Source organism: Macrosteles quadrilineatus, unplaced genomic scaffold (genome assembly GCF_028750875.1).
Source record: "Macrosteles quadrilineatus isolate MER2022 unplaced genomic scaffold, UCM_ALF_1.0 Scaffold_4__1_contigs__length_99947679, whole genome shotgun sequence".
Lineage (NCBI taxonomy): Eukaryota > Metazoa > Arthropoda > Insecta > Hemiptera > Cicadellidae > Macrosteles > Macrosteles quadrilineatus.
In genome coordinates, this window is record NW_026542597.1 from 75,039,263 (window position 1) to 75,100,858 (window position 61,596).

A 61,596-nucleotide genomic window follows, 5' to 3' on the forward strand; every position below is an offset into this window, starting at 1 on the left:
TCCCATTGTCTTTGGACCTTAAGCTTTAAAATGAATCCTCAACAGCCAACTTTTTCTTAGCTCGATTTATTTCATGGGGACCGATTCGCTTACGGAAATATATGGATAGTAAATTACGAGTTTTAGCTGATTCTTATCGATGAACATCTCTATCACAGAGTCATTGATCTGGTCATTGTTGGAGACTACAGACAAGTAACCAAAAGATTCTAGTTTGCGGAAAAGACTGATGCAGATGGATGTTGTAGGTAGGGGCGGAAATTTGATAAGCATGACAAATGCGGGGTGTGTTTTATTATGTTGATGTTGCCGGGGATGGCTGGACGTTGATGGCGCGAGACGAAACTTGGGGCAGTGGAGCTACGGTACTGGTCGTCCAATTTTTCTGTATGCAGAGAATTTTTGAAGACTGCTTGAAGATTATTCCGTCAAAACTGTATCATACTAGGTTGGCATTACGTTTGGCTTCCTGGAAATATTAATTTTATGTGTCAGGTGGTTTTTGATTTAGGAGTGAATTATGCACCTGTCAATTTGGTCGCGGGTTAACAGAAAAGCAAATCATGAGGCTAATTATAGGTTTATGTGCACAAAGTCTTGGACCTATGGATCCCTTGTTTTTCTGTGTTCGCTCCTATGGACGTCCAAAGTTTGGAAATAAATATTGATTCGTGTAACCGTGGTAATAAAATGAAATCCGCGACGTTTACATGTAGACTTAATCATTTACTTCTATCTTCTTAAAAACCCCCATCTTTATGGATCAGCTACTATGTTTTTACTCAAATATTAAGTAGTTTTTAACTAGTTAAGTAGTTAGCTGCTTAAGTAGTTGTTACTTATAGAGTGTTCTAGGGTTAAAATTATATTTCCTATTATAGTTTTTGATGATATGATAGATCCATAGACAACGATTTTATTCTGCCACATAGATTATTAAATTATAAATTTATAAAATTCATAAATTTTATAAAATAATGTCCATGGGCGGTTGGGTTTCGTTTCTAAAATCAATGGTATGGTGGGCATGTAACAGTTTTCTACGTTTTCATCTCGTTTCGGAACACAGCGTAGGCAAAGTAAATTAGCTTAGCAAGATAGAAGTTTGGAAATAGTAGCAATATCAATAGGCTAATCGATTGCAACACTTCACCAGGAGATGATTGACATCTAACAGACAACAGGGCGAAAGATTAAACAGCTCGGATAAATTGATTATGTTTCAAGCAAAAAATAGTGGGGGGGGTGTCCCTTGGCAGCTTGCCCCAGAGAGTAGGGTGGTAAAAACGGACCAGTCCCATGGCAACGAACTATTATAGTATGGATAAAAAATATAACACTTTGCGTATGCATCATTGTCATTTATCAATTGAGATGGGGACGCCATCTCTGTGCATATTTTAATCCAAATATGAGGGAATGATGAGTGGAGAATCATAGATAAAACATACTTCCTTGTGTTGGTTAGTCTATGGCAGAATGGAGTGTGATGTCTTGTTACTGTCCGAGATCAGTTGTATAATTATATAGTGATGACTATTTATTAAAAGCCCAATGATTGCCTTGAGGAGAGGTGGATCTGGGTGGATCCAGTTTCGAACAATCAAAAAGCTACAAATTTTCTTAGGATCGAACCGGCTATCTTTTGATTATTTATCAGGCGAACACTAACCACTGCTATACAACAATCATCTTTAATCATTGGTCAATAATCATTGGTCCGATCACGAGAGAGCTTCCTAACATAACCTCCTAACCTAAGCTACTAACCTATACTCCAAACCGTTTCTCCCAACCTCACCCATGGCCCTAACCTATCCCCTTCTTAACCTTTTACATGAACACATAGGAGGTTTAACCTATTTTTAATGGAACCTGGAGTTTCCAATACATTTGAAATATGTTTTGGGATTTTTAAAAGCCACATAATTTAGCAGCATACTTATTTTTATGATACCAACTTTGATCACAAAATAAAAAGAAAGTTTGTACAAAATACTGTTAGAAACGAGGAAAAGTTGGGGATTGAAAATCCTTGTCCGCATCGGAATAAGAGGATTTCTTTGTAGTGTATCACTGACCAGAATCCACAAACAATTGCCTTTGAAGAAAGCATTACTGAAATATCAGCCAATATCGGATTTGTTCCACTCAAGACTTTTTGAAAACACTCAAAGAGGGATCGACCCTTTGATATTGGTCTTAGAGAAATCCGTTTTATTTTTTATTATAATGTCATATGTCAAAGAAATCTCTAATATAGTGGATATGACATTTTTAATTATTTCCCAATGTTTTCGTCACAGAAATTCGAATATAGCAAATATAGTTTACTGCGTAAATCTGATTCAAATAAAACAAAGAACACTCCTCAAATCTAGTAGGTTGATAAATGATTGCCCTATTCAATACAATTGGGATTGTAATAATAAGTTTTACTTCCAAAACGTAAAAAGAGTTATACACTAGCTGTGTACCCGTTCTACGCACGGGGATCTTATAATATTCAGTTGAAACCTTCTTATATAACGAACAGCAGTTGGTTTGCATATTTTAAGATATGCTGGCCAAACTATTATACATAGCTTCATTTTATGTTGTTTTTTGTTGTTCCGGATCGGTATGACAATCAATAAAAGGTTAAATTACCTCTGTGTCTGCCGGTCGATCCTATAACGGTAGGCTTACTTTTATTTTTACTATCTGATCTCGTTTGCATGGCTCAATCACGTCCTGGTTGAAGTTCGTTCGCTACGCTCACTCACCTGTATGTTGGAGCTCGTTCGCTGCGCTCACTTTCCTTCAGGTTAGCTCGTTCGCTACGCTCACTTGCCTTCAGGTTAGCTCGTTCGCTACGCTCACTCGCCTCCAGGTTGCAAATTAGCTGTTGTCATAAATGTAAAAGAAATAATAGTGCTAGTGCTGCACCCTGTTGGTAATCCTTGTAACTTTAATGCTATTGAACATCACAGAACAGAACCAACTTGTTTAATTGAAACAGCTGTTAAGATTCAATAATTTCATTTCTCATAAGGTTAACATGGGCTTCCAGAAATTCCACGTCAAAAATCGACAAAAACTTGATTTTCAAGGGTTTACTGTTAAATATCTAACTGTCTCATATTCGATGAAATACGTCTAAAACCATCTCATATATGTATAGTATTTGGAAAATAAGTTTCAGGCGGGACAGTGCTATAGTTATTGAGGAGTAGTTGTAATAAAGTGCGTATTTTAGCGTTACCAAGAGAATGACAGATAGACAGACAGACAGACAGACAGACAGACAGACAGAAATTGAGATAAGGTTTGATTCGGTTTCTCTGACCTATGAAATGTAAAAATAACCAAAAAGTTCATTATTCTAAGCAATGTACAGACAAAACTCTAATTTTATTTATATAGATTGGATATATTATATAATATGCAAGATTGAAAAGGACAGCAAACCCAACAAAGACTCAACTACTTCGCCCCATGTAAATTAATTTAAACTCTTATCCCTGGTGGATCCTATGCCTCAAGTAGGTCGGGTATTTAGGAATATATTATTGTTCTTGTGCTTAGTTTAGTTCCGATATTGTAATTCTAATTTTTAAGGCAATTCTAGTGTTGAGAACTGAAAGTAGTAATTCGAGTATTTTGGAAGTTGTAGTGGCCCACGTAATTCTCTTATTATTTTGTAATAACTAGTAAATATTTTGTAAATTTTTCATATTTCAAATAGCTATTTTACAAATCACCCAAAAGCCCTCGTGCCCATGAAAGTCAAGTAGAAATAAACTATTTGTCCCCCAGGGGCGGAGCCGTCACCACCCCAATCAATCTATTCTGATAAATTAATCCGACCACTTCGGTTCTTACGTGACTTCTGTTTTCTTAATCGTTTCTCTCAACTGTATCAGACTGGACCTTGACAAATGTATCTCTCCGACATGTTCTGTCGAGTCCTTGGCTAACGTGACGGAGAATAAATGTTTTAACTTGTCTTAAAGTCGTTTACCAGGGTCTCGTACAGAGGAGTTGGTAAAAAATACGATGCATTGGTGAATCTTTATTGTAATAGATTGTTACAAAACTGTTGAATCGTGCAGTGGAAATTAATTGTTAAATGGAGGTATCAAAATTATTTAGTTAGACCTCGTTTTATTTACAAAATTTCTTTGTGTCTCTAAATTAGTTATACATTGTAATTAAATCCTATTCTATATTCTAATACGAGCTATGTATGTTTGTCCGTCTGTCTGTAATATCTCGAAATCCAGCTGAAGGATTTTGAATAAATTTTGGAATTAGGGACTTTTAGCTCTAAATATGTGATTGGTGGCGGCCACTACCTCAGGAAAATTCGTATTTCGCTACACAACTCATTTGAAAATGTAAAAATTTAACAGGCCTTATGGGTTGCCAAATAACTATGTTGATTGAATAAAATAACAAGGAAAAAGTAAACAAAAGGAAAAAGAAACAACAAAACACTTTTAGCATTGTTTATAACAAGCTATTTACAGTATACTAACAAAGTGCAAAATACAGTACAAAAGGAAAAAATCCTCAATTGCATTTACTGAGTAAAGATTACACTAGTTTAATCTCTATAGATCTGATTGTTGTGGATATTCTAACTAAATGTATTTAAACACTAGGAGAAGAATATGGCTGTAATTTAATAAAAGATAATTTTGGAGCTAACAAGTTTATTGGTGCGCCAGTAAACCTATCGCAGGGAACTGTGTATGTTGGTGGGTAACTAAGTCTTAGCACTGGACTTTGAGGGGGTTTAGATCTCAAAATTACAGGGGCAGCAACAGATTTGTTCATATCATTATAACAATATTCCAAGTAAATTAATTACATTTGGGGGTTTAATTTGCATAAAACTATTACCATTTATATGATATATACCAATGAAAAAAAACAGACATAATCTCAATTTTTTTGAAGTAGTAGGTAGCGCAAAAGCGAAAAATCTTTGTCACAAGCATTTGAAACTAATCTGATTTTGTTTATACTGAATCATACTTTTATCTGCCATCATCGGTGAGCGTAGAAGTCGGGTTTCAAAGGCTAGAGGGGAGAGACATTCTGTGCAAGTAGCACTTTTACTTAAGACCATAAAAAATTATGTTTAAGTTATTTGATTTCAAGTTGCATACTTTTACATAGTACATTACAGAGTTGTTTCTTATTTCAGCAATCAAATGTCAACGGTTTGTAATAAAAATGTGTTTCGTAAACCATAAAATGTGTCTGTTAACGATATTGTTTTATCGATTAAGCCAAATTAACCAATACACCCTAATCTAGCAAGGCTTGGTCCCCCGGTACTAGTAAAATTAAACTGCTAATCCCATTGTGTAAAAAATACTATATTTTTTACTTCCCATTAGTACCGGTAGGTTCTAACGTTTTTTGTAAGAAAATTGTCCAAACCCTGGACTTGTCACTATATAACTTCGATCTTTTGTTAGACTTAGAAATCACCATAGTTAATTAAAAAGGTTAATTGGCTATCAATTATTGAATCCCATATTAAATTAATAGCCCAATAAAAAATGAATGACTTTAGGCCCAGAAACGACCCCGTTTGGAATCGAAACAGCGACTTTCAGCTTTGAAGACGAGCTTTAACCTCTTGGCTACCCAGACAATTAAAAACTTAATATGCTAAAACTGGGAATGTTGGTAAAGTAATTTTCGTTGGCGAATCTTTACGATTTATATAAACTATTACAAACACACACTGTTACGCGTTTTCTATTTGATTTGTCATTGAATAAGTTATAGATGGCAAACAGATTCTTATTAATTATTCAACAAAGTGTTAACAGTACCATTAACTGATTTTACAGTTTGTTAAACTTGACCTGAGTTATTCTTCAAGTGGAGAGGGAACAATCAAAGAAGTTAAAATTTTGAGGGGATAAGTATCCCTGAGGGGCCTCAGATGGAAACGAGTTTACCCTAATTATCAACCACTTGTCTTTGGAGGACTTAATCAACAATAGTTACATTTGGTACAGTTACAGTAGTTAGTTAGTACGAGTACATAACATCTTCGGCCTTAGTCACTAATAAGACTACAAGATCACGCCACTCATCCTACACTCATATTCATTCATACTTGGCTTTAAATACCTACTTTGTATGGTCGTCATTTAATAAGAAAGTTAAGTATTAAAATAATATACCAATGTAAATTGTTTGTTAGTTTTTTGTTGTTGTTGAAACTTCAAGGTTTAGGACATACGTGAGGGATTTAGATCCTTAAGGTGTTTAACATCATACGTTTTACAATCAACAACTTTTACAAGTGGCAAGCCTGTGTTGAGAAGGCAAAAATATTAAAACACTATAACAGATCGAGTACCCATCCTTCGAACGGGCTTAGCGTGTAAGTATAAAATACTTATTGCAGTTTTAGGAAAATTTGGTTTACTAAAAATTACGGTATACTATAGTATAGCACATCTACCATAGCCATACTGTTCTACCACTGCACCTAAACAGTAGAAAAAAGTAAAAATTTTTTGTTGCTGCTTGGTTTAAATTAGCTGTTGTCATAAATGCAAAAAGAATTAATAGAGCTTCGCCCTGTTGGTGATGCTATTGCACATAATAGAACCAACTTGTGTAGTTACAGCGGTTGGCAAAATTATTTAGTTCATTTTTAAATATGAATACTCAAAAGGTTAACATGGGAATTTACAGAGCCTCTGGGGTGGAGCCCGAAAGGATTTTTGAGATAAGAATATGTCTATTTATTAATCGGGAATGTGAGCTATCATCATGCCAAATTTCAACCCAATCCGACCCTCTAATAAACAGGGGTCTAATAAAACTAAAGGTTGTTTGTTAATGCGTTATTGAACTTCAGCCAAACAAAGAAACACACAAACTTTCACATTTATAATATTAGAATGAAGTATGATTTTAACTAACAAATGTAAAGATGTGTTTAACAAAGAATACGATTAATATAGCCAACCGCCACACCTCTACAATAAATAACAAATTTAAACTTGTTAATATAGCTACTATACATACAGTATTTGTCAAAGGCTCCTAAGTAAGCTCAATATATTTAATGCTCATCTTAGACCAGGATCCTGGTTTAAAAGCATTTTATACACAATCGTCCCACGTTAACTACCACCAGGGGAGTCATATCTTATCCCGTCCAGGAATTTCAACTAAATTACTGTTGTCGTTCAACCTCCTGAGGGAAATCGGTGTATTGGTTCAGAAAAAAACCCGTAGCTGACTTTTTAAATTACAAAAACGGCCTTTTAATATATCTTTATTAGGTTTAGAAAAGAAAATGTAAAAGCATTTACCTACGACCGTTTTTTTTAAAGTAGCCATTTCAGTCCAGTACTTAGAATTGAAAAGTTTCACTTAACACCAAATCAAATCAAATCAAATCAAATCATCTTTATTCCATAGACACAAATTGTGAAAAGTACAATAGTGTATAGGCTGCGTCAACAATATAATACAACTTAAAACTAATCTAAGGTTGAGGCAAAATAATCTTCTATTTTATAAAAACAGTTTTTTAGAAGAATTCTCTTGATGGCTACTTTAAAAACATTTAATGGTAACTTTTTAACTTTAACTGGTAACTTGTTGTACAATTTGGTAGCGGTATATTTGAAGCTAGCTTGAGTGGTGGCATAAAGGCACTGATCTATTCTTAAATTATTACAATTCCTTGTGGCATACTTGTGCACATCCTTATTACAAAGTAAAATATCACAGTTGTTTTTAACATATAACAGACATTGAAAAATATAAATACAGGTTAAGGGCATCACAGACAATTTCTTAAATATAGACTTACAATGACTACGTGGTGGAGCATTACTTAACAGTCTAATGGCTCTTTTTTGTAAAACAAACAAGATGTTGGCATGGCTACAATTAGCCCAGAGAATGGCACTATATACTAAATGACAATGAACATAACTAAAATACACAGTTAACAATACATCTGGAGAAACAATTGATTTTAAATTTCTTAAAATAAAAATTCCTTTGGAGAGTTTTGGAGCGATAAAATCAATATGGGAAAACCATTTTAGGTTGCTCTGTATCATCACACCTAAGAATTTGACTGGAGTTTGAGAATTCTTAGAGTTACCATAGGTCATTTCCAGATTTTGAGTTTTGTTTACGTTAAGAGACAGCTTATTGGCCTTACACCAGTCGGACATTGTTTTAACAGACTCAGAAATTACACTGTCCTGCATACACTTAGTAGACTTGATATTCAAACACACGTCGTCTGCATACATAAAACATGAAACATCATTACTTTGGACATTAAAAGGTAAGTCATTAACATAAATAATGAAGAGTAGGGGGCCTAAAATGGACCCTTGTGGCACTCCGTGGGGAGTGTGTTTAAGCTCTGACAGTGAATCCTGGAAATAAACAGCCTGGAATCTGTTGCTCAGAAATGACTCAATCAAAGACACGGCATTATCACAAAAACCAAATGACTTTAGTTTGCCTAGTAAAACACTGTGAGACACAGTGTCGAAGGCCCTTGAGAGATCAAAAAATTTTGAGCAAACACTTTGTTTTCTTTCCATGGCCTCTAGGGTGTCCTGAATGTAATTTAAGACCGCCTCCGTCGTGGATCGGTGCTTGCGGAAACCAAATTGCGCACACGAAAGCAAACCGTTTGAATCCAGAAAGTTAACTATTTGCCATGAAAGCACCCTCTCAATGACCTTCGACAGAGTGGGCACCAAGGCCACAGGCCTATAATTGCTAACATCCAATCTATTACCTTTTTTAAATATTGGAATTATCTTAGAAATTTTAAGTTTGTCTGGGAAAGTTTTTCCCGTAATACAGGAGTTAATGATGTGTGCAATGACTTCACATAAATAATCACTACCAAACTTTAGAATCTGAGAACTTAAACCAAAAATATCAAGACTGCTGCTGCTGCTTAAAGACAAAATAGCTTTATGTACACATTCTACTGATACCTCACAAAATTCAAATTTAACATTACACAAAGGAACACTAGACATATACTCATCGGCACTGGTTAAACTAACAGGAATGTTATCAACAATATCATTAATACTACTTACAAAAAAAGAGTTAAAATTTTCTGAGTTTAAAGGTGAATCAACATCTGGTAAGATAACAACTGGGCGCTCATTTGTTGAGATATTTTTTCTAATAATATTCCACATTACCCTGGGCTTGTTGCAGGCATTAGAAATACATGAGTTATTGAACAATAACTTAGCTTCCTTTACTTTCTTATTATAGACCTTTGTTAATAACTTGTACCTAACCTTAAAAGCTTCACAACCAGTATCTTTACTTAGATAAAAATAATTTAAACATTCTTCTTTTAACTTCCTAAGCTCACCAGTATACCAATTACCAATGTGTTTGCGTGGTTTAGCAGATCTTGGCCTAACGTAAGGAAAACAACAATTTACAAAAATAATGACTAGATTAAGAAATAACAATATCTTAGTATTTACATCATCTGCGCTGTAGATTTCATTCCAGTTTGTATCCTTGATATGATTACAAAAAACACCAGCGTTATCTTCTGACACCCTGCGCCTAGACTGTGACGCACCCATGGACCTCGGAGGATATGACTGTGTGGAAGCAGGAGCCAAGTCCAAACACATAGACGAACTTACGATGTAGTGATCAGACGCCGTAGTCGGAATAACAGTAGCCTTCCACCTCGAGGGATGCAAATTGGTTACATAATTGTCAATGCACGAACCATCAAGCATATTTAAAAGGCTGGGTCGAGTTACTTCGTCTCTTAGCATAATGTTGAGCCCAAAACTTGTAATTAAGTTACAAAAATCTTGACAGACATGAGACACGTTATCTTTAACATCGATGTTGAAGTCACCAGCTATAAGAACATCACATTCCAAGGATGCTGTTACAGTTAAAAGTTCTTCGAATTTGAGCAAGAATAACTCAGTATTGTCTTTGTCTGGAATTCGATAAATGCACACCAATAAAATCTTCGGATTGTCTAGGAAGAGAGCACTAATTTCAAAAACATTTACCAAGGCTAAACTGGTAATAATAGGCGCAGGAGACCAATTAATAGCATTGTTGTCCCTAATAAATATTGCTGAACCTCCTCTTTCTAACCGAGGCCTACTAAAGCTTGAACATAGTGTAAAGTTTTCTAGATGTAATGATTTTATGTCAGAATCCAAAAGCCAATGTTCAGTAATAAAAACAACATCACTGTTTTCGTCATTAGCAAATATTTCAACGAAGTTGACCTTGTCACAAAGATTACGGCAGTTCCATAGCAAGGTATTGAAGTTAAAATTGTTTAGGCCTAGGCCTACGTCAATTATATGTGCACAAGGGTTGGCTACGTCTGTGCTTACCTGGTTTTCAAAGTCAGTCACATTGGAGGTACAACTCGTTTGTCCTGTAAGTTTAAAGATTTCTTGACAACAAACCTGTTCACAAACACTCCCTTCGGCCAGAAGTCAGGTTTATACACTACTTCATCAATCCTGGAAGGAATGGTGACTTTGAATGAACAGTATTCCTCCGGGTACTTAGAATTTAGTGATTCTACTTTAAACGATTCATTGCTAAATTTTTCTAATAGGAAAGATTCCAAATCCTTAGAGTCAGTGTCCGGTGATAGCCTAGATACAAACAGGAACGACTTCTTTTCGGCAGTTTTAAGCCTATCGCCATCAGCTGCACTTAAACTTCCAGTAATAAATTTAGGTTTGTTATTGTTTTGATTTTGTCTGTAACTGACATTCCCAACGCCACGGCCTCCATTATTCTGACTTTTCTGTTGATGTTGTTGAAAGTCACGACGCATATTTCGCTTCCGATAGGAGACTGTCTGGAACGAATCGGATTCAGCTGCCATCTCACTCCTATTTGACTCCGCTGCTGCAGATTCAGACTTGGATGTAGCCGGTCGGCCTTCTGGGTTTCGAAGCAACGAGCTCGTCATAGTCGACTCTTTTACTCTATGACCACTAACAACAGATTTGTCACTAGCTGTCTGTTCAACGTTGTTGTTGTTGTTGTTGACATTTTCATTACTGTCAAGCATACTAGGGTTAGGTTTAAGAATATCCTTATCGATAAGATTACAATTTAAGGAAGTTAGATTTTGAATACTACCTTCACCTCTCTTTAAATTCTGTGATTTTAGTTTGCTAGCATACGTGTTATTAGTAGACTTGTCAAAAACGATATCACCAATGATTTCAGACTGGTGTTTCAGTCCGTTCTTCAGCTTGTCATTTTCACTGAGTAAAAACATAATTTGCTCACTCATCTTGTTTTGCGTGATAATTAAATTGCACACTTTATCCGAGAGGGATTGAAATGAGTCATCAGAATATGGTACATCACATTCGTCGTCATTTTTCACAGAACTTGCTGAGCAGGGAGCAGACGACGGCGGCGGCATCGTTGCAGATGAAGACCGGCACGTTTCACACTTGAAAAAAGCCTTATCTCCTAACTCCTTAAAAATATTTAACTCTTCGTTTGACAGACCGGCACACGAAATGTGAAACCACGACAGACAATATCCAAAACACTTGATACATTTACTGTTCTTCGTAATATTTCTTTTGCAATCCGCCGAGCCACATCTAGTAGGCGCCATCTTGATGACGCAAAAAGCGTCATCACCTGTTTACTTTCATAACAGCATAGTTTCATTTCATAACAGCATAGTTTTTCTCATAACAACACGGGTAATGGACCAATGAGGTTCAAGGATTGAGAGAAAAGAAGTAAAATTGTAATGCTTCGAATGTCAACTAAACAGCTGATCAGTTTACAATTTTAATTGTTGATCCGACTTTTTCCTGTTGATACTCGCGTATTCTTAACCTATAGTCCAGGACCTGACTAGGGTTCTGTGTGCATGTCGTGTATAGAGAATTTTGCTTTTGCATTTCAATATAGATGTCTTAGGAAGTGTTTTCCACTCGGGTGTCAAGTTCGCACCTGGTACGTTTTCGAGCTATGACGTCATCAAAATGGCGGCCATTGATTTTTTTAAATCGTATATTTCGCAAACTATTTGTCGGATCGGAATGAACTTTTTTTTGTTTGAAAGATAATTTTAAATGCTACCTGTTTTACATTTACACATTTGTTGTATGTTTAGTACATTCTTCGTAATTTTGCAAAACCTGTATTTTTAAATATTTTTGAGTTATTTTTGTTTGTAACGTTTTATTGATACAATTTATCAAAAACCACCAATGAAAAAAGTTGTAGAACGTTTAAAAATCTTTACAAAAATACCAAATTCGATATGTTTTACTCAAAATATTACGTCAAGAAACTAGATAAATCTCATAAAAACACCAATTATGGCGCAAAAACGCCTATTAGTCCGGCATCTAGGGCAGTTCGCAAGTCTTATAAAGACAGTTTCGCCATTCAATGTTGATGTATGTGTCTAAATAAGTGTTTTCAACTCGGGTGTCACGTCTGCACCCACTGCAGTTTCCGGTTATGACGTCATTAAAATGGCGGAAATGGCTATATTAAAAATAACTATATATTACATACCATGTATCGGATCGGAATGAACTTTTTTTGTTTGAAAGATAAGTTTACATGCTATCTTTCTTACATTTGCACTTTTGTTTTATGTTTAGTACATTTTTCGTAATTTTGCAAAAACCTATATTTTTAAACATTTTTGTGTCATTTTTGTCGATAACGTTTTATTGATACAATATATCAGAAATAGCTTAAAGACAAAGTTGTAGCACGTTAAAAGAGCTTTACAAAAATACCAAATTTATCTAAAATATGAGATTTATCTAGTTTCTTGACGTAATATTTTGAGTAAAACATATCGAATTTTGGTATTTTTGTAAAGATTTTTAAACTTTCTACAACTTTTTTCATTGGTGGTTTTTGATAAATTGTATCAATAAAACGTTACAAACAAAAATAACTCAAAAATATTTAAAAATACAGGTTTTTGCAAACTTACGAAGAATGTACTAAACATGCAACAAATGTGTAAATGTAAAACAGGTAGCATTTAAAATTATCTTTCAAACAAAAAAAAGTTCATTCCGATCCGACAAATAGTTTGCGAAATACACGATTTAAAAAAATCAATGGCCGCCATTTTGATGACGTCATAGCTCGAAAACGTACCAGGTGCGAACTTGACACCCGAGTGGAAAACACTTCCTAAGACATCTATATTGAAATGCAAAAGCAAAATTCTCTATACACGACATGCACACAGAACCCTAGTCAGGTCCTGGACTACTAAGTTGGTGGAAGTTAAAGGAAGTTAGATTAAACTGATTTAAAAATGTAATTTAGTGAAAGTGAAGTTGACGAGATGGAAATGAGAGCACAAACCGTTTGTGCGAACCTTTTGCCACCGAAATCGAAACAAAGGTATTAAATTACATACCAGCAATTCATCAAATGGACGATATAAAATAAGGTTAAATTGATAAATGATAAATAACTTCTTGATCAGCATTGCACGTGGTTTATTTCGAAACCATCTAACCACTATTCAGCCAACTCGTTGTGCACTACATATTCTATGCTGAGATCTAACTGTAAATTAATTGTTTCACTATATTATTCAGTAGACCAAAAATATATGCAATATTTCCCTAATTGTACCTGATACTGTATTTATAGTAAGAATGCTGCTAGCAGAACCTATTCCCTGAAAAATGTAACGTATTATTTAAAGAAGTTTTACAAACACGTAATTACATGAAATCAGCTGATCATACAATAAGTCGTTGCATCACAGTGACAATAAATTAAAACATAACCTCTCTAAGAAGTTATGAGTAGTGATTGATAGTAATTAAAAACCAGATTGTTATTAATTAAAAACGGTCGTAGGTAAAGTAGTGTACGCAACTCGCGTTAATAGTCTTTACGACACTCGTAGAAGTTTTTAAGGCACTCGCCAAGGCTCGTGCCTTAAATTTTCTACTCGTATCGTAAAGACTAACTTAACGCAATCGTTGCGTAAACTACTATTACCACATCCCTAGTGTTTATAGTGTTGAGGTAGTATTTATATGGACCACAACTTAGGTACCATAGTCTGAGTGATCATAGTGCTCTCCTGGTTAGAAGACCACTGGTTTGATTCTGGGAAAAGTTAAGAAAATAGGGTGAAACTAGGCTCAGCTGTTCTTGATCATAGGGGTTTTAATAAATCATCCGAGCTAAAGGACCAGCTGCGATGATCTTATTTAGTAAAAAAGTTATAATCTCATTAATAATAAAGATCGATGAACCGCATTCGCCCAGCACAAGTAGACTACGTGCACTCAAAACGGGCCTTCCTATGTCAACCAACCTGACTCAACTTTAAATATATGTCACATCGCGTCGGTAGTAACAATCTTTGCACATTGAAACACGTACGTCTTGCTGCTACAAAGTCCAGTTTATTAAGGAGGAGCGTCTAGATAACAAATGGGGTGGGGGACATGCAAGTCTACAGAATTTAAGTCAGAATGAAGTTACCCATTTATAATAATGATAATAATAAAATGACAGCGAACAACCTATTTTCAATAAGGGTGGAAAAAACACAAATTTTAGAAGATTACATTTATATTTTACATTTTGAAAGATTATTACTCTTAGAGAGGGGGGGGGTTATCTCATGAATACTGGGAGAAACTTTCTCAGAAAAAGTCTGTACTTTGAAACTCCTCTCCTGCCTGTTAAGCAGACTACGCAGTATTTTAAAAAATCCTTGGAAAAATCTTTGCTAATCGTTGTGTCCGTTTGCGTTGGTTTCATGTAGATTTCATAGTCTATCTTGTCGTCTTTTCTTTTTAGAGTTATAGGTCCAGGATGTTGATCTTGTTGTTTTCTTCGAATTCGTTGGTAAACGTTAGGTTCGGGTGTTGGCTATGTTGAATCTGCATGATTCATCTATTCATCCAACGATCCACAAGACTGCAGTCTTCAGATCCATGTTGCACCGAGCTAACAATATTCCATTACTCTGGACTGGAAACAGATTCAAGTGTCACCACACAGTGTCGTCTTCGAGATTGTTCTAGTCCACCGACAGCGACCCTATAAAGCAGGAAACCCACTATAAGATGAGCCTTCAAGAGGAACCTAGCTCGACACGGGAGCGAAAGTATGTACTTCCCACGCCATATTGTCAATTTTATAAAATAATCATCTTCTTATCCTCTGGTACTGTTTATTCCACTAGAGAATGGTATTGTCAAATTAATAATTGTTACTCATTATTACTCTCACTATTACATCTAATTATTACTCATTATCAAATATCAATGAGTGAAGTGCAAACCGTAAAATTTACGTTATGAACAGGGTCGTACCCAGCTTTGGCAGGTCTCGGTAAAGATATTAGGCCGGGCCCCTCCTCCCCTTGAAGTATATGCCACCTGGTGGGGCCTAAGCCCCGGTACAATTGTCAGGGAAACCCGGTCTGAATACGGCCCTGGTTATGAATCCTACTTCAACGTATTCTAGGATTTCCAGATGAAGACCTACCTTATCCAAAATCAATGTGGAATCACTTAATTGTTCGATCAGTATAATGGGATATTCCGGATACAATCTGATTTGTTTTTTAAATCGAACTATCTAACATAATAACCATTTTAGGCAAAATTTGGCAGTTAAGTTACATTTTAGGCGTCTTGGGATCACTGAGCTATAATTCTAACTGGAGGTAGCACTGAATGTCAAAGATGCGTGTCGCGAGCCGCCATGTTTGCGTGAGGTGAGTGTCAAGAAGCCATGTTATTGCAATGACAAGAAAACTCACTGCTATACCAACCTAGTTATAAGAAGCCATGTTATTGCTATCATAAGAAAACCAACTGCTATACCAACCTAACAAAATCAGCGACACGCTATTGACAGACTTCTGCCATGACAGTGCTACCTCCAGTTATAATTTTAGCTCAGTGCTTAGGATGGTTTGTTACTTGATTGTGAGGGAATCTACGCCTTTGACTGTGGCCATTCTATAATAGCATTGACTTTATATTTACACTGTAGATATAAAGTCAATGATAATAGTTAGTTAGGTAACGTTTTATAAAAATTGCCAATGAAAGACAACAAAACTCAGTTACTACGGCGATCTAGACCTTAAACCTGGAACATAATATATATATATATATATATATATATATATATATTATTACTTTAGCATAGTCAAAAACTACTAAATTTTTTGTAAAGAAAGTTAAAACTACTGCTCTTGTATTCATTGTATTTGTATACAAGGGAGTATATTTAATCTATGCTGCTGCATACATTTACCTCTTTGGGTATACTCTAGGTTTTTTCCTCTTTGTTTCTTTGCAGTAGATGAAGCAGACAGCAAACCCCTAATTGTCATTATTTGTCAATGTTTTCATTGCATCTGTCTAGTGTCTGTCATTATAGGCGATGCAAATATTAAGAAATGCATTGAGTTTTCTTTGACTTTATCATTTTTTCCAGAATGTAGAAGTTCCTTATTAAGAAATGGTTTTAACTAGATAAATATTTTAAAGTAACTATGAGATCTAAAAATGCTTTCATTTTAGTAACTAAGGAAAAATTGATTATTGACTTCGAGAAGTCTTGTGAAGAGGTGAGTAATATTGTGTCTGGTTTAGGAGTTATGCTTTACTTTTTGGCATATTTTGTTAAAATATTCTAAAAATTAAATTAAATTCTTTATAGATTAAATTTCATACTCTAAATTATTACCTAAATTCCCACACATCTAGGGTAGGCCTAGACTTAGACCAATTACACATGAGAATGTTTAGTTAGGCCTTCCTAATAATTGGCACTTTTCTTTGGCTGCAGTTGACCTAGACCTTTTTAAAACTAGTTACAGTATTGTGTTATTGGAGTCAACTTTGTATATTATTCTTCCCCATATTCCTTATTTACTTTCATTAAATCTTCAAAGGACAAACATTTGAGTTTATTGTTTTCCCTCAGACATTGATTTCTAGGTAAGGCCACAAAGAATTAAGAAACAGATGGTCCATTCGGCTGCACTTTACTTGACGTCCTACACTCATTGGAATGAAAATATTGATCGATATATCGATTAATCGATTGCTTCATTCGATATATCGTTTGGTTAGTTAGGTAAGGTTAACCTAACCTAACTAACCAAACGATATATCGAATGAAAGAATCGAATGAAAATATCGAATCGAAAAAACCAATCGAATGAGTGTAGGACGTCAAGTAAAGTGCAGCCGTACATTCAATGGTGTCTAGAGAAAATTCCTGTCGCCATCACCTTCCGGTCTCCTCTCCCCCCTCGCCATCTCGTACTAACTTACAGTGTTCATACTGTAGGAATAGGCCTACCCTGTGTACAAAAATGTTATCTGGCTATCCTCGTTCAGGGTCTTCCTTGCTCGGTTGTCGGTTCAAGTACATTTCTGCCACAACATACCAGAGCTAAAAGCGCACGGCTGTCCCATAAGCGTGTAACTTATCCGCTGTATTTTACTTCTCTGTGGTAAGGCTTACATTTTTACCTTATTGCATTATGTAGAATAATTTAATCCCACAAATATTGAGAAATTTGTTATTATAGATTTAGTGTTAATTTCATGCCAAATTACGAGGGAGATAGTAACCTACCACTTAGGGGCTAACTTAGATAGAATCTAACAATCGACATAAAATGTTTAGGGTTACAAAACCTTACAAATAAGTTATTACTGTACATCAATATTTTCTTAAACCTATTACAAAGTGTCAGATTATATCATTTAAAACTTTTCCAACTAGTACCTATTTCTCGTAACTGTTGACTGAACTAGGCTTGGCCCAAACCTTTTCTCATTGTACGTCTCTAACAAAGTAGGCTAGTATACTGTAGGTTAAAACTTAGTGGCTTAGGCCTATTATATTTCAGCCTAGAGCTCAGATAAAATAATTTAGGCCTATGAAAGCCTTCATTTTCAACAAAAATTAATTTCATTGTTAGTTTTAAGTAACTTAACACTAAGTAGACTTAATCAATAAATTTTGTATAGTATAGGAAGCCTCCATCTACATTTTTTTCAATTAGGCTACCTAGAATTGATCAGTGGTCACTGATCAATTCTACCGTTTGGTGGCTTATTCATTTGTTTATGCCATGCTCATAATGAGTAACTTAGGCTGTTTAAAAGTCAAATAAAACTCATTAACTGTAATTTTATTGGTTAAAGGTTGGAGCAGCAGGACTGCTTGATGTCAAACAAGATTGTCTGTTGGTCCGTGTAGTAGACCGAGTGCTGCAACATGGGCTGCGAGACCCTGTGCGAGGCTATTGGAGCCTCGTGCGAGGCCTTACACACTCCACCACACTCAAGTCGATCGAGGCTTTCGTCAAATACATCAGTTCTTCACAACAAAAAGGTAAAGCTTGCTATTATCCAACTCATCTCCATTCATACTTGGCTTAAAATACCTACTTTGTATGGTCGCCATTTAATAAGAAAGTACGGTATTAAAGTATTAAAGTCGCAGCATACAAAAAATCAGAACCTAGAAAATGTTACTGGATTTATTATTCCAACGGTGACTATTTAGCAGACACTTGCTTAAATTGTTTGGCCATTGAATTAGTTGCATTTGTTTTACCCGAATAAGTTCTAACAACAATGATTGTAGATTAGATTATAAATACGAGATACCATAAACACAATATTTACACATCTTGCTCCAGGCAATTTGAGGAATTGGTTTTGTTATAATGTGTTCAAACAAGATTGTAGATTTAAGATTAATAAGATGATAAATACAAGATAGCATACAATATTAACATACATTGGCATTGACAAACAATTACTTACTCACAATATTACTCACCATGGGTTAGTAAGTTAATATGTGTACATTACTGTGTAGAGTAGGCCTACTGTGAAAGTGAGTACATTATCAAATAAATTATTTGATTTGTATTCCTTCTGCTGAAATGTCATTCAATAATATTAATTATTACTAGAAGCATTCTTTAGTGGTTTGTTTGGACTATAATTTGCTAAACTGTATTAAATATATTTTGGTTTGAGTCCTTTTGTATGAACTTAAACGTTTTCCATTACCTGGGCTTGCTAGTTTCTTAAAGGGAAAAATACACTTGAATTGCCTTCACAGAGCATCCTAAGTTAATGTCTCAAATTCTATTTTATCCCTTAGTTTAGCTACTTTCTACTAAAGTAGTTTAGGTGACATAAATACCCTGTAGCTTATAATAAGCCGTTCTATCAGTCTGACTTGATTAAAAATTGTACTATATGATGGAAATCAGTAATATACATCAGGGCACACTGTCGATAGCTCTTAACTATGTCCATTTTTATTCTAAATCCGGTAATAGCTTTTCCGGAGATGGAATGTCTTGTTCTGTAGATGGTCAAAGCAGTAACCAACATCTCCTATTGCCAGGTCTTGCATGGACGTTCTACACCCTAGATGAAGGCTCGCTAGAGTACTACTTGTCTTCACTGGCCCAGGACTCGAAGACGCTAAATCAGCATTACCTGGAGCAGAGCTTGTTGAGAGACCCAGCCTTGGCCCAGCGAGTGGTGACTAGCCTAACCAACCTGCGCAGTGAAGCTGCGGCCATTCAAGCTGTAAGTGCTTTTGACTTAACCAATTGATTTTTGATTCTCTCTACATTAGCCGGAACAAGGCCTCTACAGTGCAAGTGAGGGAAATATGGACCCTTGGTAAAGCAAAAAATAATTGGAATTGGGAGGGTTAGGCTTCAGCTACAAAATCGGCTGCGCACGGAGACAGGTAAGCGGCAAGCAGGAGCGGTAGGAGACCTGCCTTTTTATTTTTTTATTTTTTTAGGGGAGTGAAGCGAAATTCTCATACAACACTCCTGCTTTTGTTTTACAAATACTCCTCCTGAACGGCTGAAGCGATCTGCACGAAATTTAACACAGTCATAGTACCCAACCATGGGAAGGTATAAATCTGAATTTGTACAAATCTGACCACATGGCTTTTCCCTACGTGAATTTAAACTTCTAGAAATTTAACATGGGCCTTATAATTTGTTTGCTATAGTTTGTGTGCTATAGTTTGTTAACTCTCTATGATCTCAACTAATTTTTATTTTAGTTCCATAAAAATATTCAAAATGCACAACAACGTAATTGTTCTAAGAGGAGTATCTTAGGCTACAGTTTAGGTTATCATTCAAGAGTCTCGATTATGTGTTTATAATAACACAATAGGCTACATTGTAAAAACATGACAGTTAATTCAATATATTGTCTCTTTTCCTTATTATTTACTTACTGACTGCATGTGTATCTCAAGAGGAAAAACATCATTAAAGATGAGTAAGAAAACTATAAATAGTATGAACAGTGGCACACAATGTTAAAATTTACCATGCAAAATGTACTTTCCATTTCAACTGTGATATTTTTTCAGAGCATGGAAAGCAGTGTGATCAGTGAACAGGCGTCCTCCCTTGCATCACCTGTGGACTCTGGAGTTGCTTTAGTAGATAGTGACAACTCCACTGAGAATGAGGTAGGTCTTAGCATTAATCTATTGAAGGAAAATTACATAATAAGATACAGCTCTGAGCTCTGTTATCATAACCTAAAAATTTATCCTGTAACAGTGACATAACAGATTCTTTCTGTTAGACGAGCCAAATTGTTAATGTTTCCAACTTTGAAACTATATTTTTGTCATGACCCCAGAAAAAACTTTAAAGTTAAGTCTAGGTTTTTTGGAGATTATTATAGGATCCCCTATGTAAATGTAGATTAGATTTCTTTGACACCAACACATCAGGGCTTTAACCCATTGACAAAATTTTTTTTCTATGAATAAATTTGTTTAGGTTATGTCCTTTTATGTCATGTATCTCAAGACGATAATATGTACATTTTAAGCAAATAAAAATCCAAAAATGAATTATCTGTGTCCTCCTCCTCTGTACCAATGTAAAAAGAAACAATGCTGAACTACAGTAGAACTTCGATAGTTCGACACTTTGTGGACTTAAGGAATGTCAAACTATCGAAATGACGAACTATAGGGAGTAAAATGGGGTTTAATATGGAGGAAAGTCAAACACAAGTCTTATGTAGAAATCACCCAAATTTATTAAATACTAAAAAGCTTACCTACCAATTTCACTGTTCATTAGTTAATGTTCAAGTCAGCTTACATCACAATAATAAACTACAAGGAGTGTCGAACTATCGAAGGTTTACTGTACTATGTTGAACGCTTCTTTCATGCTCACTGCACTAGTATCACTGATATTAATCTTTTTCTTTATTTGAAACATGGTTTATTTAGCCAAATTATTTTATAAAACCCTATATAAGCCTGTACTAGTGTAATTTAGTTATTAACGTCTAGTTATTCCTTAAAAAGCTTGTACCGTGTAACATTCATGGTCACCCATATTTTTTTTTTACTCTTGTTAATAATTATTATGTTCTGTTGTTCTACAACTATCACAAGTCTGTGTTTTGAATAAATTAAACCTTTTTTCCACAGTTTCAGGAGTACATGAGGGGCCAACAGGGCAGTGAGTTGGGAAGTAGCATCAACACACACGTCAGCTCATCCTCCGACAATACTCTGGCAGAAGACACGACCAACGGAAACTGTAAACCAGCCGAACCCACCACGGACAATAGACAAATAACCGGCATCATGGCTCAAAACAAGCATGACGGCGTGTGCCGACGACCTCGCAAGAAGAAGAAAAGCGAATCGGCAAAAAGAGTTTCTTTCCATCAAGATTCTAATGATGACTCAGAAACCGGAGTTAGGCAACCGTCAAACATCAACAACTTCTTCGTTGAGGGTCGATACAGCTGGGCTGGAGAAGGGGACAGTTTCTTCATGAAAGAAAAGGAAAACTTTCGCCAAGTCAAGTCGGAAATTTACGAGAGAAAAGGTTTGTCTTCGAGCATTAACATTTTTGAGTCGGAGTTGGGAATAGAGGCGGACTGCGACGGAGACAGCAGCACGACTACTTTGGACGACACAAAGTACAATATCGAGATGGTTTGTGAGAAGCTGACCAATGTCGTGAAGCAGAGTCTTGGGTTGAAGACGAAGGATAGTGAGGAGTTGAGGGATAAAGAGACTGAGAAAACGCCTTTGACAGAGCGAGGCGTCCCTGAAGGCCAGGAGGACCCGAAGACGTTTTCGGAGTATGACAGGCTGCTGGGTGCACGAGGAGCGTCCACTCTTCGGTCGTCTATCGACCAGACATCAGATTCTGAATGGTCCCTGGATACTCCTGACGGACTGCTGAAAATGCGCTTCATCAGATATCCTGGTATGTTTTGGTGCAGATAATTTGAAAAAGTGGAAAAGTGCTTTCAGCTTATGGGTTTGGGTTTTAGAAGTTTGATTATTTTTTTAATAAACAAGCTAGTGGTGTGATAGTATCTTTTAAATTTTTTTTACTTCGATGTCAATTTTCTTTTACACAAAATAAAACTTACCGTTTTATGGTTCTTAGTCTGGTAAGTAGCCTAATATCCAATCATAGTAAATGCCCATCCATTGCTTTATAGAAAATCCTGTTTTAACTCTTTGTTAATACAGTATTAGCCTACTAAAGTTGAAATCGTGTTCTAAATTTTTTCATTTTCACAAAATGTGGATATAGCAGCTGGTTGCTCAAAGCAGTTATAGATTATATATTCACTAGCGGCCCATAGCATCATTGCTGCCCTTCACCTCCGTAGTAATCGTTCCTAAATACTCTCCTTCGTAAAACACTGTAGCAATACTGGACCTTAAGCTTTAAAATGAATTCTCAGCAACCATGCTACCTTTTTCCTGGCTCGTGATATTTCGTGGGGACCGATTCGCTTATGGAATTGAATATATAGATTACCACAAGACAGATTTTGGATGAACAAATAAATAGAACAATTAATTATTAATTATTAATTAATTACATTAATAACTTAAAAATAAACTGAAATTTGTGCGATGAGTGGCATGATATATAAAAAACAACCACTTTATTTGAATTGGATTATAATAGTATTGCTACCTCATAAGATAACTTCTAGAATAATTGTATTCATTTCTTTTAGCAAGTTTGGTGTACAATTATTTTTTCTACAGTGACCCGACAAAGTGGGCTTCCTCACACTGATTGTAGTACAGAAAGTTTCTAATTGCTGCATTTACTTACTTTTGCTGCACGCTTTCTTTTTGCCGCACACCAGTATTTCAACCTAACAACACAAAACTGTATACTTTTATTATGCACGTAATCCATGTACGTTTGGAAATAGGATGGCAACACTTTTAAAGATACTACGACTACGATCAGCTGTTGCAGTGTTTCCTATTTTTCGTTTAACACTTGGATTTAACCTAACCTAAAACAAGTTGTTTAGTGTTTGAAAGATTAATTATTTCTATACTTTATAATAACTGTAGGAAAAAATAATGTGTAAAACGAGTGCAAATTGCCTTTGCTGCATTCTAGAAGCTTTCCACACTCGCCTACGGCTCGTGCGTAAACATTTTTCTCGTGTGCAGTAAAGTGCCACTTCCCCCACTAGCTACACAAATAACTATTCTCAAATAAAAAATGTAACTAAAAATAAGTTGCGGTCTAAAATTTGGATTTATACAAGTCTTTTCTTTCTTTTAGGTTCTCAAAAAAGCACTCCAAGGCAGCCAAACTGGCCAGGTAGGATGTTACATGAAGCTCCATCAAAAACGTCCTTGGTCAAACGATTTCTTAACTCCATACCTACCAGAAAACCTTACAAAGACAAGAAACCAGTTGGGAAACCAACCCTTTACATAAAAGGTGTCAAACCTGACCCGGAACTTTCCAAGGAACTTTTGGAATCTTTGGAGGAAGAAATGAAGAGCATCCAGCCACAGGACGAGGGGGAGGATGAGAAAATTACTGAACCAATGCGAACTGCCTTGCAGTCTTCTGTGCTGATGGACAAAGCTGAGACCATACTCAAGGTTTGTTAACAAAATTGTTTAGATATCGTAGTTATCTTTTACTTGTTGACACAGTAAGTTGGATGTGTTTGTTTGCTCAATTTATTGTTAAAAGTTTTTAATTTCAAACGTCATTTATTTGTTTCTGCAGGTGTACCGGGTGGCGAGCACAGAAGGTGTTCCTCTATTGGCTGTGCTGACAGACTCTGCTCTCTACATGGCTGGTCTTGGACCTGACAACTCTTACTGCAGACGACACCACATCAACTACCACACGTTGGATACTGTGGTGGTAAGTGGTTTGTGGTTCCACTGATGAAAATAATTTTTTATAAACTTGAAATCAAGTTTCTCTTGGTAGTAAACTTTTATGCTTGTAATCGATTGAAACTGAAACGGTAAAATGTGCAAAGGTAACCCTACTTTTATTTTCAAATCCTCATCCACCAATTCTGGTGTTGAACTTTTAACCCTTAAAGCCTAGAACACTGATTTATTGTCAAGCAGAACCTTTGCTTTTATTTTATAAGCATACCTCAACAAAAATGGCTGAAAGCTGTACCAGAGAGTACAACAAGTGCTACAACATGGGAAACAAGCTTATTATTACACTAGTAGAGTAGGGTTTACCAGTATTGTTAAGTGTGGTACACTGTTGTTTCTGATCAATGGTGAAGTGATCACGGACATTGTCTCATTAGACAGGAGACAACACTGTCAATCATCATGGAAAATTATCATTATCGTCTACTGCGATTGTGACCAAAGTGTTAATTTGCTGATGACTAAATCCTTGCAGACATGTTCTGCGATAGTAAAAGCTCGGCTCAAGCTTAATTTTTGACACTGGGTGCATAAATTGCTGGTAGTAGCCTACCAAAAATGAAGTATTTTCTATAAAATACCTTAAGTTTCTGTAAACATCTAACCACCCAGATTTTTGACTAGCCGAATGTGTTATGGTCCCAATATCAATTGATTAGGGTGATTGAAGTTCTACTGTAAAAGAATGGTGTTTGTTTCCCAAGTAAGTAACAAACCTCTCTCATGACTGTTATTGTTGTAGTTATTAAATCTTATTGTTTTGTACAGATTGGACCTGAGTACCAGACGCTGATGCTGGTCACTATGGATCACAGTGTGACAGTGACTGTTATATCTGCTCTGGGACAATCACTAGTGTGTCACATGATGTCTCGGCTGTCTCTCTCTGTCTATCGGGCGACCAAGACTCACCTCAACGTACGACAGCTCTCTCTCACTTCCACCTTGTACAACGCATTGCTCTCTCAAGCTTCTCTCACTAAGGTATGAATGCGTTACACAACTTACTTAATTGTATTAGCATAGATTGCAATCTCCGAAGAGCTCAAGTTGCAGCCAAGTGTTTAAACGTGGTTGTTCAAGTGATTTATGAAATGTTAAGGTTGTTTGTTAGACCACCAAAGACATTATTAAACCTGGTAGTCGTAAACACACTAATCAACAAACAAAGTACTGATGGGGGCACTTCATTCATATGCTTAAGCAGCCAGTGTCATCACTGAATTCTTGATCTTCCGGTGAGAGCCTCGTCAAATCGATATTTACACTATTTACAAAACCAGACGTTTCCCCATTCTATAATTTAGCATCCTCAGTGGCAAAGGCGAGACTCAGCTTGGATCAAAACTGGACCCAGCTGTCTTTGATCACTGAGCTTTTGGTCCTGATAAAAGAAACAGCTGATCTTAGTCAGTAAAAAAGCCCCACAAGACATCTTAAGTACTCCATTCTACACTCATCCTTCACTCATATTTGGTTAAACGTCCTAGTAGCGTCTTCATCTTTTGATTGGTGATAGTAATAATTTTAGTCTGATCTCAGTCCATCTGTTTTGTTCTGCAGGACGAGACTCTCCACTTCTACAGGTATATTAGAGTAGAGGACTCGTACATGACCGGACCTCAGAGTTTAACAAGATCTGGACATCTCATGTACAGGTCACACTCTACGGCACCCTGGCTGCCTGGCTTCATACTGCTCAGGTGTGTACCTAATGGGGTTTGTAAAAATAAAAATCATACTTCAGCAAAACTTAGCTCGTATCCGATTAAAGGCTGGAGTTTAGCCGAGAAGCCGCTCGAAAACACTCCACCACTTGAGCACTCACCCCCAATGACTTTATACTTTTTATATGAGTTATCTTATGTTTTATCATTTTCAATACGATTTGTTTTTTAACTACAAGAACATTAGTGTTAGTAGATGATTTTTATTGAGATTCCTATGTTCTGAAACAGCATGTAAGTTAGGGGTAGTTTATCACTAGCAGTAGCATACTACACTTTTTACCGTTTTGTTCTTTACTTTTTTTCAATTTTTTTAGAACATTGATGGAACTATTAGTCTTTATCATTGATTCCCGTTTCCTTATTTATTATCTCCCATGTAATATGGAGAGATTTTCTACGGACTGAGCTTTTATTTTGAATTACCGAAAGTTTTGATTAATTGAGTGTTTGAATTACCAAGAGTGGACTGTATTACCTGTATTTCAATATATTTCCTGGCAGTTCCGGACTAATCTACATCTTCAGTGACGCCAGCCAGAAGTCACCGAAGCACATACTGTCTCTACACAGAGGCTACTTTGGGGGGTGTCGGAGAGTTTACAACTCCAACAGACCTCACACATTCGAGGTTCTACCCTTCGGCCAGCGAGGACTTACGGGGACATTCCAATTTGCCGCAGCCGACGATTACGAGTGCTCGGACTGGCTGCAAACGTTTTTTGAAATTTCTTCTAACGTAAGTACATTTGTTTGTGTACTGTCATGTTTTTCAAAGTATGGAACTGATTCAGATACCTTGAGGTTTGTGGAATTTTCAATTTTACTGTGTATATTTCAGATACGTTTGAAAAGATAATTTTTTCTTGTGGTAAAAGCTATATATTGGGGTATTGTAAGCTTTCAGGGTGGAAAAATTATTGTAGTGCTAGACTTCTAATCCGAACGTTGCTGGTTTGATTCCAAAAGGTAATCAGCTGCAACACATTAAGTAAGTAAAAACTCTGTCAATGGTAAAACTTGATAATCAAGCACAACTGGATATAAATACATACAGCACAAAATATGCTAAGCCACTTTCTTGAGTATAACAGCTTTCCCATTTTCCTACTTACCTATTAACCGGAGAATTAAAAAGCAACATTGTCAAATCAGCTGTTTTCTGTCTAGATGGTCGACAACAAACACGTGGTAACATGCAAACCTAACATGCCCGTTGAGGGTTGTGGATTGTTATTGACTTCTCGTCGTCTGCTAACATTGGATTTTCCCCACAAAGTGTTAGGCTGCGCAAGTTTACAAGACATTTCTGCCATCCGCACTGCTTCCACGGCCTGTATCTTGGTGGGTTAGAAATAATGATTTTTATTTTTTATCTTTATCGTTAAAAACTAAATTTTACAAATAGCCTGAAATATAAAAACTAGTAATAGTTTTTAACAATTAGTAGTTAGACAACCTTTAAAAGTAGGTCAATGTTATTATGACCAAATCTGATAATTCAGATGAGTTTTGGTCATTCCCTTTTGGATACTGAAGTAGACATCGCATCTAACTGTAGCAAACTTTTTTTTAAGAACTTAGTGTACATTCACAGAATCTGCTACAGACCTATATTCTCTAATTTTCTCTATTGTTTATAAATTTGATGATTGATGTAGTACACAAGGTTCTATAGGTTTCAGTAAGTTGTCTTTTCAGTTTGCTTGGCTAAAAAGCTGTATGCATCAGGAACATATTAAAATCAGGGCACTCTGTCGGCAGCTCAATTCAACTACTTCGATTTTCATTCTTAACTGGCTACATCTTGGTTAAATAACGTTGGAATGTAGTTGAAATGGAGGGTTTAATATATAGCTTTTCCCTGTTTTTACTTCAGGAGACCAACTGTTGTGAGGTGCAAGGCAGTGGTGGAGACTGGATACTATATTTCCTCACTGACCAGGCTATCACGGAGTTTCTGGACGCCCTGTACCAACTTCGGCCGGAACTGAAGCAGGTGTGTGATTACTGATTAATGACTAAGTAGTTGAGTAGTACGAGAGCTCATTTTCTTTTAAATGCAGTCGATAGAATTTAGAATCCTTGCCTAGGAAGTCAAGTTTCATGGGAGGTTCCAAATTTGAACCTTCATCAGATTTGTTATTTGTTCATTAATTTTTTTTATTCCTTCAGTCTCGGATTTACTGGGATTGTTGTCTATTGGTGGGAATAGTTGGGATTGGTCGCCATTGTGATGTTTTATATTATTTTTACCATACTGTGAATGTTTACAATTACGATAAAAGTGTAGATATTTTAAAAAGGTTTGGTTGACATTTTTATAAAATTTGTATCCCGAATTCAAAAACTGTTTCTTCTCTTCATAGTAAGTTTTTATAAGAATCAACAAATGTATCAATTTAAGTATTTGCTTCCTGCTGATTAAACTCCAGCAAAGATACCTTATAGCATTTGATGGTTCTGAACTGCACCAAAGCCATCCTTGATTGTTGGGTTTTAATAGATTATCCTGGTTAAGAAGGTACACTTCATTTGATTTCATCTTCCAACTATACGCAGCTTAAAATATCTCAACATTGTGTCAACACTGTCTTATACACTTAATGAAATTATTATAAATATTATTGCTTCCGTAGAGGTTCAGTAGTTATTTTAAGGTCTTAATGAAAAGTACTTCCTCAAACCAATCCAAAAATTAACTACATTTACTGAAATAGTAAATTTTTAAGCGCTTAGGAATTTGTAAAACTTATATTTTCCGATGACTAACAGGCATCAGTGGACACATGGGAGAGTGAAGTACTACACAGACATTGTCTTCAGACGAGTCATTCTGTGCGAACTGCTTGGGACCCGCTGTTAAGGCCTTCTGTGAGTATATTCAACTTGCACATAGATAACTAGTTGATAGTAACCTAACTGTAAAGGTGATATAGGTCTATAGCATTCGTGAGTTGTTTTCTCGGACAGTAGAGCGAAAGACTACACCTGAGGCAGTGACGTAGCTTCGCATCCCTGAGTCTTCTAAAGACCTATATGAATGAGCAAATTCAAGGTTAAAAGAGGCCGCCAAAAACTAAAAATACCAACAACGAAATAGATTTTTTAGGTGGGACAACATCTGGTTCTTAAGTATTTTGGAACAAAAGTAAATCTCATGAAAAGACAGTCATGAAGATATTTTAATAATAGGTTAATTCAAAATACTAGGAATTCAAGTTGTATTTTGTCCCTTGGCAATCTTATTGGCTCTCTTAATGTGTGGCCAGTTATACTCGTCTTTTTACACAGCACCTCAAATAGATTACAATTTGACAGGAAAGCAGGCTTACCTTTAAATAAGTCCATAGAGACACATAAAACATCACAAAATTAAAAGTAGAAATTTTCGTGGTCACTGACCACTTTTTCAACCACTGGAGATTGGAGAAAAAAAAATATATATTTTTTTCTCCAATCTCCAGTGGTTGAAGACCACGAAAATTTCTACTTTTAATTTTGTGATGTTTTATGTGTCTCTATGGACTTATTTAAAGGTAAGCCTGCTTTCCTGTCAATTTCCTTAATAATTCCTGGCAAATGCCCTATCTTTTTATAAGATAGATTACAATTTGGTTGTTGTTCCCTCAGATAACGCTCGGAAAGCATGTAGTTATATAAAAAACAAATATGTTTTATAAAAAAATATGTGTGATTTTTGTAATTAAACTGCATAGCTAAGGGGTGGTACCTAAATAGGGATCAATTGAAAGGCTTCAAATGACAATAAGACATTTTACTGTAAGTAAATTAAAACTTTGACAAACTTTTTTAACTTAACTTTAGATTACTACAAAAAAAAAAAACCAACAAAAATTTGTTACTAGTTAGTACAAGGCTCGTAGATACAAAGAAATCAGAGTCTCATTCCATATCAACCTGACAACACCCAGATTGCATTTTCGTTTTACTTATATATATACATTTTCTTTCAGGTTTTAAAGCAAAACAGTCGGTGAAGACATCATCCCACTGGTTTTGGGTGTCAACCCTACATAGCTTAGAATTACCTATTACCTACCATTTTATAATGCTAAATGCTACGTTATTTTAGTTACTTCAATACTGTGATATGCATTTTATTTGTTAGCTTTGTAGGTCTATTGAGTGTTAAGCTTTTTAATGTGAATACACTAACAGTTAAAAATCTTATTGTAGAAGTATCTAATAAATCATTTTACAGTTCACGTTGATACACAGTTGGTAGATAACTCTGTTAGCTTCTTTTTAGTAATTTTTTTTTTATTGTTTTAATATATCTATAATCCTGTCCCAAGCTCAAGCCTTAAAGGAGTAGGTTTTCCACACAACATGTAGGCTATAATTTTAAAATAGCAAATTGTAATTTTTATTTTTATTCAATTCACATTAAAATAATATCACAACTTGTCCACCATTAACTTATAGTTTTTTTTTTTTTTTTATATCCGTATTTGAATAGCTCATTGTCAAAGAGCCCCTTAAATGTTAGTGTTTAGTATTTATTGAATTTAAAATTGTCCTACAACACACATTTAGATATTTTACGTGAGAATAGTTTTTTTGTCTGTATGTGTTAGGTTTTTAAAATCCATTTTTATTTTGCAAAGACAAAGACTTATCTCTGTTACGTTTTTCCAAATAGCATTTAAATTTGGAATACAAACCTAATATTCATTGTTGGCAAACTCATGTCGTTTGGTAATAATGTACGTTTGTTGCACTTTTAAGTTGGTACTTTGGTTCAACGATAGCCTATAGCTTAAAGTTTAAATCAGTGAAGTAGACAAACCTCAAAACTAGTAAGATTAGATAAAATTATTGAAAACGTTATGAAACATTCTCAAATGTATTTTAATTCAACTGTTTTCAAAATTAAATCTATAAGTGCGATTAATAATAAAGTTACAACACTTTCAATGTATTGAATATAAATAATTTGCTCACTTCATGTTGTTACTCTTAACAACTCTTTGTGGAAAATTTAAGAAAGACTAAAATTTGCTTGTATTAATTGATACAATGAATTCCAACATTTAAAAATCTGAAAATCATTGCATTCAATTTAAATCAATTTAATGCCAGGATTCTTTTGCATTGATTTACTTGAATTACAATGTAGAGTCTAGATAGCACACTAATCCTTTAATGCAATGCCGTAAAGAATTAGCTTTTTTGTCCTAATTGCAGTATTGTATAGTACTCTTATGAGTGAAAAAGCTTTTTAAGAAAATATTTTTGTATTTGAGAAAAAGAGCTTGAAGAATTTCTTTTTAGCTGTTGAGGCAATAATTTATATTTTGATGAACAACTTTAAATCAGTGTTAGTGGATGTATTTGAAGCAAGAACATGAGGATCATATCTATTTATTTAATGATTTTACAACTGTGTATATTTTTTTAATTTATTAATGGTGGCTTCCACACTAGAAATATTTTTGTTACCTTACATTGGTACTTTTACTTGTGAGTGGTTTTTAACATGTTTTTTGAGATAATTTGTTAATTGGTTACAAAAAGTTAACTTAATTTTAAGGTAAGTAAACTACCAACAAATCTAGTCAAATTTCAAAAGTGCTATATTTTAATACTTTTTAAAATATCAATCTTCATATATACATGCCTTTAGATTTTGTCAAAAACACATTTTCTCCTCTTAAGTTGTATGAAATATTTCATAGTTCAATTGTTTATAGTGTTCATGTAATCAGCATATGAAGCATATAAATTATAGCAACTGCAAGGGCATTATTACTGATAATTTTATATTTATCCGTATTAAAATACTTCAAAAAAATAAACGTGTACCCCTTATACAGCATAATCAAACAATTGTATGTGATATTCCTAGTATATTGTGTTAAATTTGTTTAAGTTTAGGTTGTACTTTTGTTTTAATTAATGCTATTATTTGTTTAAAATATTAGTAAAAATAAAATCTACATAAAATAAATTGTGATTTATATAACCACTTAGTAACCTGTTTGTGTTTTATTAGTTTTATGCCATTGACATTCCGTCATATTTGTTTTTGTGTTTGAATGAAGCTGGTCCAAACCCTGGGCTCGTTACGATCTAACGAATTGGTTTTGTTGTCAAATAATGACTGGGATATGAAGGTATAATAGTTAGAAGTGTAAACGAACACAGAAAGATTATTTATATTGTGGAAATAGAGCAGAATCTTAATCTATGTAGAAATTAGTCAATGAGTGGAATGTCTTTTTTATTATTTAGCTCTATGAATGAATATTTACTTTTTACCCCTATTTATAGTATACATCATGGAGAAAGTATTATTTTTATCAAAAGTTTGAGTTTTTGTCCCCTGAACCCAAAAAAGTTATTTTCGAGATGATGTCTGTGTGTGTGGATGTGGACAGAGCTACAGACCACACCTGTGGTTCGATTTTCATTTTTGGTATAATGCACCAAATAAATACTTGTAATTACCATGTTTAAAGTACAAGAACTACCAAATGTCTGACTTTAGTGGTTTTTAAACTAAGCTAATTTTAACTCAAAATTCAATATTGAACATTGAATCTCATACCGTACCAAAAGACTTTTTCAGTAGTTTAGTCACCTAGAAATGGTCATATACAATCCATAATATACATGGTATACAACCCTTTTGGGATACAAATAACAAAACCATCACATCTAAACTATTTATTCTTACAAAAATCAGACAAAATTACACAAAGAAACAAGGACTCTTAACTGTTAACAGTGGTTTCCAAACTTGAATGAAGTTTGATGAGTCTTCAGTATTGTCTCATCATACCCCCGCGTCTCATCATCGGAGGATTCATACGAGTGGGCGGACTGATGCAAACATCCATGTAGTCTCCTATGGTGAATCTGGAAAAAACAGACATTCAAATTGAGTTGATACTAAAAGAACATTAAAATAATGGTTGAAATTGTTATCACAATCCATGGCATGAATCATGTTAGGTTTAAAGAGCACAGACACACAAAGTAAGAGAAAACTTTGCATGTAGGCCCATCATAAGTTCTAGTTTATATTAACCGCCTTTGTAGCACACTATTACATGGGGAAAGCCAGCCATCACCTATCCTTCACAAAGAATAAAGTCAAGCCGTGTTTACAAGAGACCAGTAGGCAGGCAGGTTTAAACTGATAAGGGAATAATTCCAACTTTACCTTCATTACAAATCATTCTTAAACTATGATTCAAATTTTTAATTCTCAAAAAACTTCTTGATCAGCATTTTACGAGTGGCTTAACCCATATGATCAACCTCACTTCCAACACTGATACAATTACAATGTAACATTTAATTGTTTTGTAAATTGAACTTAATTTTCTAAAACGTAAATATTTATATTTACTAGAGAACCCGTGCGGCTCAATGAGCCGCATAGTATGAAACATAACGCCGAGGAAAACGTCATGCTTAAATTCGAGTAATTCTAGTTAGGCCTACATCTTAGAGTTGTTTAAATACTTGTTAGAAACTAATTTTAAATATCTCTATTTGCGTCGTCAATATTCACCTGCATTATTTCTGCTCTCAGTTTTAACTGATAGCTTCTAATGAATGCTAAACGATCTGCTTCAATTCGAGCGACCATGTTGCAACAAAGATTTTCCAACATTGAGAATTGAAGAAAACTGTTGCCTAGACATCCCCCTAATCAAACGAATTTTCTCCGTAGAGAATCCTGAACGTTCGGGTGATATCAACCATTTAATGTGCTCCATTTTTGACCCACAAACTCTGGGTTATCAACTGGAAAGCCGTAATCTGCTTTGAATACAGGCTAAAGCAGCAACACCATTGATAGTTTGTTAACGTATTTTAACGTGTTGTTTTTGCATCAGAATGTCCTCACGTTGTTCAGTGGGGTTTCTCTTAATACCTGTCCCAAAGTTTTGAAAGTATGGATTCATTTGTCGAAATAGGTTGGATAACTTTTGTAGCTATAAGATTTGGATAGCAATTTTCATTTTCTCTTTTTGAACAGGGTATATTATTTGCCTCTCCTGAATCATAAAGATAAACTTGACTGTAACTACTCGATCGTTGAATACATAGGCTAAACACTAAGTCCTTCACTTATTTCTAATATTGCCACTAAAATTATTATGGTTTCTAATAAATGTTTTGAAATATCTCGATCCGTCAGTGGCATAGCCTAAGTAAAATTTCTTGCATACATTCATTTGATATGACATTATAGGCAAGTTTATTTTACAACCGTGACAACACGGCTTCGTATGTGCTTCGTATATTTTTTCACTTCCAAAGTAAGTCGCATAGCAGAACTGGCAAATATTATTCATCTCACCAAGTGCATGTGTATATGGATGTGTATCTGTTAGATCAGATATATCTTTCTCTACTCTCCTCATACGCATAAGATACCTTATTATTAATTGTCTCCTCCTCCCGTTTTCAATATTTCTTCTTTCAACTTGAGGCATTTTCCGTTCTTCCAACAAAACTAATTAACTGTTTAACTTTGTCTTAACCTACTGAATATTAAAACATTAATATTTACTTCCAAAAAGCTAATGTGTTTCTTTTTATAAACAGCTGTATTTTGTTTTTAAATTTGTTCAATGTATTTCTTATGGGGAAAACCCGACCTTTGAGAGGGTCTCACGCCCTTAAGAATAGAAATTTTAAAGTTCTAAAACCTTATTGCAAAACTACATATTGAGACGAATCTTTTGACACCTTAAACGTTGAAATTGGTCCGCAAATAAGGGAGGAGTTGCGTTAACAAAATACGGCTTCACGTATTATATATATAGATACTAAAACTTATAATGTTTTAACAATAAATTATGGTTGACAAGTGTAAAAGATAATAATGGCAGGTTGATTTTGGCCAGTTTTCAACAGGCCCAATCAGAGAAAAAGCAAGAGAGGATTAGAACCTCCAACACAGTATCCCTAGCTAGGGAGATTGGCTTAGATTGATCGGTTATTAATCAGACATAACAATACTGAGGACCTATTCATAGATAATTGAAAAAGAATTTTTGGTTTTGTTAGCCTTCATTACTGATGTGTCTTAAGAGCTCAAAGTATGAGGCCTGAATAGGTTTGCTAGATGATTTGCAAATATTTATATAATTGTATTTATAAAGAATCAACAAACCTTAGCTGTGAAAGTGTTTTTGGATCATCAGGCCCTTTCTGGCCAGAAATCGTGGTCCCGACATCTCTAAAGCGATATCCAGGAGTGGTAGGGTTTGGGAAAACCAAAGCAAAATCAAACATGGTTCCTTTTCTCCTTGCTTCTGGATTGACTTCTTTCACCAGGCTTGTTATCTCCCTCAAAGTGGCATCCATCCTAACATTGGAAGTTACATAAATAAAAAAATCAATTGAATTATTATAATGCACCTCGTGGATTGTGCATAATAGGCTACGCTACTTAGCTAATATTTTATTGTGTAATTAACTGTTTTTAAAGAACACAGTTTGAGTGAAAAAGTAGTTAGGTGCAAAACTTGCTAAAGGGTCAATTTTAAATTGAGGCCAAATACCATATGTAAAAAAAAAAAAAATAAAAATAAGATATATTGTTTGTAACAAACCTTGAAGTGTTCCTTATTTACCCTAGTTTACACCTCATGTAGCAGCAGAGCTCAATCTTCATGGTAATGTATATTTTTTTACATTTTTTCCTTGTAGGTACCTGAAATCATGTCTCCTCGCTGACGGGATAAAAAATATAGATTTTATACATAATTTCAAAAGTTATGTAGCAAAATATGTATCATTTTGATAGTTTATGTTATTATAAAAACAAATGTAAACAAAAAAAAATAAAAATGTTATTATAATATGCTAAAAAAGTTTAAAAGAATTGTTGAATTACGAAAATTGTAGGAAAAAAATACCAAAGTTTGCTAAAAAATGCTAAAATGAAATAACTATTATTATTATAAACCACATGATTGTTTTGTGATCATGATTAGAATAATGAAAAACACAAACCCAAACAAATATTTTCATTATTTTTAAGTTTCAATAAGGAAAAACAAAATCATCCGCGAAGAGACAAGTGTCGGCGAGGAGACTAAAGCCGTCTGCGAGGAGACTAAAGCCGTCTGCGAGGAGAAGAAGGAAGTATGAAGTTTACTGAAAACGTCAGCTATTGAAATATATAACCTGACAAAAAGTAATATTTAATAACAACACAAACTTGTAATATAATTATACAGTATAAAAGTACAAGTATACAAAGAGTGTCAGCTTTTGAAATAACAAAAATACAATATTTAGTCACAACACAAACTCATAATAATTAATAATTATATGGACTGTTCTTCAAGAGGAAACAAAGTCTAGATTTACTGAAAACGTCAGCTATTAAAATATGTAACCTGACAAAAAGTAATATTTAATAACAACACAAACTTCTAATATATATACAGTATAAAAGTACAAGTATACAAAGAGTGCCAGCTTTTGAAATAACAAAAATACAATATTTAGTCACAACACAAACTCATAATAATTAATATTTATATGGACTGTTCTTCAAGAGGAAACAAAAGTCTAGAACAAAACAGGTTTTTCAAAGTTGAAAAACAGACGGTCTCCCTGGAAAGTCATTTTAGGTGTCGGCAGAATTCCCAAAATCTCATCACAGCTGATCCATGAAATGTCACTTGGGTTAGGTTGAAAAATCTTGTTGTCGTTCGTTTTTAAGAACATCACTTCTGCCTCCCTGTCGTCAGATACCTCTCTTTGGATTACAGCTACATAGTTTTTTTTATTTTTATTCCCCAGATTGAAGCTTACAACTATGAACACTTCGGGTTTCAAATCATGGTAGTCAAATTTTGAATCGTAAGTGATGTTGATGAGTTCTTTAGGCTCATCTTCCTCTGAACTGGAGTAAATATCTGAAATTCTAAGTTTAATTTTTTTTTGTGTTTTTTTCACTTCAGGCACTTCAAGCAAGGGACCGATTGTGTTGAAATGAAAATGTCCACATTTATTGTCACACTTGAAACAAGACATTGTTCGTCCGTACATATTTGTTCCATTCCATAAGAGCTGACGTATTTTCATCATTCCCTTGATTGGAATCAATTTTTGTGGAACTAGTTTTTTGAACTTTTCTATTTCCGAGCTAGCCACTTCAACTACATGAGTAGAGCTAGTTTTGAAGGCATTGGTCAAGTCTTTCGCACACATAATATCTAAACCATGTAAAACTAGGTCGTCAGCATTTCTTTTTAAGGACCCTCCAACCCCGTCCATGGCCCCTTTCCCATGGCCGGCTTCCATGAAGTTCCAAGAAAACTTACTGATTGATTTAAAAATCGTCAGCAAGCGTTCTCTCATGAAGTATACATTTGTCTTATTTCTGTATTGTGAGGAGGGGCTGTCCGAAAAAAAATACACAGTGTGTGTTTTCGGAAAATCTGTTGCAGCCTTTTCCAAAATGGGCTCTAAATGTGCCCAAACGGCATATGCCATGTGATCTATGTTGTCTGAGTTGGTACAAAAAGATTGGCATTTGATTTCGTTGCCATTCCTGTAGTGCATGACTCCTGTATGTAAGGAGATTTGGGACTTGGAAGCACCGAAGTGCATACTCTGTATTTCAGTGGAACACTTGCTAACATAATTTTGAGAGAAATCGATCTGAAATACCAGTTCTCCTTCCTTAAGATTCTCTAACACAGAGTTGAGTGCATCCCATTGATGCTTCATAGCATAGATGTGTTGTTTGAATTCAATGATTTGCTCCTTAAACATTTTTATTACTTCGTCAATAGGGTACTCTTTTGTGAATTTCACAACTTTCTTTATTTCTTTTTCTTTTCCCCTTATCATTTTCTTCTCCGTTTTATTCATCCACTGACTTAACTTGACCACCTGATCAGAATCTTCATCAAAATAAACTTGATTGACAATGCATTTCTTACATTTTCCAAACATACAGTTTTTGTTTCTTGTGGAACAAACTAATGACTTAACTACTTCATGGGCGGTTTGGAATACAATTGCCTTGGCTTTAGACAAAGCATTGACAACAAATTCAATATTGTCATGTTTTGAACATGCGCATGTTTCTCTGTCTCTGGGCTTAGGTTTTTGAACCCAAAAAGGACGAGCCAGAGTGAAGGTGCTATAAGAAATTGTTAAGTTTGTTTCATCAACAAATCTCTTGTGAAGATTTTTCAGTGAGTCTAGTAGAACTCGACGTTGCATTTTTATATTGCGTTTTTTAACAAAGTCTTTCTTTCCAGGCATCATCTTGGAAACTGTATCGTTCAAGTAGAACTTTCTAAGGGCCATTGCTTCTTTTACAGAAACTGTTGAGTAAGTCTTGCGATCAAATTTTAATTCACCATCTACCATCTTCTTATTTCTATCATACGAAACAATAGACGTGAACTGTTTTTGTACCCTGTATTTTCTGAGAATTTTTGTTCCAATGACTTTAGCCATTATTTGGCGTTCTTTAGATTTTGGTTTGCTTTTTTCTATTGATGATTTTATTTGTTTTTCAAGAACGTATCCTGCAAATAGTCTTTTTTTTATTTTTGGAGATATTTTTTCGGATCCTACAAGATGTCTTACTTTCTTGCAAGGTGAAGGTGAATTTTTGTTCTTATTTTGCTCCCTATAAAGTCTTTTTTTATACTTTTCGACCTTGGAATTTAGTTTTTTATTTTCTTCTTTCAGCTTTTTTAGTTCTTTATATGCTTTTGCCCGGTCTCTCCGGGCGACCTTTCTTCCTTTTTGCCTTTGCCGTGAACTTGTGTTCATAACTGGTAGGCCTATATTATCTTCTGTGTCACTGTTAGGTGGGGTATTTTTCAACGCAGATTCTTCTTCCTTTTTTTTCTTCCTCAGCGCTGCCTTTCTTTTTTTCCAGATTTTTCTTGACTCTTTTCCTTTTCAGTCATTTCTCCAACCAACTTGATTTTCTTTTCTTGCTTCAGCCGATGGTACCTCTCTCGGTCCCTTTTCCTCTTCTCTTCTAGTTTTTCTTCAGACAGATTGGCTTTGTATTTCCGATTTCTAGCATTTGCAAGTTCTCGTTCTCTTCTGTATTTTTTCGCTTCCTCTGTAGAACTTTTCTTTTTTATTTTTCCCATGTTTCATGGAAGCTGAAAATATACAAAAATGCAACAACAAAAAAAACTAAAACTCTTACGTAAACTTTTCATACTAAATAGCCACACAAAACAGAATATATTACTTTCATAATACATAACTGAAAAGAATAAAAATTAAAAATCGAGTGTAATTACTGTAGGCTAATTTGAGTTATAAGGAAATTACGGCAGTGATGACTTAATTGATAATCAAATAGCAATTAAAGTTTTAAAGTTATTGAACTGAATTTACTAATAAACAATCAGATGTTTACTTTCAACTACAAGGTCGTTACCATTGCACATTACATTACTATTACAATTCATTTATAAAAATAAATTCCTTTGAATCTTTATTACTTCTATGAAGGTTTTCATTCTTAATGTGATCAAAATTCACTAAACAAATTCAGTATAACATAAAAACATAGCTTTAACGTTATTAAAAGTCTACTCGCTGACAGCATTATTCCCTTCGCCGACGTCGGCTGGTCTATTCACAGACGTCGGCGAAGAGACTGTCTTTACGGCGTCGTCTGCGAGGAGACAGTCTGCGAGGAGACATTCTGTCACGTTTTCCCGCTAAATCCACAACGACGCATATTTGACCCAGCAAACTTTGAGGTTAGGTATGGTTTTACAACGGCTTCTTACACCGGTAAAAAGTTATCTGTTGTTTTAAAATAATACATCTATAAATTACCGTCGGCGAGTAGACCAGTATTTAATGTACTGTGATAAATATTTACCTGAATTAAGTTTTAAAAGATGATACAGCAACACAACACAACAATAACTACAGTAAGCTCTAATTTGGACCAAGACGACTCATGATACCTGGAACAAGGAACGCTGGAACTGAATTTCTTTTTTTGTGGCTCTCTGCAAAAAAAGGTTGCTTATCTAAAGGGAATTCTGGGGACATACAAAAAACACAAAATAAATGTTTTGTTTTGAAATAAATTTTATTTATTTGTACTATTATTAAAATAGATTAGAACTTGAAAAATCATTTCTCCTTTTATTACAATTCAAGGATTTGAATTTCTCTTTAAAATCTTTACTCATATTGTGAGCTAGTGGTTGGGGACCGTCGGCGAGGGGACAAAATTAGACTTATAACAATTATAGATAATTTACTGGTTATTATTTTTGTATTTTATGGACCTATCTAATTACTTAATGTAACTTTGCTTATTCCTAGCTAATTGTAATTTTTATTGACATTTTAATAAAAAAGTTACTGGCCAGGGAATAATTTTCGGTCTCAATTTAAAAATGACCCTAAAACTCTTGTTTAAAGTCGGATTGGCTGGTTTGCAAACTCAACATTAAGATGTTGGTTCACGTTAGGCCTAGGCCTAGTTAAAATTCAATAAATATTGAGAGAATCATCCAGTGGCGGATCTAGAACAGTCACAAGGGGGGGCGGTCTGGGGGGTTCGGGGTACCCCCCCTGAAAAATTAGTGTAAACTAAGTCTCCAAAATGGCAGTTTTATACCATTTCTTTGTTCAAAGCTAGTGTGACAAATTATTTGACACAATGTGTATGCACTACTGTATTACATGTAGTAAAAAAAATATATTATGTATGCACGAGGAGGGGGCGGTCACCCCCTTCGTCCCCCCTCTGGATCCGCCACTGGAATCATCTCGAATCAGAAATAAATGTAGACAAATATTTAAATTACAAAATAAAAAAATAAGTTTGTTTTATTTGGCCTAGGAACCCAAAAATAAAAAAAAGTGTAGGGCAATAGGCTAATACAGGAAATTTTAAAACTGCAAGTTAGTTAATTAAAGTATCTATCTTCCTACACAAATTAACCAAATAATGATTTACTTTGCTCACATAATCTAGGCCTAGCGAACTTACCATGTATAAATTTGGAGTTCATTTGCAGGTACGTTGCCATTCCTGTATTCCTGTGAGTTATTGTGCCTTCCATTGCAACAGAATACTCTTAGCAGTAACGGGCAAGTCTAAAACGTAAATTACATTATTTTTTGATTTTTCAGAGTGGCAGATTGCGTGTATATAAATAAATATATATGTACTTACTGTCTTCGTAATCCTTGTTTGGTTATGACACTACGGCCGTTTCAGAGATTAGGCCTACTCTATCGTCGGTTGTAGTCGTGGGTCATTCCATAACAAATCAACTAGGCTCTCAACCTGACCATCTTGAAACAAAACCCCCCAAAAACAAAGCAGAGTACAAGAGCAAAGACAAACACAAGAGCAAAGTTAAACACTAGGCCTATCTTAAATTTTTTTTCAAAAACATATTTTGAAATTTAAAAAAAATTAATTTTTACCAAAGTAGGTTGAGTTTGGTATCAGATTAAAGGCATTTGAATCCTCTTTAAAATGAGCCATTGTACAACTTGATAGGAGCAATAGAACTCATCCTAGATAATATTTTAGATTTGCGCGCACGGTAATAAACGCCAATTTTTACCATTTTGAAATATTTTTATTATAAAAAAATATGAAAGATAGATTTAAAAAAAAAAAACATATTTGGATTCTGGACTCAAAATACTAAGTTACTAGTATGCAAAATTTCATCAAAATCCAAGATGGTCAGGTTGAAAATCATTTTGGTTAATATGCATTTTAGGGTTTGCACGCGATTTTTGAAATTTTTTTTTTTATTCTACTCGAAATTTAAGGGGATACGCCACTATCTGTAGGCCATATTTTAAATTTTTTTTACATTTTCCAAAAGTTGCATTTTTAGATAGGTCATTTAAATGTGAACATTTAGCTAAAATTGTTTGCCAATCTGACAACTCCTTCTAGTATAAAAAAAATAAAATATAAAACGCCGTAACCAGCAATTTAACACAATTTTGAACTATTTTTTTTGTTCCTGATATGTACATTTTTAATTGTGTATCATAATTATGTATTATGAAGGTACTAGCTGTTATACCCGTGCTTTGCAACGGGAAGAGGACACAAAATAGAAACATTTTAATCTTTACATCTGTTGCATATAATAATTACACATCCGCCAACGATTTTAGAAACAAAATTCAACTTTAATAGCCTTAATAGAAACGTTTAAGTTATGACTTTTAAATCTGGTAAGTAGTGGATACCACCATTTTGGTTTTGATTAATTTTAAATCTTGTGTAGGCTGATATGAGAAAAACTGACCAAATCTTCGAATAAAACATTGACATACATGATTTACCTTCATCTTACATATATTTTAATTTATTATTGACATTTTAAATTTCAATTTTGAAGTTGCAAAAATACTAATTATTAAATTTAAATGGATTTTTTTTTTAATTTCACTCTTCTTTATATTAAATCACAAATTCTTTAATCTTCATTTTCTTCACTCACAATAAATCTTTAGCAAAACTAAGTCAGCTGTTATAAACTTTAGAAATATTGCTGTGCCTTATGAATACAGTCTTTTGAAATATTAAAGAAACTATATCTATAGATACTATAAACAATTTTGAACAAATAATTTAGCATTAAAGACAGCAGACAATACTAATATGATTATTAAAGCATCAAGGACTAAAAAATGTAATACAAATAAAAAAATTCAAATACAGTATAATTATGTTTCATTGCATCTCTGATTCTACTCTACAAAAATATCAACAAACAACTTAATATACAAACTCGTTCTTTTAATCAGTTCCATCGTCCATTGCCTTTACATTTTCACACTTACCATTAAGTAAACATAGTAACATATATTTAATTGATTTTAGAAACAAAAGAACACTGTGTACTGCTTAGTTTTATGATATTTTCCTTGGTTTAATTTAATCAGTGGTGTGGCAAACCACAAATAATAAATGTATCAAATAAAGTAAATGTGAACTGAAAGCTATGTTAAGATAAAATAAGATTATTTTGTATTACCAGTTAATAATAAAATATAGTTACACATATACAACAGATTTTAGAAAACAAAAATTAACGACGTACAATTTAGTTATTGATGATTTTCTTTAGTTTAATTTAAGCATAGGTTTAGCAAAACACAATAACTTAATTTACCTAAATATAGGCCTACATATAAAAACAATGTGATGTGCAAGTTATATTAAGTTAATCTAACACATGTTAAGCGTAGCCTCCAAATTCATACAAAACATCTATACTTTGTAATTTTCATACTGTTTCCATGAAAACATATCAATAACATTATTTTCTTAACTTAGACGCTTTAAAAAATCCAAAGCAGAGCCGGAGTTGACACAGCAACGGTTATATAATCTTTTTTTTATAATCATTGACATAGTTTTTGAATAAATAATCCACGATAAAAGGTTAGATTAAAATAAACCTACCTCATAGTTATGGAAAATATTACATTTAATTTCTTTGTATGTATCAGCTGTCTGAAATTGTGAAATGTGCAGTTTAGCAGTTCTTCTGGTTTACATTAAAATGTCAAAGCCCAAAGCGAATGTAAACAAACATTGTTAGTGTTCTCATCACAGCCATGGAGACCAATCAATATTTACTTTTAAAATGTTCACGTCAGAACTTTTAAAGCCAAAGGGGCAAAGCCTACGGTCAGTATCGAAATGTGAATAGTCCTATAAGGGTCCTTGGTATGGTAGCTATATTATTGTAAAATTTAAGCCCAGTTGATTCAGTAGTTTTTGCACCTATTAGTAATACACATACAGACAGACACCATTAGATTTTTATATAATAGTATAGATAAAGTAGGGTACATTTATTTAAAACAAAATAAGTACTTTGCTATTTTCATATATAATATAAAATAATAAATTAGTGTAGTTATGGGAATTTTTCTCCTGCCAACCACCTGTTACATCACCTGCGATTATCTCAATACCGTGTTTTTTAGGTTATTATTGTACAAATGTTTGAATAACTCCGTTAGTACTATACTTATAGTATTCAAATTTTCACCAGACCTTCTTTATATAGTAATAAAGGAGTGTGTGTATAGTAAGCCCCATAGCATTACATTTACTAAAAATATTTATGTTTACGCAAAAATTTTAAATATTTTTTTCAGCTTTTTTATATTTTGAATAAAAGGTGTCCTAAAAATTTTGTTTTTTTAGTAACCATAACGATTATACACAGAATTACTCATTATTTCATCCTGAATCAGGAAATAAATTGAATATGTCATTCCGATCAGTAGTTGAAAAGTTATTCTCAATAACAACTTCTTAAAAATTTTGGTGAAAAAAACCAAAAACGCATATAAATTTAGTAAATAACTTATAAATTCAATATTTTTGTACCTAAATCTTCTAACTAAGTCTAGTATAAACAAAATATACTAACTAGGTTGACAAAAATAAAATAATAAAAAAAAAGTTGGAGATAGTGGCGTATCCCCTTAACGCTGATTCCGAAAATGACGTTCTTTTTCCGCGGAAAACGACCATAACGCGGAAAAACGACCAAAACGGCAAAAAAACCTTTTTTACCAAAACACGTCATGTGAGTACTCAAATTAACCGGAATATTAAGCAGATCACGACTATGCAAGAATTTTTTGGATCCGAGGTCAAATAAGCGAGATTTTCACGAAAACGTGATACTACCAGCAATAACTCCAACTCACTAGGGGACAGGTGGGAATTCGGGGTTTTTAGGTTAGGTAAGGTTGGTTAGGTTAGGTTAGGTTGGTTAGGTTAGGTTAAGTTAGGATGGTTAGGTTGTTTACGTTAGTTTGGTTAGGTTGTTTAGGTTAGGTTAGGTTAGGTTAGGTTAGGTTGGTTAGGTTAGGTTAGGGTAGGTTGGTTAGGTTAGGTTGGGTTGGTTAGGTTAGGTTTGGTTGGTTAGGTTGTTTTGGTTAGGTAAGGTTGGTTAGGTTCTTTAGGTTAGGTTGGTTAGGTTAGGTTGGTTAGGTTAGGTTTGGTTGGTTAGGTTGGTTTGGTTAGGTAAGGTTGGTTAGGTTGTTTAGGTTAGGTTGGTTAGGTTAGGTTAGGTTAGAATAGGTTAGGTTAGGTTAGGTTAGAATAGGTTAGGTTGGTTAGGTTAGGATTGTTAGGTTAGGTTTGGTTAGTTAGGTTGGTTAGGTTAGGTTAGGTTGGTTAGGTTGTTTAGGTTAGGTTGGTTAGGTTAGGTTAGAATAGGTTAGGTTGGTTAGGTTAGGTTGGTTAGGTTAAGTTGGTTAGGTTAGGTTAGGTTGGTTAGGTTAGGATTGGTTAGGTTGATTAGGTTAGGTTGGTTAGGTTAGGTTGGTTAGTTAGGTTAGGTTGGTTAGTTAGGTTAGGTTATGTTAGGTTAGGGTAGGTTAGGTTAAGTTAGGTTATGCTTAGTATCATCCCTTTTACTTGTTATTAAAACATAAACAATTATAATAAAATAATGACCAGCTGATCCTGATCAGCTGGTATTTTAACACAGACAAAAGTTGGAGCAAAAATCCAAAATAGCATCGCATATTTACGTGAAATTCTTGCTTATTTGACCTCGGATCCAAAACATTCTTGCATAGTCGTGATCTGCTTAATATTACGGTTAATTTGAGTACCCACATGACGTGTTTTGGTAAAAAAAGTTTTTTTGTCGTTTTGGTCGTTTTTCCGCGTTATGGTCGTTTTCCGCGGAAAAAGAACGTCATTTTCGGAATCAGCATTAAATTTCGAGTAGACTGAAAAAAAAAATTTCAAAAATCGCGTGCAAACCCTAAAATGCATATTTATCATAATGGTTTATTGGTTGATTTAATATGGAATGACCCTGATACACTAATCTAAAATACTGTTAAGTAAAATACTGTGTGCAATTCTTCACTGGATTTTTTCATTTACATTTCGTCAATTAATAAATAGTAGACCTACATACAACACGAGAAACATCACAAAAACATTTCAAAGGCACATGCAGGGCTATAAAGCTGGTGACCGACTGAAAGTGAACGAGCCTTAGGCTATCACTGCAAGGGTAGGTGGAATACATAGGTGTAAGTTACTTAGCAGCATTTTTTTGTTACCGTACTGTAAGGTTTCAAGTTAGTTACAATTTTGGACCAATGAGGTTTGAGGATTTTAAGTTAGGCATAGCTGTAGAATTTAATTATTATAGGCCTAAGTTATACAATGAGTAGATGGTTGGGACAGTGAGTCGTTGCATTACAATCAGTGGCAAAGAGAGATTATAAACAAAAACATTTGGTATTATATAGATCACGGATGCCACGCTAAAATAATAATTTTTTGCTTATTATGCTTGATAACGTCCTAAATTCGAAAATGATCGTCATTTCCCCTGTAAAAGTACCGTATTCCCGGAAAAGCGGGAAACAACATTTTTGTTGTTGGCTTCAACGGGTAGAGTAAATTTTGTAGCTCCACCACATTTCTAACATAGGCCTATAGATAACCAAGGGTATGTTACAATAAAAATGAAAGAAAACATCTGACGTTTTTTAAATATATTGAACACAAAGGAACTTTAACATGAACTCTTATTACCCTTAAACTAGGCCCTAAGTTAAAGGTCTAAGCCTAGCCTACTGTTCATGCATTATGCCTAGGCTATAATAAAATTATCCCAAAGGTAATGTAATCCCCTATGGTACAGTTTCTTAACTGGGCTATGCTGACATCGATTCGATTAGTAAACCTCCGTTCGAAAACCTCGTTTTCAGAAAGGTTGTGAAATAGGCTAAATATGAAAAAGACACAATACAAAGTTGGGCCTAGGCCTACCTTTTCTCTATCCACCGGCTTTTCAGGTTCCACAAATCTTTCTTCAACTCTGACCATTGATTCTAACGTTGAAGCCATCTTTGGGTTACAGAATAAAATATTTTTGAACTTCAGAAAGTTAAGTTGACTTTAGTTTATACAGTAATAAGTCAAATGTTATTCGGCAGAGAAACTCTCTACTCTCTCTTTGAGTGGAGTGATAAATTAAATAAAAATAAATAACCTCAATCAAACCAAAACAAACGTAGCAACAGCAACAGCAACTCTACTATAAATAGCAACTCTCACTCAACTCAACTCAACTCTCCTCAACCTCCAACGTCCTCAACTCAAGCTTAAGCTCAAAACAAAACCAAAAGTCAAAGCAAAGTCTCAAACAAAACCAAAGACGTCAAATGAAACGAAACAAACCCGACCACCCTAAAATAACCAGAGACTTTTAAAAACAACTCATCATAAGCGTGGGGTGTCATAGCTTATAATGTCATAGCTTATAATCGTGAATTTGTTCCATAGCTTATAATGTTGAAAATGTGGCATAGCTTATAATCAGTTATAAGCTATGCCACACTTTCACGAAAAATTATAAGCTATGCCACAATTTCTCTAAAACGTTATAAGGTATGACACATTTTCAGTTCCACAACTTATAATGGTCAAATAGTGGCGCAGCTTATAATTCCGATTCTGTTCTATAGCTTATAATCCTGATTTTGAGTCATACCTTATAATCCTGATTTTGGGGCATAGCTTATAATTGAAGAGAATGTTGCATTGTGGGAATGGCATCAGCTGCTCGCTTCAGTCAGGTCTACCATATATACGATATTTTATGGTAGGATACGATAATTATTGTAATTGACCGTACTGACAACTGCGATATCGTAATTTATAACCTAAACATTTATTCATTTAAATGTTTTAAACGATTTTTATACGAGCAATGGCAACAATTACATGCTATATGACAATGAAAATGCAAGAAATATTCATAGTGAGAAGTTAAAAGATATGAAAATGAAGTGAAGGATAACGGCATTGAAAATTAATTAATCTTGTCAATAGTCCGGCTGGTGTTGACAGAAGATAAAGAGGAACAATAATTATTAATAAATTGTAAACATCAAAAAATTCCAAAACTATTGAGGTGTTGAAATCCAGTAAGTTGTGTTTTAATCCAATCCTGTTCCTAGGCCTTGTTATTCAAAGTAACAAAATGCAGTAGGCTATTATTTGCTTGAGTGTTATTAGGTTAAGTTAGTAGGTACAGTTGCCTAGCCTACTTAAGCTTAAGGTAGCTGTGACTCAAGTTACAGATTTCCTGTGACAGGCCTAAACAATTAACTTAATAAAAATATCAGTGAATGTATTCAACGGCTGCACTTTATTTTACGTCCTACACTCATTCGAATGAAAATATTGATTATTAGATTGTTTCATTCGATATATCGTTTGGTTAGTTAGGTTAGGTTAACCTTACCTAACTAACCAAATGATATAACTTATCTAATAATCGATATATCGATCGATTTTTTCATTCGAATGAGTGTAGGACGTAAAGTAAAGTGCAGCCCTTAAGTTTACGTCCTACACTCATTTGAATGAGTATTAAGTATTCAAGTAGGCCTATATTCGATATAAGTAGGCTATCAAGTTTGTATCATTTGTGTAACCTTAGAAATGGTAAGCGTGATAATACTGAGCCAAGAGATTTAACTTGGGTAGGCCTACAGTTTCTTAACTGGGCTACGCTAACTTAAGTTAATATATTTTATTGAACTACAGTATTGAATTAAAAATATTGATTAATAATAGATATTTTAAAATATACCTATCTAAGTTTATTATAAAATTAAATTATCATAACCTAACTTAACCAACCAAACTTGCTGATGGTGAAAAAATCGCATGTAGGTTTACTAATCGAATCGATAGTTTCAATAAAATTAGCGTAGTCCAGTTAAGAAACTGTACCCTTTAACTTATTCTACCATCAATACTGTTAATACTATTCAATGAAATGGCGACGATACATATTAGGTATTTTAAGCCAAGTATGAATGGAAATTTAGTAGTCTATAAAATAACTTACAATAGGCAACGTCACAAAACTTAAGTTAGGTTAATTTCACACAGTAAACAAGGCAGCAAACCATGCAGTTAACTTATGGCAAAAAAACATGTAGGCTACCTAAGAAAATGAAATTGTGACACATACCTGAGTACATGAATAAAATTACAAATTAGGCAAGTAGGCCTATGGGTCAACTTTTTTCATATTAGCCCACCATACTTACAATTGATTGTAATTGGCAAAGGCAAAAATCCTTGTACTATGTTTCATAACCTAAAATCAAATGAAAATTCGGTTTGAAGGTGTAAGGCGGGATAAATCTGAATGAGTTCGCGAACTAGTATGATCGGGCCATGGGACTGGGTTTTAATGAGTTCTATGCAGAGAAGGGGCCTAGGCCAAAAAATGGGGTTTTCTCATTTTTTACCCTTAAAACACAAAATTTATCAATTATTCTCTAGACCTTTCTAAAGAAATTTAAAAAAATAATATGTCATCTATGTATCGTGTTGTGTATAGTGGAGTCGTGGATTAGTTGTCCGCTTAACTGTGTGTGTGTGTAAGTGTTCGCATAAAAAACTCAAGCTAACCGTTGCACCTATAGTGTTAAAAAATTGCACGAATCTTAATTATGACACCAATGGAAAGACACCATAAAATTTAGACGATTCCGTTCAGTAGTAATTATAAAACCCTCAAAATACATTTTTAAATTTGTCCCATAAGAATAACATTAGAAGCTACCTTCTTCTACTTTTTATTTGTTTATGTTTTGCGACCAACAAAAAGCTTGATTTATATTTTAAAGTATATATATATATAGGCTATATTTATTTTTATAAATCAAACTTGAAAGCTTTATTTTATACTAAGCTATTAATGTTTTAATAAAAAACACACTTTATTAGTTCCACCTGGGTAATGACACTTGGGTCCGAGAGAACCAGTGGCCTTCGAGTTTTTAAGTTTTTATCTACCAATCCAAATATTTGTACAAAGAAAATATGCCCTACCTTGAGCTATAGTTCTATATTCTGTTTTTACTTTTAACAAGAAGTAGACCTGAATGATGTACACTGCCTATTTTTGTTCCAGGTAAATTTTCTTGTAAAGCTTGGAGCATTGCAAATGTTTGGTGTTAATGTATGAGAGTACTTCACATGTAAACAATATTGATGAAGTTGTCTGCTTATTTGGGGCCAAATAAGAAGGAGAGAAATTTTCTTGGAAAAGAATCGAAAGCAATAAAGATAAGTAAGTTTGGCTAAGTTATCAATATGATTAAAAAGCATTTTCAGTCCTTGTTTAACATTAACACGTTGACTGCTAACGCCGACTCTAGTCGGCGTCGCTAGCACTTCAATGTGGCGCGCGCCGACAAAAGTCGGCACCAGACCAACAGAAATGTATTGAGTCAGTGTGAGCTTAGCCTCAGACGGAGACGTTATAATCGTTGCCAGCCTGCCAGCTTAGAATGCGAGCTTTACTTTGGTGTAGGTTGGTACTAAAATTTCCCGTAAAATCCTGTCTGGCAATGCTTTTGTCCCGGTTTCGGGGATTTTTTCTCTTCAACCCACATTACAAAGACACTGGATACGGATCCGTGCAGTGCTGCTACCTTTGGGTGTTTCAGTGAACTACATCCACTCTCGGGGTAACGCAGCACAGTCACCACTGCTCTTTTGTGATTCGTCAGACTGAAATATTTGAATGCCAATTGCGTTCGCTGATTCGGTTGCGTGCCAGGGCTTCGCCCGCCACTGGGGAGCGCCTGTACGTTGTTTTCAGCAGTCATCGTGTTAACTTATGATGTGCTGTGGCGGTTAAGTTTTATATTTGGAAAAAAATACACTTTAATCAACTTACAGCACTGTTCAAGTTTCAGAGTTACCTATGGTGACAGAATAATACAAGGCATGTTATTTAAGTAAGTACTGTTTTTAAATTTCTCCGTTTCAGTGCTGCGATTGGCATTTTGGACATTTGTGCTGTGTATGTGGATGTATTGGCAAGCCTGCGCTGGAAATTCGGCACAAATCGGCTGTGTTTACATCCGGTTTAGAGCATTCAAAACGGTGCCGCCAATTGAGACTGCCGTCGCCTGTGAAGTTTGCGCTGTACCGGTAATTAGATTTTTAAGTGCTAAAGGTGTGAAAGCCATTTAAATTCATTGACAGATTAGTGAAGTGTATGGGGAGAAAATTATGAGTGGCGGAATTGTACCTACGCAGGTGGGTAAGGGCATTTAAAGATGGCCGAACCAACGTTCATGAGAAGCAACGCACAGGGTGGCCATCTATCAAATTGTCATGGTGATTTCCAGGATGAGAATCCGTTATCTTCGGAACCGGAGACTTACGCTGTACAACTACACCAGTCTAAATGTGTGGAAAGATCAAGTTATTTGTTTATAGTTTATTGCCCCCACACAACTGGTAACAATAAAGTAGTTTCACATCTTTTTGTGGTAAAAAAATGTTAATACCAGCACAGAATTAAATTAGTTTTTTTTCTCCAACACCCATTAAACCTTAGATACATCGATTGCTCATATGTAGGAGCTTGAACAAAAACGATCATACTAGTTTGATGAGACACCGTGCTTGTCAGATCATGTGAAATGAGAAAGGCTACTATCTTACTAACGTTATAAATGTGAAAGTTTGTGTGTTTGTTTGTTCGTTTGTGTGTTTGAAGTTCAATCACGTGTTAATTACTGGATGGATTGGGCTCAAATTTGGCATGATGATAGCTCACATTCACGATTAACATAGGTATAGGCATATTTTTATCTCAAAAATCCTTTTGGGCTCCGTCTTAGTGGCTCTAGAGTTTCCCATGTTAACTTATGAGTACTCATATTTAAATGGAATTAAAGAATTTAGTCAGCTGTTTCAACTAAAAAGGTTGGTTCTATGATATGCAAAGGCATTAAAAGTTATAAGATTTACCAACAGGATGCAGCACTATTATTTTTTTTCATTTATGAAAACAGCTAATTTGAACTAAGCAGCAACAAAAAACTGTGATACACAATGATAACTGTCTGTTTACAGTTATGTTTATGTTTTTAATTTCACGAAGAATTTGTGATATTTTGTGAATCTTTAATAATTAATTTTTTTCTTTTGTTTGGGTGAAGTGGTAGAACATTATGGCTATGGTAGATGAGTAATACTATAGTCATAGACAATAGAGTAAATATAGACTGTCAAAGAAAGGTTTTGCGATCTGCCTCTTGAGCGTTTTTGCCGTTCGATATCAGTTATCGGTATTCAATCCAGTGTCGTCTTCGAATACTCGCCAGCTGTTACCAGCACTACCACTCTTGCAAACGAAATGATTACTATTCACTATTGTCGTCTTCTGCAATCGCGTCAAAATCATGAACATCTTCCGCGGCTGTGTAGACATCATCATTGAATGCCGTGGTCACAAAACGTCATCGTCGTCCACGATTGTGGCAAAATTGTGAACATCTTCAGCGGCCGTATATACAATCGCCTTGCGCGATCGCAGAAAAGACAAGATCATTTTTCCCGTGGTCCGTGGTCACGAAAACGTCGTCTAGCACAGTCGCGGTTTAAGAACATCTCCCGCGGTCGTGTAGACACATCATCGTCTTGCGCCGTCATGGAAACGTGATCGTTGTCTAGCGCGATCGAGGTAAAATCATGAAATTTACCGACTTTGATATGAAAATAAAGACTAAATCCCAACTTTTCAAGACCATTTTGAAATTCAATACTAAGTTAATACGTGACTTTCCCGTTTTCCCCGACTACTAGACATCCTAGTTAAATTTTATTTTGACCTTGCAAATATAAAACAAAACCTTCCAATAAACCACTTCCTAAAATTATGGATTAATAAAGAAAAACTTTGAATCATTGTAGTGAAACTACAAAAGTATAACAAATATATGTTTAAAAAAAATACAATAAAAGATGGCATTTAAATTAATTTATTGCTTATTATTAAATAAGTCAGTTAAACTCGAATTCCAGGGGATTCCTCCAAAATTGGCAACACTACTCCCAACTACCAATTTGTTATAGAAACGGTCGCTAGCGCTTGATGCTGCAGCGGTGTGCGCTGTAACTACACATTACCCCTTGGCGGTCGGCGCCGGAATATACGCTAACCGCAGCACAGCTGGCCACTCTACTCCTGCCCAGTATGGTCAGACCAACTAGCATATGATTTTATATGATGAAGCCGTACTTGGGCTACCGCTGTATGGTTTCATCATGACATGTATTTCAATCATTCACTGGGTTATAATTTGTATGTATTTGAATGGATACATTTAATACTTAATTGATAAAAGACTATGAAAACCGTTTAGTGCTCTATGGTGTTCTATAATGCTATGGTGGACACAAGAGCGTAATCTGATTTGGTTCTACAGTACTTTACTTTACTTTAATTTTAATAGTAGCCTGCTGTTAGCAGGTTTGTGCTGTGCTAGGCAAGTGTGTGCAATATCCATGGAAAAATTATGTTGAATCCTCTCACCTTGTGCAAGGATCCTTTAAGTCAATCTCAATTTCTCTTGCAGCAAAGTCCAGGACAAATTAACCACCAAGTTAACAAGACACCCCTTTCTCTATTTAGTTCTGATTACAATTTTGAGTTATTGATTATTTGTTTCAGGATAGCATGACAGAAGAATGCAGGGGTGAGGTTCATAACTCCAAGTTTTCATAACTCCAAGTACTTTTAAATACAACATTTCATAACTCCAAGTAAAATTATGTCCAAGTAAATTAAAACCAAAATATCATAAGACCAAGTTTCATAACTCCAAGCGTTCATAACTCCAAGATTCATAAGTCCAAGTTAAAATAAAACCAAGTAAATTAAAATACAAAATTTCATAACTCCAAACGTACAGATTTGCAAGGACCACAAGTCCAAGTTTCATAACTCCAAGGGTTCATAACACCAAGTTTCATAACTCCAAGTGACAATGGGTACAGTCAGTGCAGGAAACGATAACGTACGGACACACACGCACCCATTACACACACACATGCTGGAAGAGAGTTTCCGATGTTGGCGAGACTATTGGAAGTGGTGCGTTCCCTGTCGCTTTGCACGTTCGTCTAAATTGTAATACAAATAGTGAGAGGATGAAATCTACATATTTAAATTCTGCGTAAACTGATGTTTAATACTATATAAATACAATTTAGTTCGTGCAGATGATTAATGTTTAATAATGGAAAATATGAAAAGGTTGTTCAATGTAAACATGAAAAAGTAAGTGAGCGAGGATTTTTTTTATTTTTTGGTCAGATGAAAACTTTCAGCGAGAAAAGTATAGATAGTAAGATGTTCTTCAATTTTTGTTCCAAACATTTTTTCGTAAGACTTTTAGTTTGTCCAATAATCGACTTAGATGACCACCACGAGGTTTGAATGAATTAGTTTACGCGCACGGTATTTTAGCAATTGCCGTCTTCCAACAACAATATTAAGGAAATACAGTATTAGTTCACGTTTTAAAATTTCTAAACTATGAAAAATATTTAGTCTTAACTTCTTCAGCTGTATGTACGAAATTTCGAAATTTTTTCTACATAATATTCGTGATGCACAACGCAAATAAGTCGTAGTGCCTTTTTTCCACTATTTTTCATCTCCTATTTTTCGGAAAAAATTTACACAGGATTAATCCACCTTAAGGTTTCATCTTGTAGCATTCATTTGTAAATATAAAATTTGATTATAGTTACAATTACTTGTTCCCTCATAAATCTTTATTCTGTAACAAATATGAGAGTGTATGTTAGCAAAGTAAATTGTACGTAAAATGTCTGTAGTGCATAATGGGTTTAATAAAAAAAATACCATATTTAAAATTTTAAAAATACTATCTAGATTTGTATGATCCAAACAAGCGGATATAATCTATAGATAGGTCTAAACATTTGGATTTCGGGACTAAATTATCATAGAAATATGTTTTTGAGTAAATACATCTATACTTAATACCAGATTCTTTTATTTGAGTTAAATATAAGGTATTTATCATTTAGGTATTATTTAAGTACCTTAATGAGTTAAGTACTATAATATAAGAATTGATGTCGTCCAGTGGTCAAAATTCGACCACAATCCAAATAAAATATGAACTTATCTATATTCATCCCGCGCTGAAAATCAAACATGTGATGATTGTGTACCAGTCTTCAATTTGTTTTGATTTTCTGTATATTTATCGTTGTTATTGCGTCACCAGAATTTTAACTCATAATCCAAATGTTAGTTTTTTGTTTATGTTAAATTCGTTTTCGTACTTATTTTTAATCATTTTTTTAATTTATTAAGTTGTTCTGTTTATCTACAGGAAAATATGTTTCTAACAGTATGCGTAGATTTTCCTTGCGATGCACACGAGCTGAGAAAAGGGCCTTAAAGAAACATATTTGCCTATTAATATATAGATATAGCTAATACTTGTCATACCAATAAGGAGAATAAATAAGCAGACACAAGAAGGATCTTATTTAAGAAACATAATTTAATGTAGGCTATTCTAATAGCCAGTGAAATTTATTTTTTCCTACAGTTACCTAACAATGTACATGTTCTCTCACTGATTTGAGAAAGCAAAGTGGCCAATTCGCTCATCAGTGAGACAATGTTAACATTGTCTCACTCTAATTACTTTGTCTCACTCCAGATTTGCAACGAGAAGGCACGAAATAGTGAGCGCGTAACATGCAGGCAACGTCGTATGCGCGCGAAATACGTTGGCAGCACTGGCTGTAAATCAACTGGTCAGCTGTTGTACTGTTGTATTTGTCACTTCACATTAAATGTTATGTTAAAAGCTCACTTCTGTGTAAAAATAGGTTATGTTTCTTTAAAAATTTATTTGTTTTATGGTAACTGTAGGAAAAGTATAATGTGCAACTCGAGTTCAAAGTACAATTGCCTCACTCGAGAAACCATTCCTCACTCGCCTACGGCTCGTGAGTAAGGATTTCTCTCGAGTGAGTCAATTGCTCACTTTTCTCACTAGTTGCACAAATAACTATTGTAAACCTTACAAGAGAGATAATAGTAATAATAATCGAAAGTATATAGTAAAATTAGTGGGATTCTGTTAACTGCCGCAAACATTTTATCAGTAGGCCTACTGTTCACCTTCGTACTGTTGTACTGGCTCATCCCTTGCTTTGCTGGATACGTTACACGCACAGATCTGTAGTCTTATGTGGACGGGCAAATGTTAAAAATTTTTAACAGAGACCACACACCTCTTTGTTTCCCTAGTTGGAACACATAATTCTTCATCCAAAGTCTATGGGCCTTGAGAGTCACTTAATTGTATACACAACATATGTAAGCAATATCAGTTGTGTGTTTTAGCTAATTTCCCATATAGGGAATAAGCTATTACCGTAGTACTCATGTAAGACCTGGACCCGGACCGAATTAATTTTCGTTTTGAGATCCCTAGAGGCCAAAAACGCCATCCGTTCCTTTTTTGTTACATTTTTTTAGACAAATTAAAATATGATATTATGGAGCTATTTATGTTGCAAGCGCTAATAAGTGGATGATACTTAAATAATTTGTAGAGAACGGATTGTCCAATTAATTTGTTTGTGGCATCAAACCATATGTTTATGAGAGCAAGGAATCTGTTACCAATACTAACTAGTGTACATTTTGCTCGAATTCGAGCAATTGCAAGGTACTGGTATTACAGAAATTATTTCAAAAACGATAACAGTAATATTTACAATGAGTTTAAAAGAGTCAACTCAAAGCTTACTGGTGTGTATCATATGGAGATACTCACGATGTACATAGCAGTAATCAACATTTCCTAAAAATATATATAGCCGCATATGGTTGTCCATGTTTATCTTCGTTATTGATAAACCTATGCATGCTACCACCCTTGTCGCCAGCAGTAAGTTTACAAATTTCATTAATTCTTTAATGAGGATAGAATCTGTTTTCATCACCATAAGGACTTCCTGTTGTCTGTCACGATTGTATTTGTTCAATTGGTGTATTTTTTGTTTAGTTGCAATAACGTTAATTATATTTAACTGAGAAAATGCAAAGTTAAAGACCTTCTGTCGTTCAGTTGATTTTTGTTTCCCTTAGCATTATATGAATAATAATTAAAAGCCTTCAGTAAAATGTTAGTAAGGGGCTTTTGGATATTTTCATAGGCTATTATTAAAATTGTTTGACTTTTATGAAAACATAGATTAATGTCATTGACGTACCAGATTTATTTGGCTTTAGAGGGTTTTCCTCTGCAATGATCACAAAGTTAAGTCCATGTTTCCTAATAAAATTTGTAGCACTTCAGCTAACATCCTCGTTCATAGTTTGTAGGAATCTGAATCTTGTAGGTGTTCTTCATTATACAGGCTAATGACGATAGTTAATTCTAAAAAAAAAACATTATCTCTATTTCTTCTACTAGGGGGCGTTCTATGACTTTTAATGTTTCAATAACTTGCAAATTGGTTCTTTCAATGATTTATTTTTTAAAGATCTAATTTTTGTAGGACGCTTTTCTTTGAAATGCAGTTTAAATATTGACAGCAATTAAATTATATAGCTGATCAAAATTTTAACAATTATGATCTTCATAAGGATAACATGGGAACCTTCAAAGCCACTGGGGTAGAGCCCAAGGGACTTTTTCAAATCCAGTTCAAGACCAGTTTGCAAATCTACGCGACACGCTCTTTCCAATGATACGTCAATGGATAAAATCGGTCAAGAAATGACGGAGGAGTTCAACCGACAAACTTTGTGTTCGCGTATTAATTATATAGATCTACGTATCACGTTTCGTTTAGCATACAGGCAGGAAATGTCGCTCATTACGAAAATATTTATTAATTCTTTTAATAATGACTCTAGAGAAGAGTTAGAAAATTAAAAGGTGTAGAATAATACAGCTAACAAAAGTGGTCCTGTAACATTTTGTCATAACTTGAACCCATATGACATTATGGATCCTTTCATGTTCTGGAATTGATGGAGAGTTGCGTGGAGGGGCGAGCAGGGGCGTGTGGGACTTTTTTAGTATCCATACTGGCAACCTGCCTGCCGCTTACTTCGAATTGTCAATGTTACCAACATGACGTGGCTTCCGTGCCCCGTCTTCTGAACTGCCCGTTCAAAAAATGTAAATTTAAGTAAGAAAGGCCTATAAATATAAATATAATATAATAAAAAAAATATAAATATAAATTAAAATATAAATATTGCATGTAAATACAATCAAATTAAATGTAAACGGTTATGGCAGTTTACCAAATAAAAATATAGGCATACTGCACATGAAACTTGAGCTTAGAATGTGCATATTTGCTGAATATTATAGGTATGGACTAATTTCTCAGGTCCCCATAGGCCGATTTCAACGGGCTACGTCTGTTATGCTTTCGCAGTTTGAATAATTTAATTCTGTTTATTTAATGAAAGAGCTGGGCAATGCAATTACTTGGCGTTTGTTTTATTTACTTGAAAAAATATGTTTTTGATGCTAGGAAATATGTTCATCTGGGGGATTATGTTCGGACAAAAAAAGGTTGTACAAGTTTTGTAAGAGTATTGCTCACAGTTTTATTTGTAATGTATATAGTAATAACATATAAATAGGCATGACTCAAATTGAAGAAATGTCATAAAACATCTTATTAAATGAAACAGAAGCATTGATATCGAAGACCTTATTTGTGTTATTGCTACACTAAGGTATGTTGTCATAGTCTTTCGAACTGAAACATACGGTATCGGTTATTGGCAGTCCTAGGGGTAACGATGTTTCTTGCAACACAAAAATCATGAAAATATGTCAAATGGTTATTGATTAGCATCGTGAAATAAATCACTCTGTGACGTTTTAATGTATAGTGTACATGTTGCTCGAAATCGAGCAATTGCAAAGAATTCAAGTAGTTATTCAAAAACAAATAACTTATTTGAAAACGAATGAAAGTCATAATTTCCGACGAGTTTAAGACTCAACTCATAGACTACGTACCTAACAGTTCCATATAATAAACATTTCTTGTAAATATTTGATCATTTTTCAACATCTTATATGGTTTTTAGTGTATTCTACAATTTTATTCCACTTGTAGCCACATTATGTTAGTCAAAGAATCGTTTAAAAAGTACATTACCGTATAGGACACAGAAAAAGGGAAGAACAATAAGATTAATATCATTGAGCATAATTTACTACAAAATGAAAACAACCAACAATTATTGTCGCCGGAATAAGGCTGAAACACCTTTGACTTTAAATAATCTAAATCTATAATATTAAAACTAATTTTTTTTATTTCACTATTCTGAATCAACCACTTGACGGATTTTAATGATTTTTGTGTTGAAAGAAAGATAATTTTGAGAACTAGGGAATGTCGAAGCCATAATTTTAGTTTAGGGTTTCAGTTTTTTAGAAATTAAGTTTTAATTTTTAAAAACTCTAGCAGCCGACGCTAGCAATTTAAAGTATTTTCAATGCTGGTTTAACTAACAGCTGGTTTATAACTGTCATTGAAATGTTTATGTTACGAGTTGTTTGTTTACAAAAATAATGTTCGTTGGTGTACTACTGTATTTCACTTTAAAATGTAGGTAGTTTTCCCTTACCGTGAAGGATCTGCGTTATCAGGAAATGTGTTATTTTGAACTAAACATCTCAAACACTTGCGTTTAATCAAGTTTTGTCGTAAATGCAATCCGTGTAAGTATTTAGTTTATGCATTGCAAATTTCAACTCATATTTGGGAAATATTTTTTCAGCAGTTTATCGCTTAATTGTTAAAGATGTTAGTGGAATACGTGTTGATACTTCTTTTTCTGTATGTTTGAATGTGAGTATGTCGGCATACTAAAATTTTGGTTAGTAATGAAAGCGTCAATCGGTGTAGTAGGTCTCTATAAAACTGTTAAATAAACTGCAGGGTGCAGCAGAAACCAAAGTCGACTCTTACCATACCAACTATCCCCGTAGTACTGATGATTCAGAAACTTGGGCACTGGCCAAAGAACCGAACAACCTTAATGATGGGTTAGATAATTAAGTGCAGAGAAAATATACAGACCAGCTCAAGATAACGGCCCGGAGGTCGAAATAAAAAAGAACAGAGAGTTAAGAGAAATGTGTTAACACCCAAATATAGGGATGCTTTCCAGAAGTAGGTAAAGCTTGGATGGACAGGCTGTGCATAAACTTTAAAAAGTATATTCCAAGGAGTACCACACGATAGACGGGAAATATCAAGTTATGAAATGCATCCTCAGACTGGGATCTAAATTTTGAAGAGGCAGGTGATAGAAGAGAATCCTCATAAAAGTTTCAGTGGTCACGGAGGTAAGATAAGGTACGGTAAGTACATAAGTATACAGTATGCAATTGGAGGTGGCATGTAGCTACTCTACTCAAAACCAGTGTGAATCGGTCGCCAATCTCACTTCAAGATTTTTCAAATCGACACAAATGCTGTTTTATGGTAAAATTATCGGATTTAAAATACATATCGCCATATTTTAGGTCTATATTCGAATGGAATAAATAGGTGGTCATGTTACATTCGTTTATAAGGTGATCTTCCCCATTAAAACTGCCAGAATTTGTGTTTATGCGTGTAAACTAGATGTTCTGAATTATTCCGTTTTAGTTGACAACTCGATTCCCGTACGTAGGACGGGCCACCAGCTCGTATCCATTACATTTTAACCAAATATAAGCCTACAATTGAGTTATATTTCCATTTAACTTGCAATTCCAAGTAGGCTTTCCATTTCAGTGAACTAGACTTACAATTAAATAATGCAGACTTAGGCAGAATAGGTACTGCAATAATTAGGACTTCCATTAATATGAACCGAAGATACCACTGAGTTTAGATGCTGCAAGTAGACATTCCATTGACGTGAACCAGACGTAACATTGACTTAATATACTGCGAATCGGCACTCCATTTATGGGAATCAAATTAACAATTTCTTTGGATCCTGCAAGTAGACAATTTATTTATGTGAACGATATGTACCATTGAGTTTGTATACTTCAAGTAAACAATTCGTTTAAGTGAACCCGACGTATCATTGACTTTGAATGCTGCAAATAGGCATCTTATTTATGTGAACCAAATGGACCATTGACATTGGATACTGCAAGTAAATTTCTCATTTTTGTGAAGCTGGTGTACTATTGATTTAGGATACTGCTACTGCAAATAGACATTTAATTTATGAGAACCAGATGAAACATATATACTTTGAAGTAGACAATACATTTAATTGAACCAGACTTGTAATTGACTTTGAATAACGAAATTAAACATTTCATTCATTTGAAACAAAATATATACTAATGAGATTGGATACTGCAAGTATGCATTTCATTTACGAGAAACATATGTAACATTGACTTTAGAAAATTATTTGATTATTATGTCTGCTATCTGCTCAATATTGCAAGCAGACAATTGCATTGTACACCTAGTGTAAATTACCTGAAATGTAAAGTTAAAACTGTGAACGTTTCTCATCCAAAGTCCCCGTGCGATCTCTAGTGTTCACTTGGTAATACATGTGTATTACAAAGTATAGGGTGTTTTCAACTCCCCACGTGAGGG

The 61,596-nt window shown here is 34.4% G+C and overlaps 3 protein-coding genes and 1 long non-coding RNA gene across 5 annotated transcripts; 2 read left to right on the forward strand and 2 right to left on the reverse strand.

Moving 5' to 3' along the window:
• The first annotated feature begins 16,448 nt into the window (after positions 1 to 16,448).
• LOC128993285 (pleckstrin homology domain-containing family M member 2-like) lies at positions 16,449 to 32,012 on the forward strand. Its single transcript, XM_054417077.1, has 14 exons — positions 16,449 to 16,654; positions 18,249 to 18,438; positions 19,471 to 19,658; positions 20,473 to 20,574; positions 21,562 to 22,354; positions 23,696 to 24,024; positions 24,155 to 24,295; positions 25,096 to 25,311; positions 25,891 to 26,030; positions 26,559 to 26,793; positions 27,225 to 27,398; positions 27,934 to 28,053; positions 28,830 to 28,928; positions 30,032 to 32,012. Exons 1-14 carry the CDS (start codon positions 16,580 to 16,582, stop codon positions 30,053 to 30,055), a joined length of 2,826 nt encoding a protein of 941 aa, XP_054273052.1. The 5' UTR covers positions 16,449 to 16,579; the 3' UTR covers positions 30,056 to 32,012.
• A 729-nt stretch (positions 32,013 to 32,741) lies between these two features.
• LOC128991926 (histone deacetylase complex subunit SAP18-like) lies at positions 32,742 to 47,142 on the reverse strand. Its single transcript, XM_054415211.1, has 4 exons — positions 46,876 to 47,142; positions 41,062 to 41,168; positions 35,215 to 35,409; positions 32,742 to 32,939 (listed from the first exon to the last, which is right to left on the reverse strand). The coding sequence occupies exons 1-4, from the start codon at positions 46,951 to 46,953 to the stop codon at positions 32,843 to 32,845; spliced, it is 477 nt and encodes a 158-aa protein (XP_054271186.1). The 5' UTR covers positions 46,954 to 47,142; the 3' UTR covers positions 32,742 to 32,842.
• LOC128991925 (uncharacterized) lies at positions 36,106 to 40,042 on the reverse strand. The gene is made up of 2 exons (XM_054415210.1): positions 39,934 to 40,042; positions 36,106 to 39,196 (listed from the first exon to the last, which is right to left on the reverse strand). Exon 2 carries the CDS (start codon positions 38,850 to 38,852, stop codon positions 36,624 to 36,626), a length of 2,229 nt encoding a protein of 742 aa, XP_054271185.1. The 5' UTR covers positions 38,853 to 39,196; positions 39,934 to 40,042; the 3' UTR covers positions 36,106 to 36,623.
• A 751-nt stretch (positions 47,143 to 47,893) lies between the features above and the next one.
• On the forward strand, positions 47,894 to 53,648 carry LOC128992545 (uncharacterized). Of its 2 annotated transcripts, none has more exons than XR_008490719.1 (3): positions 47,894 to 48,035; positions 50,045 to 50,203; positions 53,606 to 53,648. It is a non-coding gene; the product is annotated as an uncharacterized LOC128992545 (long non-coding RNA). The 2 variants fall into 2 exon arrangements; XR_008490718.1 differs by lacking the exon at positions 53,606 to 53,648 and adding an exon at positions 50,909 to 51,185.
• The last annotated feature ends 7,948 nt before the right edge of the window (positions 53,649 to 61,596 follow it).

Bases quoted from the DNA above. Each gene is read 5' to 3' on its own strand.
- LOC128993285 (XM_054417077.1), top strand. From the start codon at position 16,580: ATGAGATCTAAAAATGCTTTCATTTTAGTAACTAAGGAAAAATTGATT. The intron at 26,794-27,224 runs GTAAGTACATTT...TTTTCTGTCTAG, and splicing joins TTTTTGAAATTTCTTCTAAC to ATGGTCGACAACAAACACGT. The intron at 28,929-30,031 runs GTGAGTATATTC...ATTTTCTTTCAG, and splicing joins ACCCGCTGTTAAGGCCTTCT to GTTTTAAAGCAAAACAGTCG.
- LOC128991925 (XM_054415210.1), bottom strand. From the start codon at position 38,852: ATGAACACAAGTTCACGGCAAAGGCAAAAAGGAAGAAAGGTCGCCCGG.
- LOC128991926 (XM_054415211.1), bottom strand. From the start codon at position 46,953: ATGGCTTCAACGTTAGAATCAATGGTCAGAGTTGAAGAAAGATTTGTG. The intron at 35,410-41,061 runs GTAAGTTCGCTA...TTCCAATGTTAG, and splicing joins GAACTCCAAATTTATACATG to GATGGATGCCACTTTGAGGG. The intron at 32,940-35,214 runs GTTTGTTGATTC...TGTTTTTTCCAG, and splicing joins AAAACACTTTCACAGCTAAG to ATTCACCATAGGAGACTACA.